This window comes from Chanodichthys erythropterus, chromosome 2 (genome assembly GCF_024489055.1).
Source record: "Chanodichthys erythropterus isolate Z2021 chromosome 2, ASM2448905v1, whole genome shotgun sequence".
Taxonomy (NCBI): domain Eukaryota; kingdom Metazoa; phylum Chordata; class Actinopteri; order Cypriniformes; family Xenocyprididae; genus Chanodichthys; species Chanodichthys erythropterus.
In genome coordinates this window covers 32,650,873-32,711,820 of record NC_090222.1, presented here as the reverse complement: position 1 = coordinate 32,711,820, position 60,948 = coordinate 32,650,873, and the positions used below count along the sequence as shown (strand labels likewise).

At 37.2% G+C, this 60,948-nt stretch overlaps 4 protein-coding genes across 7 annotated transcripts; all 4 read left to right on the top strand.

Annotated features, from left to right (window-relative positions):
* The first annotated feature begins 444 nt into the window (after nt 1–444).
* mtx1a (metaxin 1a) lies at nt 445–16,874 on the top strand. The gene is made up of 8 exons (XM_067410459.1): nt 445–554; nt 7,452–7,521; nt 8,657–8,736; nt 12,301–12,393; nt 12,470–12,652; nt 14,543–14,619; nt 14,738–14,895; nt 15,018–16,874. Exons 1-8 carry the CDS (start codon nt 474–476, stop codon nt 15,239–15,241), a joined length of 966 nt encoding a protein of 321 aa, XP_067266560.1. The 5' UTR covers nt 445–473; the 3' UTR covers nt 15,242–16,874.
* A 57-nt stretch (nt 16,875–16,931) lies between these two features.
* thbs3a (thrombospondin 3a) lies at nt 16,932–38,448 on the top strand. Of its 2 annotated transcripts, XM_067410440.1 has the most exons (24): nt 16,932–17,804; nt 19,062–19,233; nt 20,156–20,362; nt 21,381–21,634; nt 22,549–22,651; nt 22,748–22,774; nt 22,878–22,960; nt 23,044–23,095; nt 24,379–24,527; nt 24,727–24,867; nt 25,951–26,025; nt 26,118–26,270; nt 27,451–27,561; nt 27,911–28,018; nt 28,534–28,693; nt 28,789–28,907; nt 29,783–29,835; nt 31,601–31,803; nt 31,881–32,059; nt 32,244–32,292; nt 32,370–32,566; nt 32,665–32,837; nt 37,548–37,687; nt 37,866–38,448. In XM_067410440.1, the coding sequence occupies exons 1-24, from the start codon at nt 17,745–17,747 to the stop codon at nt 37,925–37,927; spliced, it is 3,030 nt and encodes a 1,009-aa protein (XP_067266541.1). In that variant the 5' UTR covers nt 16,932–17,744; the 3' UTR covers nt 37,928–38,448. The 2 variants fall into 2 exon arrangements, with proteins under 2 accessions (XP_067266541.1, XP_067266548.1); XM_067410447.1 differs by lacking the exon at nt 19,062–19,233 and having other exon boundaries at nt 17,710–17,804.
* A 3,637-nt stretch (nt 38,449–42,085) lies between these two features.
* Nucleotides 42,086–53,682, top strand: hjv (hemojuvelin BMP co-receptor). Its single transcript, XM_067396508.1, has 5 exons — nt 42,086–42,129; nt 43,753–43,830; nt 46,537–46,698; nt 46,945–47,450; nt 52,110–53,682. The coding sequence occupies exons 3-5, from the start codon at nt 46,596–46,598 to the stop codon at nt 52,725–52,727; spliced, it is 1,227 nt and encodes a 408-aa protein (XP_067252609.1). The 5' UTR covers nt 42,086–42,129; nt 43,753–43,830; nt 46,537–46,595; the 3' UTR covers nt 52,728–53,682.
* Nucleotides 53,683–56,550: 2,868 nt separating this feature from the next.
* txnipb (thioredoxin interacting protein b) lies at nt 56,551–60,733 on the top strand. 3 transcript variants are annotated; one of them, XR_010896096.1, is made up of 7 exons: nt 56,551–57,512; nt 58,121–58,196; nt 58,277–58,424; nt 58,504–58,863; nt 58,956–59,255; nt 59,347–59,546; nt 60,606–60,733. XR_010896096.1 is itself a non-coding variant. In XM_067396494.1 (6 exons), the coding sequence occupies exons 1-6, from the start codon at nt 57,257–57,259 to the stop codon at nt 59,353–59,355; spliced, it is 1,146 nt and encodes a 381-aa protein (XP_067252595.1). In that variant the 5' UTR covers nt 56,551–57,256; the 3' UTR covers nt 59,356–60,024. The 3 variants fall into 3 exon arrangements, 2 of the variants coding, with proteins under 2 accessions (XP_067252595.1, XP_067252583.1); XM_067396494.1 differs by lacking the exon at nt 60,606–60,733 and having other exon boundaries at nt 59,350–60,024; XM_067396482.1 differs by lacking the exon at nt 60,606–60,733 and having other exon boundaries at nt 59,347–60,024.
* Nucleotides 60,734–60,948: the final 215 nt, after the last annotated feature.

Below are 60,948 nucleotides of genomic sequence, written 5' to 3'. Positions count from 1 at the left end.
GAAGTGCTCAAGAATGTTTTTTTTCTCTCTCTCTCTCCAGGAATCTTTGATGATTAGGAAGTTCAGAAGAACAGAATTTATTTGAATTAAAAAGCTTTTGTCTTGCTGAAATTAAAACGTGCTTAAGTTAATTATTAAATTAATAAATACATTTAATAAATTAATAAATTACTTTACAAAAAAAAAAAAACAATTAATTATAAGAGCGGTATGAACATATCACAGATTATTTTACACACCCACAGACTTACTAAATGTGCCTGCCGACCATCAACGCGATCACTTTATTTAGCGTTCATGTAAACAATACCGTCAGATTCATCAGTCGGAATGAATTCATTCCGATAGAAACAAGAGGTGTGCAAAACATAGCTGTCTGTTCACCTGTGAGTAGATTGCATCCACAAAGTTATTGGGACTTTTATTTGTCGACGCAGCAGCAGCTCCGGGTCAAAGGTGTTTGGTCTGTGAAAATGGCGGCTCCCTGTGAGCTGTTTTGCTGGAAAGCTGGTTTGGGTTTACCGTCAGTAAATACGGACTGTCTCATCGTGCTGGTGAGTTTTCATCACAGGCTCATATAGACTGGATATTTATATGGGTTGGGTTCTGCTCACGTGTACATATTTGTACAGTGATTCGGCTCGGTACCGCACTTACTACAGTGTGGGTCCATGGTACAGTGATATCACATAGTCTTATTTATAGTCATATTTGTGTCACATGCATGTTATTTAAATGCAAGGCACTTAAAATCTTTAAATATAGAAATATAGTTTTATGTGAGTAGTGGTCGTAGCTGTTGTTTATATTATTTAATAATAATAGTAATAATAATAATATATATTTATATATATTATATTTTAATATTTACTATTATTGTTAGTATTATTATTCGTGCTATAATTAATTAATAATAATAATAATAATAATGAATATTTATTTGTTTAATTTCTCTGTTCTGTGAAACATAACATTTTCCAGAATGAAATTCTGGAGATTATCAAGATCAACATTATCCATTTTATTTATAGCATACCAAATTATGTATACTCATTGTTTTGTTTTGTTTTTTAGTCAAAGGGGTAGGAAAAGAGGTCTGCTACTAGGGTTGCCCTGGGCCTCACATGACCGCGATCTGACCCTGTCTAAATACCATTCAGATCATGCTACCCTTTGAAACTGCAAATCTGCACTGTTTACTCTTCATGTTTCAAGTTGAAATTCATATCGTAGTTTTTTTTTCCAAAGCCAAGGTGCTTATCAACAGATATTTTTATTGCATGAATCATTATGTGGGAAGTTTCCTCCACTTTTTCTTATTTTTCCACTTCAGTTTGGTCACACCAGGGCGCCACCTGTCTGTGCTACTGTAAACCACAAACCCACCACTGTCATCTGGAGTTAACATCAATCACATCTCCATCGGCAGCTTTGGAGACTGAATTCAGATCCATTTTATTCCGAATCAACAAAGGTTGTGTGTGGGCAAAGAACCAGGTTACTATCGCTGAAAACGCATGTTAAAGTGATTAGGTTGCATCGGTGCTGTGTGTTTTGGACTCTCTGACTGTTGTGGGGTTTTTCCAGCTCGCCAGCGGTCGGGTTGATGTCTGTGCGTTACAGTCTGTCTGCACCTACTGAGGGTGCTTTAAAAACCGCAGGCATGTTTTGCTCCCTCTCTCTGATGGTTTGGTAATGTGAAGTTCATTCAGAATTTTCCAGATTATCTCACTGCACTAGAAAAGATATTGTTGCTTTAAATTGTGACTGCATGTGAAGGCCTGAGGATGTTTGGAGATTTGCCTGTCAGCTGCCAACTTGAAATTAGGCCTGTTGTAACATTATAGCATCATATCATTTTTGACAGTGATTGAGTTGTGCAAGTAATTGTGATTGATTTAAAGCTGCGGAAGGGAGTTTTTAGAAAACGTTGACTTGGCGATCATCGCGTAAACGATTGGCTGATGTTTTTAAGGCCCTACCTTGTGCACAGATGATGTATATTAATATTATTCCTTTCAGTGCACCTAATAGTCTTTTATCAGTTAGTAAAGACAGTTTCAAGCAATATTGCAAAAATGTATAAAACAAAACATCCTCTTTAGCACCTTTAAAAGTTGTTATAGTGCTACTCTGTGTTTGCTTGGTGGCTACTATGAGACACTTGTTGCACACTGCAGTAAGCTAGATCGATATTAGGCATGGTAAAACATGGTACTCGCAGTAAATAAAGAAAACAAGATTTAAAAAATGACTTACTGTGTTGAGCTATATAACATGATTAGTTTCCTGTTGATGAATATATTCAAACCGTGTTTGAATGTCTTTGGTGTTTCCATGGTTTCTACAAAATAAAACCAGAAATGGAGGGCAACGCGGGTATGATGTCATTGATAGGCGATGCACGGACACGGCCCTTGTCCTGGTTAAAATTGCTTATTTCTCTGAATTTAAACATTGTTGGAAACATTTGGGATAAATACACAAGTCAACAAAATGTATAACATTGTTCTAGTGGTCCAGAAATCTTACATATTGTGCCTTTAAGTAGATGTCCGTTAGTCATGTTAACTTTTTTTTAACATTTTTATGCCTTGAAAAAATGGCATACAAATAGGGCTGCACGATTAATCGCATGCTATTCTCACGCGCATTTCGTCAGTAAAGCCGGTTCCCTGATTACCGCTAAATCGCCATCACCTGCTTTCAAATGAAGCGGCATTTAATAGACAGAGCCGTAGATCACTGAAAAGCCACGCAATATCGCGTTCATATCGCAGATGAATCGCCTGCGATAATGAACGCGATATTGCGTGGCTTGTCTGTGAACTACGGCTCTGTCTATTAAAAGGCGCTCCGTTTAAAAACAGGTGATGGCGATTTAGCGGTAAGCCGCAGGTTTTAATTTTGATTTGTCTAAGCAAGTTTTATTTACTGTTATAGTTGAAGTTCCCATCTACTGCTATTATTTGACTGACAGACGGCAGCGGTTGCAGTTAAAAATCATAATTTGCGTTCGACTGAAGAAAAAACGTCATCTACATCTTGGATGCCCTGGGGGTAAGCAGATAAACATCAAATTTTCATTTTTGGGTGAACAATCCCTTTAATATGTATGACCCCAATATTTGCATATGCTAGCTCATGTTCCCAACATTATAAAAGGGATTACATGTCTGGATGTGACCAGCTGAATCATCAGACTAGGTAAGCAAGCAAGAACAATAGCGAAAAATGGCAGATGGAGCAATAATAACTGACATGATCCATGATATGATATTTTTAGTGATATTTGTAAATTGTCTTTCTAAATGTTTCGTTAGCATGTTGCTAATGTACTGTTAAATGTGGTTAAAGTTACCATCGTTTCTTACTGTATTCACGGAGACAAGAGCCGTCGCTATTTTCATCTTTAAACACTTGCAGTCTGTATAATTCATAAACAAAACTTCATTCTTTATAAATCTCTCCAACAGTGTAGCATTAGCCGTTAGCCATGGAGCACTATCAAACTCATTTAGAATCAAATGCAAACATCCAAATAAATACTATACTCACAGGAATCGATGTATGCATGATGAACACTTTGTAAAGATCCGTTTTCAGGGTTTTATTAGCTGTGTGAGCTTTTTTTATGTTGTTTAAGGCAAGCACGAGCTCTTGAGGCGTGGAGCACGAGATTTAAAGGGCCCCACACCGTGAATCGGCTCATTTCTAATTATGCCCCAAAATAGGCAGTTAAAAAAATGAATAAAAACAAATCTATGGGGTATTTTGAGCTGAAACTTCACAGACACATTCAGGAGACACCTTGGACTTATATTACATCTTTTAAAAAAAAAAGTTCTAGGGCACCTTTAAGAGATTTCTTGTGATGTTGTGGTGTGCTTGTTTTATTCTAAGCTTCAGTCTTGATCTTAAACTATAGTGTGCTTATTTGACATTTAGAAAGTCAATTTATTTCTTTATGTTATGCTTGATGTTTTGCAGTGGTCTATTAATTTATACTAATGTGTATCCAGTGTAATCTTGTAAAAAGTACTATGCTTTTCTTTTCATAGTAAACTTAATATTTAGTTTCTTGGTGCACCTTTAGATGTTAAAATTAATGAAAAAGTGCTCTGATTTGGAAAAACAGGGAAATGTTACTATTCAGCAAAAATGTATGTGTTTATTGATTAACCCCTTCTGTGGCTGCTTTTTGTTGGTGTATTAATACTCCCTTAACGACAGAGCAGTGATTGGATACACAGCAAGACGTGGGCAGGGCTTAAAATCAGGACAGCCCAATCATAATCTGCGTCACTCTATTTAAGGATCTTATGGAAGGCTCAAACTAATTATTACCATCTGCACTTTCAAGAGAAGCTGTTCTGTCATCCGTGGCCTAATTTGAGTGTGTTTATGTGTGCAGCAGGAGTCTGATGAACTGCTTTTACTGTGGGTAAAGTGGATTTCTGCCAGCTGTAGTTTTCCTCCTCGTGTTTGTGTTGGACTATACCAGTTGTTCACGTAGGAATGATTTATTTCCAAACTTTATCCTCTCCATTTTATGAGCAACAATTTAGGATGCTGTAGGAATCAATCTAGTAATAAATCTGAGGTTGTGATGTCAGCCTTTGATGGAGTTAACTGCGTTTTCCAGCTCACCGCGCGACTGCAACCGGGAAAAGGAGAAAATCTCAGAACTCAATACTCAGCTCTTTCCACAAATCTGAGTTTCCTCTCCCCCTTTTACAGTCACTGTGAGTTTTAGAGTTCTGTGAGTGCTGGCAGCCTAATGTTAAAGATATCATCCAGAAATGAAAATTCTGCTGGAATTCTGTGGCTGTTTTTCACTGAAACGCAGGAAAAGATTTAAATCATCTTTATGCAGTTCTTTTCCATTAAAGGACAATTTATTGTGACGAAAGCTCCAAAACTACCATTAAAAAAGTTTCGTATTCATGCACTGTATTCCATGATAAAACATATCTGAGGGACAGACATGGCATTATTTTATGGCATAAGTATGTCCATCCATTTTCTATACCCATTTATCCAGTGTAGGGTCACTGGATAGTGCTAGAATGAAATTAAAATTATTTACTTAAAGGGGTGGTTGATTATGATTTCACTTTTTTAACTTTAGTTAGTGTGTAATGTTGTTGTTTGAGCATAAACAACATCTGCAAATTTACAGCGCTAAAAGTTCAACGCAAAGGAATATATTTAATTTTAAATAATTCTCTGTTTAAGGACTACAACAAACGGCTGGTAGCGACTACAACAAGCTTCTTCCCAGGTTCCCTCCTCTCTTCCCCCATGAACACGCAACAAAAGGGGTGAGGCCATGTTGGGCTGCTTTAGAGAAGAGGAAGAGTTGTTGTAGAAGAGTGTTGTGGCCATGCTGTAATTTTACGCCGGACTGCTTCACAAATGAGGGTCAATTCAACGCTGGATTTGCATAAAAGATGAACATGACGGCACATGCTAGTCGATGAGTTGAATCAACTCCACAGCAACTACATACATTTATCCGCTAACCATTCAGAAATGTCCAGTTTAATTTTAACGTGCCCTAGAACCCCTTTTCAAAAGATGTAATATAAGTATAAGGTGTCCCCTGAACGTGTCTGTGAAGTTTCAGCTCAAAATACCCCATAGGTTTTTTTTTATAAATTTTTTTAACTGCCTATTTTGATCCATAATTACATATGCACCGATTAAGCGCCCGGCCCCTTTAAATCTTCCACTCCCCACCCCCGCGAGCTCTCGACTGCCTTAAACAGCAAACACAAAGTTCACACAGCTAATATAACCCTCAAAATGGATCTTTACAAAGTGTTCGTCATGCATGAGTCGGATTATGTGAGTATAGTATTTACTTGGATGTTTACATTTGATTCTGAATGAATTTAAGGCTATATGCTCTGTGGCTAACGGCTAATGCTACACTGTTGGAGAGATTTATAAAGAATGAAGTTGTGTTTATGAATTATACAGACTGCAAGTGTTTAAAAATGAAAATAGAGACGGCTCGTGTCTCCGTGAATACAGTAAGAAACTATGGTAACTTTAACCACATTTAACAGTACATTAGCAACATGCTAACAAAACATTTAGAAAGACAGTTTACAAATATCACTAAAAATATCATGGATCATGTCAGTTATTATTGCTCCATCTGACATTTTTCGCTATTGTCCTTGCTTGCTTACCTAGTCTGTTGATTCAGCTGTGCACATCCAGACGTTTTGCCTTTGTCTAATGCCTTGAACATGGGCTGGCATATGCAAATATTTGGGGCGTACATATTAATGATCCTGACTGTTACGTAACAGTCGGTGTTATGTTGAGATTCGCCTGTTCTTCAGAGGTCTTTTAAACAAATGAGATTTACATAAGGAAGAAACAATGGTGTTTGAGACTCACTGTATGTCATTTTCATGTACTGAACTCTTGTTATTCATCTATGCCAAGGTAAATTACATTTTTCATTCAATGGCACCTTTAAAAGTTGTAACTTCTTCCTGAGTCTCTCCATCAGTGTCTGACTCCGGTTTGAACAATGTAAGGCTGAACACCATTACTGACAATCATCATTTTGTCTGCGTGAGATTCTCCAGCTTTGTTGTTGTTGAGCAACTGAAGCGTGAGCTGTTAAAGCTCCGCCCTCTTCTGGAAAGTGGGCGGGAGCAGCAGCTCATTTGCATTTAAAGGGACACACACAAAAATGGAGTGTTTTTACTCACATCCAAATAGGGGCAAATTTGACAAACTATAATAAATGATCTGTGGGGTATTTTGAGCTGAAATTTCACAGACACATTCTGGGGACACCAGAGACTTATATTACTTCTGGTAAAAGGGGCATAATAGGTCCCCTTTAAGTTATCCACTGTATCATTTTCAAGGACGAGTAAATTATGTCTGAATTTTCATTTTTGAGTGAACTATCCCTTTAAAAATGGAGGCTAATAATTCTTGACTCATTCTTGGCTTCAGCCTGAAGTGTTAAGGAATCGCTCCAGGGCATTTAACCCCAGTGATCAGTAGTATACAATGCTTTCAATGGAAAGAATCTGCTAAACGATGTGCTGATGTTCTGAGCCAGGTGTGAAGTGCTAGATCTGGCAGCTCTCAGCTGCATGTGCTGGAATGTGAAATTACGTCCTACTTTATCGGATGTCGTCGTAAAACAAGGCATCCCATCCAAGAACTAACCCTGTCCACGAGCTAAACGGAGCTGGTTTGTGTTGTTGCTTTTGGTGTAGTTTACTAGCAATTGTTTTTTTATTCAGGTTGTGTTCTTTGTTGCTACTTGATATTATGTTGTTGTGAGGTTGTGTAGTAGTAGTGCTATTGGTTTTGTGCTAGAACATAAATGATACCTCAAATTTCTTCTAGCATAAAATTTATAACTGAAGCTTGGCAATAATAATAATAATGTCTTTTATATAATTTTCCAGGCATATGCTCGCTTCGCTGGAGCTCCGCTCAAAATTCACAAGATTTCTAACCCCTGGAGAAGCCCCACAGGTAAGCAGGCCCAGTTTTAACAATCTGTTTTTTGGCAGACACTCCACATTCATTAAAGAGGATTGTTTAGCATGTTTTAACTGAAGCACACAGGCCTCTTCCTCTTTCCTGCCGAGCTGCTGATAACTAGCATCTGTATCTTTTTCTTTCCACATTCTTGTCTATCTCCATTATTATTTTCCTTGGCTCCTGAATTCTTCCAAGTTTTTTATTATTCCATATTGAATACCAATGCTGTCTAAACAGTTTTATACTGGGCAGACCCTTTGACCCGTGTACTGACCCATGCAGCATTCGCTTTGAGAATTCTATACAAAGAAATTAAATTAAAAATTAAAGACCTATCAAAGGCATGACAGTTAATTAGCCTGTTTATCGCTTTTGAGCAGACTTTGGGTGCATGATAATTTAATTTTATAGAATTTATAATATACAGCTACTTAAAACATATAAATAAACTAATTACTTGATCATTTATTTATTTATATGATTTTTTGTACAGAAATAATACTTTTATTCAGCAAGTATACATAAAATGTATCAAAAGTGACAGTAAAGACATTTAAGATCTCCATTTCAAATAAATGCTGTTCTTTTAAACTTGGGGAAATCCTGGGGAAAAAATGTATCATGGTTTCCAGGGAAAAAATAAGCAGAACAACTGTTTTCAGAAATGTTTCTTGGGCCGCAAATCAGCATATTAGAATCATTTATGAAGGATCATGTGACACTGAAGACTGGAGTAATGATTCAGCTTTGCATCACGGCAATAAATTACTTTTTAAAATGTTCAAATGGAAAACAGGTTTTTAAAATTGTAATAATATTTCACAATTGTCCTGTCTTTGCTGTGTTTTTGATCAAATAAATGCAGCTTGGTAAGCATAAGAGACTTATTTTTAACCAAGCCCAAATTTTTGAATGGTAGTGTATGTTGTGCCAGAAGGATGGTGTTTTAATTTTTGGTATCCTTTGGTAAGGAGTCAGGACATGCATTTCTATCATTGATATCCATATTGATTGCTAGATTAAATGGACTGTCATTGGTCATCTTTGTAGGCATTTAGAAAAATCTCAAAACTTGGACAGTAAACTCATTCAGGCAAAAACAATGATGTTAATGTCTTCACTGAAGGTTCACTACCTGCTCTCAGGACCAAAGAGGAAGGCAGCTGCTCTCAACCCAGTCAAATCATCATTCAGTTGAGGAAACAGGTGATTATCTCACACCCGCAAAAACCTCCTTTGCCCTACTGCTGCCATGATCTCATTTTGCTTTTCATCAAGAATTGTACAAGTGTCCATATATTTCACTCTTTATGGGCTCATTTTGTTCCAAACAAAGCTTAGTTGAGTAGTTTTGGGTTCATGCATTTGAGGACTGCAGTGTTTCCAGTGATTCCATCATAAAGGTCCTAATTTTCTCATTAATCATGTTTGATTGCACAATGAAGGTACCCATTAAACGTGTTTGGAATGAGACAAAATAAGCATGTGTTTTCAGGAAAGGTTTTAATTATGTGCATAATTAAATCCCTTTCTAGAATCGTTTCTTGCCGCTCATTCTACCAGGTGGTATAGTGCTGTTCAACCCAGAGTCAAAAGCATACACAGATCAAGTCAATGGTTGCAGCTTTATTTACAAAAACTACACAACTTTTTGGATGCTAAAAATCTTCTTCACCTTTTGGTTAAGTGGCTGACATATGAACTGTGGTTAAAGGATTAGTCCACTTTCAAATAAAATTTTCCTGATAATTTACTCACCACCATGTCATCTAAGATGTTCATGTCTTTCTTTCGTCAGTCGAAAAGAAATTAAGGTTTTTGATTAAAACATTCCAGGATTGTTCTCCTTATAGTGGACTTCAATGGCTTCCAGATGGTTGAAGGTCTTCCCTATTCAACTTACGGAATGAACATGGCGCCAGTTTCGTTTTTTTTCCATAAGTAGAATAGGGGACATACGGCGAAGAATGCGGAAAGCGGAAGCACATGCAAGGCGATTAATTTGTTTATAAAGCATATACTGTTAAAATTATTATCGTTTAAAGCCCTTTGAAACTGCACTGAAACTGTAATTTGACCTTCAACTGTGGACCCTGGAGGCCATTGAAGTCCACTATAAGGAGAATAATCCTGGAATGTTTTCATCAAAAACCTTAATTTCTTTTCAGCTGAAGAAAGAAAGACATCTTGGATGACATGGGGGTGAGTAAATTATCAGGAACATTTTAATCCTTTAACGCAATTGCAAGATATTTTCATGTTTTATCCTACTAAACAAAATACATTAGCACAAAGGGGACATATCATGAAAATCTGACTTCCATGTTTAAGTGCTATAATCAGGTCCCTGGTTCATCTACCAAACCAGAGAACATGAAAAAGGACAACCTAGTAACTTTGTTTTGGTAAGCCTTTCTCAGCAAGCATGTGAAAAAATGAGCCGCTCAGATTTCGCTCCCCTTGTGACTTAGGAAGGGGATCTTATTATAATATTACAGCCCCTTAATCAGAATATTTCCACCCATGGTGCCGCCATTTTGTTTTTGCAAGTGGCAACGGTGTACCAGTAACATAAGCTGTCCTGCACAGCTATGTGAAGGAAGGGGAGTTGGATCTGAGCAAAACTCTGCAGGACAGCAGCACTCAAAAACGACCTTCCCTGAACTTGTGATATGTCTCAGCTATGTATCTGCCAATGGCTATAATGGTAAACATATGAGTCTCCATAAACTCTGGCATCTGAGCCAGTAAGGACGCAGTGGTGTAATTTTATTTATGAAGGGAATGTGTCCAAATAAATTCATATACCAGTATGTGCAAGTCATTTTACCCTAGACTGCTTGGCACACGAGGGCCAGTAAAACACAGAATGGCCACACAAGTTGATTCTCAAAGATGGATCCATACCAACTGTTCATGATCCAATTTCATATACATTTCGTGATGTTTCCAAATTGCCTTTCTGAATTCATCTTCATTGTTATTGAGTCTCTCCAACAGTGTTTAGCTTTAGCCACGTTAGCTGTGCAGCACGCTATCGAACTCATTCAGAATCGAATGTTTGCAAACATCCACAAAATACAAGCCATACCTACGTGATCTGATATGCTGCATAACAAACAGTTTGTAATGATCCATTTTGAGAATTATATTTGCTGTATGAGCTTTTCCTGTATTGTTTATGCCTGTTTATTGGAATCGCGAGTTTGGGGGCAGAAAGCACGAGCTCAGTTTAAATGTAAACTGATGTTAAATGTACACACACCAAATCTGCACATTTTTTTTCCCACCCAAAAATAGGCAGTTAACACATGGTATTATAAAAAATCCATGGGATCTTTTGAGCTCAAACTTCACGGACACATTCTGGGGACACCTGACACCGTGTCTACACCGGACGCAACGCGTCAAAAGACAATAGAACCCATTATAATCTGTGATATTGTCTACACTGGATGCGGCACGACGCTATAGATTCCCGACAGTAAACGGATTCCCTGTTCTATTTTTTGACATAGTCCAAGTGCTTTCCAGTGGTCGTCTTGTTGCGTTCAGTGTAGGCAGTTTTTAGCTGTTGTGGCGTGATGCGATAAAAGTCGTGTCTGGTGTAGACACTGGCTGCGTCCAAAAACTGGAAAATGTTGCCTTCTGAGGAAACATTTCAAGGTAGGAAGGCATCAAGGCACGTCCGAATCCAATGTTCGCTTCACTTCCTGTCTCATGAGATACCTTCCTCAGATCGATTTTTGAAGGAAGCATAGATGTATCCTTAGCTGCCTTTGATATCCCACAATCCAGTGCTTTCCATTCTGTGACAGTTGAGCTAGAAAAATAAAGATGGCGTCCGAAAGTTGCGTTTGCTGCTCAGTTTGTGTATAAATGTACGATTTTGGGCAACATATTTCAATTTTGATATCATTTCTATCGAGAAATTACTATTGTAATAATTCAATATTTGTTTAGTTCTCACCAAAGCTCTCACTATTTTGCTGTAGGTCATCTGTCCGAAATCAGTTTCATGAGGCACAAACACTGCTGTATAAGTCATTCTCTTATAAGACAGCGAGGCAGCAAGACAGCTACCTAGGTTTTCGGACGCAGCCACGGTGAGACTTATATTACATCTTGTAAAAAGGGGCATAATAGGTCACCTTTAAAGGGGCTCTATGTAAAAAAGAAACCCAGTGTTCAAAATAGGTACTGCAGTCCAAATTCAAAATATTGTTTGGCCCGCCCCCTCGTTCAAAGACGCGGGTTGCCAGCAACATTAGGGAGCGCAATAGACAATGAAACTTACTCACTAGTCTGCTTTCACAGCCTCGCACTCTTGCAAACTATTAAACTCAGACTTTCCAACTTGTAGAGTTTAAATTAAGATTCAATTTTGGTGGTGGTGACGTTGAACTTGTGTGACTGTGGTGCAGTTGTGCTGCTTGTATTTAGACCTTAAAATTCACAAAAGTTATGTTCATTTGTGAAGAATATCTTGATGAACAAAATGTGTAAGAATCATTAACTTTTGTTATGGAGCTTATTTTCTGCAGTAATCCCAAAGCAAAAGGAAATATCCTTCTGGCTATTTGTCGAGGGAACCAGGTGATGCTTGCTTCTGGGCTGACCAACAAAAATACATCATCACTTCAGTGCTCAATAAATAGGCTGTTCCTAGGTTGTAAACATTGGCCCTTGGTTGAACGGCCTGACATGGCGTGACTTTGTTTGTCTGAACACTAGCATAAGTAGTAGTAATGCTGTAATTTTGCCTTTCAGAAATACAATGCAGACTATGATCTCTCAGCCAAAGAGGGCGCAGACACGCTGGCCTTCATCTCACTACTGGAGGAGCGACTGTTGCCTGCGCTAGTAAGATTCGATTTACTGAAACTTGATGATAGTTTTGGTGGGTACCTCCTCAAACTCTCTCCTCATTTCCCACCAGATCTACGCTTTATGGATCGATCCTAAGAACTACGTGGAGGTGACACGCCGCTGGTACGGAGAGAATATGTCCTTCCCGTTCAATTTCTTCCTGCCGGGCCGCATGCAGAACAGGCAGCTGGAGCGACTCCGTCTGATCCGAGGAAACAGCACGCTGGAGGCAGGAGAAGAGGCAGAGAAGGAGGTGAGATAGGAGGAGTTTTCTGCATGTTCTTCAGGTGGGATTCTGGATATTGTGCTTATAGTGTTGTATTGTGGGCTTTTTTGACACTAACGCCCTCCTTGAGGGAACAGGACGGCTGTTAGACTCCAGCCAGAGCCAACAGTTTTCTGGTCCCTGAAGAGGTCACTGATAAATCAGCAGATGTGAGGAATCAGGGTTCAGATAGAGCAGAAGTTCTGTTCTGGCAAACAACTAGTTGCTAGACTTAGAAAACAACTCTGCTTCTGAAACTTCAAGTCATGAGTCATACTTTGAGTGCATGCTTGTGATCTTCTCACTCACTATATTATATTTTCAATGATTTTGCTTGTAATGTAAAACTACGAAAGAGGATTAGGGCCAAGCAATAATAAAAAAATAAAACCATCTCGAGATTAAAGTTGTTAAATTTCGAGAAAACAAGTCTAAATAAAATGTTGAGAATAAACTTGTTAAATTATGAGAAAAAAATTGTTAAATTACGAGAACAAATTCGTTAAATTATGAGAAAAATGTTAAATTTTTGAGAAAAAGTCGAGATAAAATGTTAATAAACTCATTAAATTATGAGAAAAATGTCATTAAATTTCGAGAAAAAAGTCTAAATAAAATGTTGAGAAAAAACTTGTTAAATTTCGAGAAAAAGGTCGAGATAAAATTTTGAGAATAAACTCATTAAATAATGAGAAAAAACTTGTTAGATTTCCAGAAAAAAGTCTAGATAAAATGTTGAGAATAAAGTCATTACATTACGATAAAAAATTAGTTAAATTATGAGAAAAATGTTAAATTTTGAGAAAAAAAGTCGATAAAATGTTGAGAATAAACTTGTTAAATTTCGAGAAAAAAGTTGTTAAATTATGAGAACAAATTTGTTAAATTACGAGAAAAAAGTCAAGATAAAATGTTGAGAATAAAGTCATTAAATTACGAGAAAAAAGTTAAATTACGAATTTGTTCTCATAATTTAACGACTTTTTTCTCGAAATTTAACGAGTTTATTCTCAACATTTTTAGAGTTTTTTCTCGAAATTTAACGAGTTTTGTCTCGAAACAACTTTAATCTCGAGATGGTTTTATTTTTTTATTATTGCTTGGCCCTAATCCTCTTCCGTATAAAACAAAGTTTACTTTGAATGCAATGCTTTTAATGCAGTGCTTAGGCCCAGTCACACCTATAACTATAACTATATTAGCATTCACACCAACCCACAGTAACGTTGTGTTCATAAATACGGACACCCTGCAGTTATGTTGTCTGCTTAAGCCACGCACACACTTAACGATTGTAAGGCCGATTATGAATGTAAATTGATACTCATGACTGATCGCGGTCAAACGCGTCCAGTCAGAGTCAGTTGTGTTCAGTCGGCAATTACAATCGGTGTTCAATTTCCATGTGTAAGTATGTAAATCTGATTCAGTCGAAGGAAACAATCGTTGTGTGCTGAGCTCTGTCTTAGAATGTTTTAGCTAGTCGTTAAATGTGTGCCCAGCTTTACTGAGGTAAACGCTGCACAATGGTATGGCTCTTTACGTCGGACACATAACAGTAATTAATATGATTAGCCTTTTGTTTGACTTCATCAAACAGCTGATAATGTGTTGCTAATGTTACACAAACCATGTTCCCGTTCACCATCTCAGAGTCAGACAGCTGTCTCATAAAAATCAGCATCCTTACAAACGCTTTGAACAACTCAGAACGTCAGTGGAGAAAGGCATATAGTTTATCATAACATTGTAATATGTACAATGCATATGCATATAAACATAACGGCTGACATGAATAAACAAGGACATAGTAATCTTGCTGTTTATTCTATGCCCTCTCTGTCTCTATTGTCAGTGACTAACTGTCTTTTCCTCCAGCTTTACCATGATGCTCTGGAGTGCCTGAATCTTCTCTCTCAGCGCCTGGGATCGAACAAATTCTTCTTTGGAGATTCGTAAGTGTTTTACACATTAATGTTGATCTTTGAGCTTCACTTCGAGACTCTTGGTTGATTATGGGTTAGGTATAATACACATTTTGATATACATTTGATGTCTTTGTGTGTGTTAAAGGCCCTCTTCTCTGGATGCGTATGTGTTTGGTCATATAGCACCACTTATTAAGATCCGACTGCCTAACTGCCGAGTGCAGCAGAACTTGAAGAATCTGGACAACTTGAACACATATTGCTCTAACATCCTGAGTCTGTACTTCCCCAGTGAGAGTAAAGGTGGGCAACCAACAACTACAATAAAGTGTTTGCAAAGAACAAAATGTGCATCTTGTTGTTGTTCTTCTGTCTGTAGAATAAGAGAAGTTTTTGCTTCATATTGGGTTCTGTTCTGTGTGCAGAGGGCGTCAGCCGTCCGGTGTCCAGCACACAGCAAGGGAGCGACTTTGACAATGAGCCATACAAGAGACGCAAGCAGTTGCTGTCAGTGATGGTTGCTGTGGCAGCAATGTTGAGCTACGCTCTCTTCACCGGCATAGTAGCTATTGAGCATATGCATGAGGAGGGGCCCATAGGCCCTGCCTCACTCAGAGGCCCTTCACATGAGGATGAAGAGGAGGAGTGAATGAGAATCAGGGCTTTCTGTTAGTTGCACTGGGACTGTCACTTCTACATGGTGGAGGAACATACAAGGAACCATATATTGTTAGGGATTTATGTACTATTTATTCCTTGACTTGAGCTTTAATTGCCTCATAAGCTTTCATTTTATATTTTGTTAGATGATTTTCAGTTTTTTTTTTTTTTTTCATAGAGCTGCATTGTTGCTTTAATCTCTTATCTGGGTATGTTCACGTCTGTTTTCTTTTTGTTTTTTACCAAAAATAAAAAGCATAACTATTTATAGTTTCTAATGTTAAGTTAAGTTCAGGTAAGAAAGCACTTAAAACTTGTCACCAACTGAGGGATTCCCTGTACTGTCATTGTGTGGACCAAAACAGAGCATTTTAAACCCTTTTGATAGCTTTATGATAATTATAATGAGAGATTCACATCTCTTATGTGCTGTTGTGATATTACCTTAAAGCTCAGTCAGTGTTTTTCTTCTTTTAATGCACATTTTATTTGCTACCTGCATAAATCATCTTTTCCACTCTGCTGTCAGTACTAGTCTGCTGCTTTATACTTCAAACAGATTAATGCTTATGTTAATGTGATTTATCCTATTGACGGAAATAGGAAATGACCAATATTTAATCCAGTTAGTCTAAAAGTAATAGATAAACAGAATAATTGATTCTCCTTCATGTTGTGTGATTTGCTTTCTACTGTAAAACACAAAAGGACATTTTTCAGATTGTCGCCATTGTTGATTTTCACACAATGAACGTAACATAGTAACTCGTGTTAAAGTAGTCCAAACAACTTGTGCGCTATTTTCAAAGTATTCTGCAGACATACAGTAGTTTATGCGAGAAACTGTCCATAATTTAAATCATTATTTGCTCAAAATATTCTTATTGACTCTTGTATCTAATTTGCACTAAATGTTCATATTCAAACATTCAATACATATGCATATTCAAATTTGATTGGCATGTGAGAACAAATAGCATTCGGCATCACTAATTTGTGTATTGCACATTTAAATATTGGGTCAGAATGATCCAAAACAGCATTACACATTGAATAAAAAACTGACTCAAACTTAATTCAAAATGGGTTCTATACAGGTTTACAACAACAAAACGGAGTAAATGATGACACGATTTTAATTTTGGGGTAAACAAATCTTTTAAACATGACATATTCACCTTATTGCAAAGGATAAAGAAACTGTGTCTTATGTTAATGATTAGAAATTGCTCTCAGATGGAGATTTTTTTAGGAGACAGTAATAGATTATTAATGCCAAAAGATACTGTCCAAAGGAATCTCGCTGACAGACCGCAAAAACTGGCTAAGATGTTTCAGTTCTTGTAACTTTCCATTAGATCCATGAGGTTTTCTGTAAGGCAGTTAAGCTACATGAGAGTGATTTGTTCTTTCTAGTTAAACTATGTTTGAAAGAGAAACAGTGGATTTTTGAAGATGGCTGATTTGGGTATTATGTATGGTCTGTAGTTGTTTATTCCCTTTAACAGCTTTGTTTTGCACATTATTAAAGCTTCAAAACCAGTTCACCTTTTACATTCATGTGTCGATTTGTTCATATACATAAACCGGTGATCTGTCATGAGAAAGGATGGGATTCTATAGAAATGGAAAGAAAATTTGAACTCTCTTCAGACTGAACTTTGGATCTCTTTTCACTAGCTGTTATGTGCTGTAACTTATGGATTTCTATTTTCATAGGATTATTCAGGACAGTTTATTTGCCCCTCAAACTGATCCTACATGTGGTTGCTTTACTTTCTGCAGATGCATTGCTGCATTGACACTGAGGGAGTTGCTCCAACAAAATTCTGATTTTATCTGTTGCAATGTTGTAACAAAAGCCCCTGAGGACTTTGTGTGTGTGAAGCGGAGGTTGTAAGAGAGAAAGATATTCTCCTTAAAATACAATTTACCTGCCGGCAGTGTTTCCGAGTATCAGAGTCGGCTGAGCGAAGGCTCTGTGAATGTGTGCCCTGGGGAGACACAGCTGTGTGTTACAGCACCAGACTGGAATCTCTCTCTGGCTCCTGTTCATTCCTGGGTTTGTTTCCTTGTATTTGTGTGTGGAAACATAGTGAACCCCCTCCCCACCACTAGATCCAGAGCAATCAGGAGCTCCCCGAAGCCACACGACAGCGTTTAATGACCTCAACAAAAATCATCTGGGAAAGAATTTCTGTTTGAGAAGGAAAAATGCATTCGGATTGTGCTGATTTTCCACACAGGGATTGAGACGGGGGAAGCGGTGGGTGGGGGTATGCTCTGAACTATGTGTCACTGACCAAACTGGTTCTGGTTTTGTTCAGGGTGTAAAATTTAGATTCATGACTCCATTGTGAAAATTTTTGCTCAAAACTCATATTTTCCTTTCTGGGAAGAGGGCTGTTTAACAAGTCCCTCATTTAAAGCACTGCATAGAACAAAAAGCTGAACAATTTTTTTCTGCTTGCAGGGTCCAGTAAAGCTCAAGTATGACAGAACTGTTCCCCAGACACCTGCTGTTAAAAGCTGTTTCTAAGGAAACTCAAGAGGTAATGAAAAATAAACATCACCCCAGGACAGACTGTCGAGACTGGACGCTGAAACTGAACAGCCCTCATACTGCTCTGCTTTAAAATGTCAACAGAGTTTTCTTTCTTCATGCCAATAAATTGTGTTTGATTGCAGATTGGTGCAAAATCAAAAGCTGACACTGGAATTATGAGTTTGAACTAGATGACCAAAGCCAGTGTTTGCATTTGTTCTTGTCACTTAAAATAACTGATATATTAACACCGGCAGAAATTATGGTAGCCTATATTACCCTGTAGGATTTACTTTGAAATAACTGTCACATAGAAATTGCAAATAATTACAATTGTTTACACAGAAATGATAATTACAAAGAACTGACACGTGAAATTTTACGTAAAGAAATGTAAAACGTAATCAATTTATCTGTTTTATTTACAACTTTGACCTTTTTTTGTAGTGTTTACAGTGTTTATGTATCGAAGTACTGTGTTTTTGCCATCTGTTAGCATCAAGGGAAAGCTTTTGTGCCCAATTTTTTGTTTTTATCTCTTTTTTTTTTCCTTGCATTTGTGGGTCAGTGTGAGGTCAGGGTACGAATTAAATAGCTAGTAGCTTCTGAAAGAAAAAAAAAAAGGTCAACACGTTTTCAGTTACCACAAAAGTCCACATGAGTAACCGCTTGACGCTAAACAGACGCTCGCGAACGGAAGTCACGCACGACGTAGCCTACTTGTAACTATAGCAACACGATGAGTGCGGAACGTCAATTATTATTTTTGTAGATTCTACATTTTACGAATATATTCATTTTATTTATTCATTTTAAATTTTGCCTTGCTGTGATAGGCGAATTTTAGAGTTTCGCGAGGTCCCTCAACAACTTGAACTCCGAAAATTACCGATACCGTCTTAGTTTGTTCAACTTTTTAATGGTTTTCCTGTTCTCCAGAATAGGCGTAGCGTAAAAACACCGTGTCAATTTAAAAATAGTTAAACTTTCAAAAACCTGTCTCGAGAACTCTGCGTTCCGTCCTATTCTATTTATGAACGCGCTCTGCAATCAATTATCCGTGTGTGCGTGCGTGTGTGTGTGTGTGTGTGTGTGTGTGTGTGTGTGAAAGAAGACTAATGTGTTGTATGATGATGAGGAGGGCGGATTCAGTTCTCAAATCAGCTCGTTCTCTCTGTCTGTAAACGCAGCTCACTCTCACTCTCTCTCTCTCTCTCTCTCTCTCTCTCTCTCTCTCTCTCTCTCTCTCTCCTGCACCGCGCAGGTTTGTTCCAGTGGAAATATTTCGTATTTCAATGCATCGCTGACGGATCTGTTCTGGATATTTACTGCATCACTTTTGCGTGTAATTTCTGTAAACATGAAAGTTTGGCTCAGTCTATTCGTGTTGATGTTCGTCCGGTCCACAGAGAGCGCACAGAAACAAGACGTGCCGGGTAATTATTCTGACTTATTTTTTAACTTTCTTAATCAGTTATACTGACTTCTCTCAGGTAGTTATCAGTCAATATGCTTTGCCTTTCTTATATATGCCATGTATCTTTTAAAGTGTTCTGTGTTTTAAAGTTCGTCCAGTTAAAAGCTCTGACAGAAAGATTTAGAGGCAGAGTGAATTTCTCTCAGACTGTAATATAGTAGAAAATTCATCATTTACTCACTCTCATGTTCTGCCAAAACTGTATGACTCACTTTTCTCTGTGGAGCACAAAAGAAATTGATTAGAATGGTAAAATGTATAATGAATAGGAGCTGGAGCCTTTAAAACTGACGCAAAACATCATAAAAGTGATGATGCACATGACTCGTTCATATGAGATTCGATTCAAAACATCTTTCTGAGTCAGATTTTTTTGTTAATGAATCAGTTGACCCATTTCACAAACCCATTCTGAATGATTCATTCACAAATAGGTCTGCTCAGTTCTCTGACTTTTGACTGACCGATTTTACCTTTATTTAACCAGTCAGATAACTTAGGGACATTTACGATGACAGATTGGCGGGAGCTGAATGGGTACAATTAAGAAAAATAAAAAAATAAATACAGAAATTATTATATAGCATATATATAATTGAACTTCTGCAGAAAAAAATGTAAATAGAGTATGAAAAGATAAAATAATGGAAATTTTAATGGCCATTTAAAAACAATTGAAATATATTGTGTACAGTAGCCTGTAAGTCGCTGTTAATTTTATTGGTCTTTTGGTTGTTATTAGAGTTTGACAGCTGTGGTCACCTTGATTTGTCATTGTACGACAAAGTAGAGTTGCCTGAAGATTCTGCAAAACATTTGACATAAATTTGACAAATGACATAATTCCTTTTTTTCCCCCTGTCTCTGTTTCTCTCTCTCAGTGATAGACGTGTTGAGTTTGGAGGATGTGAAGCAGACTGTGGCTGCAGTGGAGAAGGTCTCTTTAGCTCTAAAGACTCTCAGTGATGTGTATGTGTTGTCTACGTTTCGCCTGCCTCCTAAACTGGGTGGAGTTCTGCTAGGCCTCTACAACAAGCAGGATAACAAGAAATACCTGGAGGTTGCCATCATGAGCAAGATTAACAAAGGTAATGCAACTATGACCCTTTGTTTTAATCATTATATCATAATCAACTTCCCCATCCAATCAGTTCTTGGTGGATAAAAACAAGTCCCACCCTACATTTTTTTTCATCGGATATCCTGTTTCACTCGTAAATATGTAGCATTAAAGGATTAGTTCGCTCCAGAATTAAAATTCCCTGATAATTTTACTCACCCCCATGTCATCCAAGATGTTCATGTCTTTCTTTCTTCAGTTAAAAAGAATTTTCTCCATATAGTGAACTTCACTGGGGTTCAACAAGATTAAGGTTCAAATTACAGTTTCAGTGCAGCTTCAAAGGGCTCTACATGATGCCAGCTGAGGAATAAGAGTCTTATCTAGTGAAACAAGTGGTCATTTTCAAAAAAACAACAAAAAACAATGCTTGTCTTGCACTAGCTCTGTGGTGCGTGTCCGCGACTTCACGCGTTACAGTACGTAGTCACGTTGGAAAGGTCATGCGTGACATAAGCGGATGTACCGTGGTAGGGCGAAAAACCATCTAATTTTCTCCTCCAACTTCAAAATCGTCCAACATCGTTGTTTTACGTTTTTTTTTTTTTTTTTGTAAAGGCCGTTTGCACGTTCGTTATGTAAACACCGGGTCAGTACTTCCGCAAATGTCACATGTGACCTTTCCAACATGATTACGTAATGCGTGGCGCTTTGCAGAGCTAGTGCAAGAAGAGCATTTGTGGTTAAAAAGTATATACATTTTTATATTTTTTAAGAAAATGACAGATCGTTTGGCTACATAAGACCCTTATTCCTTGGCTGGGATCATGTAGAGCCCTTTGAAGCTGCATTGAAACTGCAGTTTGGACCTTCAACCTGTTGGTCCCGATTGAAGTCCACTATATGGAGAAAAATCCTAGAATGTTTTCCTCAAAAACCTTAATTAATTATTTTAACTCTGGAGTGAACTAATCCTTTAGTGAAACAAAATGGGTTGCGAATGTGGTATCTGCTCAGAACATCTCTAAAAGGTTTGTTTGTTTTAGTTCTGGTCCGGTATGTTCGTGAAGACGGGAAGCTGCACACAGTAAACCTGCAGAGCCCCAATGTGGCAGACGGACGGCCTCAGTCTGTTATTCTACGAGTCGGTGGCCTGCGCAGAGACTACCTGAGCCTTGAGCTCTATGTGAACTGCCGTCTGGCTGACTCCGCCCAGCGACTGCCTCCATTGGTCTCTTTGCCCAGAGACACTGAGCTGGTGGAGATTCGTAATGGCCACAAGGCATACGCTCGGATGCAGGTGAGATCCAATGCAATATGACCTTGATCATATGACGTCTTGATAATGTCTTCACACAACAGCTGCATAAATGCTTCCGTTCAAAAGTTTGGGGTCGTATGGTATTGTAATGTTTTTGAAAGAAGTTTCCATGTTTACCAAGGCTGCATTTATTTGGAAAAAAACTAATTAAAAACAGTAAAATTGTGAAAAATATTATTATAATTTAGAATACATGTTTTCTATTTTAATATATTTTATAATGTAAAGTATTCCTGTGATGACAAAGCTGAGTCTTCAGCATCATTACTCCAGTCTTCAGTGTCACATGATCCTTCAGAAATGATTCTGATATACTGATTTGGAGCTCAAGGAACATTTATTATTATTATTATCAATGTTGAAAAAAAAATTCAGGATAGAAATTGAAATATTTTGTAACAGTGTGAAACTTTTTTTTAATGCATCTTTGCTGAATAAAACTAAAAAACTTAATAACACCCCACATTTTTGAATGGCAAGGTATGTATTTCTTTTTTAAAAACTGTTAAGGAATGTTTAAACAAAAAAAATTATGTTTTGATATATGTTATGCATCGTTCCAAATTCATATAATGTTATTTTTCCTCCATGCAAGGCAAAAATGTGAATATAATATGAACTATGTAGATTCTCCAGAAGTTATTTTGTGTATCATAGAAAAAATAACAGCATTCAGGCATTCATTCAACTGATTAAAAAAAAAATTCATTAATTGTTGGGTAAATTATTCCTTTAATTTTTAAAGAAAGGAAAGATTAGATGTTATGATCGGATAAGGACCGAAATCCATATATGACATTATATGATATCCAACTGATATTATGTCAAATACTATGATCAAATGACAAACGTACAGAAACAGAGCTCTTGTAACTAACAGGTTTGTCTTCCAGGGTTCAGTGGAGTCCCTTAAACTGGCACTAGGTGGTACTGTTGCCCAGGCTGGAGCTCTCACCGACTGCCCCTTTCAGGGAGACGCCTCTTCATATAACATAGGTTAGCCAACATCAACACAAGACTGTACATGGGGCTTGAATATATTGCTTGCAAAATCTTTGTCTGAAAGTTTTTTGTTAAAACTTTGTTTTTCAGTGAACGGTGAGGTTAATTCTATTCTTGGTGAGTTGACATCTCAGGACATTGGTGAAGTCATAATATGCGATTTGTTGGTTTTTAATTATTTATTTATTTAATTTGAAGATATTGCATTATTTTTGTACAGGTGACCACACTAAAGCTCTGATTGGCCAGCTGATCATCTTTAATCAGATTTTGGGAGAGCTGAGAGAGGACATCAGAGAACAGGTGTGTGAGTGAGTGTGTATATATGTGAGGGAATCTGAACTGAACATGTTTGATTAATATTCAAGTGTTTTTGTACTATTTAGGTAAAAGAAATGTCTCTTGTCAGGAATGCTATTCTGGAGTGCCAGATGTGTGGTGAGTAGCAAACATCAAACCAACCTGACAGAACTTATGAGCTGCGTTAAGACTGCAGAATACGGTTGACAGTCTTGTTAGAAGTGCTAGCTGTACATACACAGTTGAGATAAGAAGGAGTGATAACCACAGTTGACAACTAGATGTTTGACACCACTGTACATATGGAATAATTCCTAACAACATTAATAGATTTATATTAAGACTTTTTAAAAGAGTAAATACAGTAATATTGTGAAATATTATTACAATTTAAAATTTGTAAATGTAATTTAAAATTTAATTTATTCCTGTGATACCAAGCTGAATTTTCAACATCATTACTCCAGATTTCAATGTCACATGATCCTTCAGAAATCATTCTAATATGCTGATTTGCTGCTCAAAAACATTTCTTATTATTATCAATGTTGAAAACAGTTGTGCTGCTTAATATTTTGGTGATGTGTTTTTTTTTTTAGGATTCTTTGATGAATAGATAGTTGAAAAGAACAACATTTATTATCTTTCGATCATTTAAATGTGTCCTTCCTGAATAAAAGTATTAAAAGTATTACTTTCAAAAAATCTTAATGACACCAAATTTTTGAACAGTAGTATATAATTATTTTTTTCCCTGCCATGTTCAAGAATTTATCAAAAAAAAAACAAACAAAAAAACATGTTGTGACAGTTTCGTGTGGCAATACAAAATGGTAAATCAGTGAAAAGGTAAATATAATGCATTTTTGTACACAAATTTGAGAGGATGACAGATATGGCAAATAGTTTAGAATAAGTAGCAGCACTGACAAAATTATTGGAAATTATCTGCCATTTTTCAGGCAAACTGATAGTCCTTCCCGAAACCTGCTAGTATATAATGCAGCACATTGCAAAGATGTATACCAAAATGCAATGCATTTGACTGCACCTTCCATTTCATGATTGAACCAGTAGTAATGTCAGCTGTGATTTTATTTTTTACTCATCATTTGGTCGAACAGCCAAAAGACACCTTTACCCCAAATTGAATTAAAAATACAATAATGAGGTCATGTGACACCAATGTTTGAAACAAAATGCATACTGTTTCACATACTGCTACATTTTAATTGTAGGCAGCATACAGTGTATAGTAAGCAGGAAGCAGTACGCTAGTGTTCCCTTATCCTAAAACTCTCCACTGATTGGCAGGACTTAAATTTAAATTTGTATTATTCGCATGATATTAGGTTTCATAAGTACATTTTCAACCACACTTAAGAAATCTGATGTTGATAATTCATGTCTTTGGTTTGAAGGATTTCACGAGCCACGTTCACGCTGTCAGCCCAATCCTTGCTTTAAAGGCGTGGCCTGCATGGAGACGTTCGATTTCCCAGGGTACAGCTGTGGGCCCTGTCCGGAGGGAATGACAGGGAACGGCACACACTGTAAGGATATAGACGAGGTGGGTGAAGGCATTTAGTGCTGGTTTTATTGTAGAGTAACAATTAGTCTCGGTCCAGAACTCGCTGTCACTGTTTATGTCCATGATCCAAGCATTTCAAATAAACATGCCTTCATTTTTTAACCATATTAAGTATTAATTTGTCAAAGCTGATTCATATTTAGCTCATTTGAATAATTAGCATGTCCCTCTCCATCAGTGTGCAGAGGCTCAGCCATGTTATACACCAAGTGCATGTGTCAACACAGCAAAAGGTTTTACCTGTGAGTCCTGTCCACCCGGGCTATGGGGTCCACCTCTCTCTGGAGTCGGTGTGGAATATGCTAAGAGTCAACGCCAGGTACAGTTCAATTATTTGATTGAAGATACAGTGAAAACAGTAATATTGTGAAATTTAATTACAGGATTGCTGCAAAAAAAATTTTAAATCAAAATTTTAAGACCTGAAGAAATGAAGAATAATACTGTACGCACATAAAAAACAAACTTTGTATTCTATGTACAGCACTCAACTCAGTTTATTATAAAAATACTAAACACATGACAACATGTAACATTTTAAAACATGCTTAATAAATGTTCAAACATGATCAAATAACTGAATTGTTTTTTGAAACATTTAAATACTGATCAAAAACAAAAAGTAGTGAAGCTTGCTTTGTTTACAGGGTTACTGGGAAAACAGCTGATTTCTGCTGTTTAATAAGTGCCATATACTTAGATTTCAGACCCCATCTGAAAATATAATGCCTTGCAAAAAAATACCAGAATTGAAGACTTTTTAATGCCTGCATACTATATTACAATTATTTAAAATAATTGTTTTCTATTTGAATATATTATGTAAATTAATGTCATTTATTTCTGTGATGGCAAAGCTGAATTTTCAGCATCATTACTCCAGTCTTCAGTGTCACATGATCCTTCAGAAATCATTCTAATATTCTAATAAACTGATACATTTTTTTCAGCATTCTTTGATAAATAGAAAGTTCAACAGTTCAGAACAGCATTTTTTGTAACATTATAAATGTCTTTAATGCTACTTTTGATCAATATAATGCATTCTTGCTGAATAAAAGTATTCTTTCTTTCTTTCTTTCTTTAAAAAAAAAAATCCACTGACCACAAACTTTTGAATAGTAGTCTGTATAATTAATTGTTTTGGTTACATATTTAAAAAAAAAAAAAAAGAAAGCAGTGAAAGTGTCAAAAAATGACAAAAATGGCGAACTGTTTAGAATAAAGGTGAAATCATTTTGGCTCATTTGAATGTCGGTATGGAATATGCTTAGAGTCACCTGCAGGTACAGTGACCATAAAAAGTATTTACTCTTAAAAATGCCTGAAGGTCTTTGCATCAGATAGCACAATATCAAAGCAAGTGGCAACAAATATATTTTTTGCAATGAATTTGTTTCAGGAATGCTCTGACATCGATGAATGTCTTGATTTGGCCAATGCCTGCACACCCAACTCCATCTGCATCAACACCATTGTGAGTATGAGGCATAAAAACTCCCAGACGTTTTCTCTGAAATCACACACAGTGTATGTTAATGTTTTTTAAACTTCTTCCCCTTCTCTCAGGGATCATATCGATGCGGTCAGTGCAAAGTTGGATATGTTGGGAATCAGACAGCTGGATGTTTCCCTCGGAATTCATGCTCTTCGCTCAGTTTCAACCCCTGTGACACTAACGCTCACTGCATCATTCAGCGGAACGGCGACGTCACCTGTGCTGTATGTGTACAATCCTCAGTTACCACTATAACATTAACTGCTTTTCCACCACTGGGTCGAACGGTTCTAAGAACGGTAGGGAATGCTCCAGTTATATTTCCACTTGAGCCTGGTATGGCACAGCACGATTACAAACTGTTCTCAGCACGGTTGGCTAACTGTGCTGAACTGTGCTGCTAAAGTGTGTGTGTAGTGACGTCACAACTACAATTGGTCACTTGTCTGTTGCCTGGCTACTAATTTCTTTGTAGCTGGCTAAGCACACTATTTGAGCAACGTAAACACAAATTAATAATAAAATTAAAAGAAAAATCTGATCATCCTCCATAACACGGTCGCTATTTACATATTATATTGTCTATAAACTCTTCCTTTTCCAAGGCAACAACTGACAAATTTGTATTACATTCCGTTATCAGCCCCACAGTGGAAAATTAAACCATATCCATACCGGCTTGGCCGGATCTGCACGGAATGGAACGATTAAGCAAAAGAGAGCGGTTTGACCCAATGGTGGAAAAGCAGCTATTGTGTCCTAACCAGACGTGATGCAGTACTATTTAAAAGACAAGCAGTTCACATCCAATCAGAAAATATTTGAAACTTGAAGTCGGCATAAAATGGAAATTCACCATATTATTATGAACGATTCATCCATGCATTTTTTTTTTTTTGATCTCATCATTTTGAATCAAAATGTCATTTTAATCCAATCATTTAGTCCACTTATACTCCGCTTAAACCTCGCCTCTTTCTTACAAATGACTGAAAGCTTGTATTCAAATCTGCCTTCATACAATCAACAACCAGTGGTTCGAACCAATTAGAAACCAGGTACACTCTTAAAAAAAAGGTTCGTTATTGGTATCTCTGGTTCCATGAAGAACGTTTAACATCCGTGGAACCTGACTATTACACTTACAAGTGGAAAAAGATATATAATATTTTATATTTTAAAAATGTTCTTCACACTAAGAAAAAAACGGTTACTGAAAGGTTCTTTGGGGAAATAAAAATGGTTCTTCACTGCGAAAACCCTCTTTTGGAACCTTTTTTTAATAGTGTAACTGATAAGATGCTCATCATTTATCATGGCTGGTTAGAAGAAAAACTTAAATTTAAATGTATCATATTGTATTTCTTTATTGCATTCTGATAAACGTCTCTATGATTCTCTTAGTGTAATGTTGGATGGGCTGGTAATGGTCACACTTGTGGGAAGGACACTGATATTGACGGCTATCCAGACCGCTCCTTGCCCTGCATGGACAATGACAAACACTGCAAACAGGTCTGAAACTCACAATCTTTTTACCCACAATTCACTGAATTGATGTGATTATTCATAAGTATTGGGAAACCATATTGTTCTATTTATTCTGATGGTTTATAGACTTGATTTTTCAATTGTTCAACATAGATAATTGTTCACACGTCTTATACCTTTCAAGTAAACCAAGTTTTTTTTGGGGGGAGGGGGTTGTTTGGAGTTTTATATGATAGATTCACTGTAACTTGCAGTCCTGAAACTTTTCCCATGAACGCTCTTTAGATTCAGTATGTCTAAAATGCAGTATTTTATTCAGCTCTAGCTTGAAGTGTTATGCTATGGTTTTTGATTTTCACATTCTGTTTTTCAGGACAACTGTGTTTTCACACCTAACTCCGGGCAGGAAGATGCAGATAACGATGGGATCGGAGACCAGTGTGATGAGGATGCCGATGGAGATGGAATAAAGAACGTAGAGGTGTGTTTTTTACGCATCCGACCAGTGTTGTTATTGTTAACTAACTCTACCTACAGTAATTTTTGTTAAACTGCAAAATTGCGGTATTTTAAAAGTTCCTAATTTTGTTTTGGAGGTCTCCTACAATAGGTTTACATGCATCAAATGTCAAAAAACACAAATTTTCTCATAATATAGATTGCACTTCACCTCATTTCTTAAAGAATCTGAAAACATTTTTTTCGAAGATTCAGTCTCTTTTTTTCTTGAGCCTACTCTGCTCTGACTGGTCAGATGACTCGGTCTGTTGTGTCTGTTATTTTTCTATTCTGCTTTGATTGGTCAGATGGCCCAGTCTGTTGTGATTGGTCTATCTCTTACAGTGTGTGTGAAACAAAACGCCTATTACCATATCTGAATTTCATCATTGGAGGCTTTGATACACAGTGATACAAACAGTAGCAATGGTGTCAGGTTTTTCATATCATTTCCAGCGCAAGTAATTATTTTTGTCTCTCTCTGTATTTGTGTTTCAGGATAACTGTCGGTTGGTGTCCAATAAAGATCAGCAGAACTCTGACACCGATTCATTCGGTGACGCGTGCGATAACTGTCCCACCGTTCCCAACATCGACCAGAAAGATACTGATAATAATGGAGAGGGAGACGCTTGTGATGAAGACATTGATGGAGATGGTGAAGACTGTTCAGCTTGATGAATTGCTTCACATTTTTTGTGTCCCTACAACATCCATCCTTTGGTGTATGTGATGTGTGTGGATGTTTTGCAGGAATCCAGAATGTGCTGGATAACTGTCCCAAAGTGCCGAACCCAATGCAAACAGACCGGGACAGAGACGGAGTGGGTGATGCATGTGACAGCTGTCCTGAGATCAGCAACCCCATGCAGGTACTGCATCACATCTTATTTTATATCAAACTTTAAACAATCATTATATGTTGATACAGTGTCAAAAAGAAGTTCAAAAATTAAAATAAAAATAATCAAAAAGGTTTCTTACCCTCATGTCATTCCCAACTTGTGTGACTTCTGTGGAAAATAAAAGGAGGACATTTTTAAAGCCCATATTTGATTTGAAAGCTACATCGGAGGAATTTCAATTTTGGTCCTCGTAAAAAGCCTATCGTATAGCCTCAGAACACTTTTATGAAACTTTATGGTGCTTTTTGGTTATTTTGAAGCTTGAAGCCTTTGACCAGTGCAGATCTTCCTAATTTATCTATTTGTGTTCCACAAAAGAAAGTCAGTGTTATTTTAGTGACATTTATATACTATGACAGTTTTTATTAATATTTTGAATTAACTTTTAATTTATATTTTCAGTTTATTTTAATTTAATTTTTTATATTACTATTTTGGTTTTTTCATTCTAGTTAAATTTTAATTAGTTAATCAATTTTAATTTTAGTCATTTTAGTACTTCAACTTATTTAAGTTAGTTGCCAAGGCAACATTTCTAATTTTCATATAGTTTTCTATTTAATATTTTTATTTAATATTTTATTTAGTTTCAGCTTGATTTCAATTAACATAAATATTTTTAATAATTTTATTTTTGGTTAACACTAATAAGCGTATTTGGAATGACACGAGTAAATGTTGACAGAATTTAAATTTTTGGGTGAACTATACCTTTGACAAATTATTTTAGTATCTAAAAAACAGTTAGTTCTTGCTTTTGCAGTAAATGGTCTATTATTTTATATACTTTTTTTCTCTCAAATTAATTGTATGAATAATAAACTCAATTAATACTATTGCAGACAGATGTAGACAATGACTTAGTCGGGGATGTTTGTGACACCAACCAAGACACGTGAGTACGCGCACAATATATATTTAAATATGTAAACCACACAAATTGTAGACTATTCAGTTTCTCATTAACCTGTATATGTGAAAACTGCTGCCATTTAACTCTTGTTCAGACTGTCAGTCCAAATCTGATTTTTGCACATAACCGATTGGAATCTGATTATATTAAGAAAGAGTAAATGGCAAAACAATCACATGAAATCAGATTTTTAAAAATCCATTACAAACTTCATTCATATGTGGCTTTAAATCTCATTTTTGGAAATCTGTTTCAGTCTGACTGCTCTGATTGGATTTTGCTTAGCTTTTTTCCTTATGTTACTTTCTCACAACACATCAGACGTCGTTGCAGAATGGGTGGGAAAGAAAAGGTTGTAGATTGTTACAAATCATTGTGAATTTGTCAGCACACATTCTGAAGTTTGACAGCCACATACAGTACAGTCCAAAAGTTTGGAACCACTAAGATTTTTAATGTTTTTAAAAGAAGTTTCATCTGCTCACCAAGGCTAAATTTATTTAATTAAAAATACAGTAAAGAACAGTAATATTGTGAAATATTATTACAATTTAAAATAACAGTTTTTTATTTAAATATATTTGACAAAGTAATTTATTCCTGTGATGGCAAAGCTGAATTTTCAGCATCGTTACTCCAGTCTTCAGTGTCACATGATCCTTCAGAAATCATTCTAATATGCTGATCTGCTGCTCAAGAAAGATTTAATGTGTACAATTGTACAGAATATTTGTGTACAATATTTTTTTTCAGGATTATTTGATGAATAGAAAGTTCAAAAGAACAGTGTTTATCTGAAATCTAATCTTTTGTAACATTATAAATGTCTTTACTGCCACTTTTGGTTGATTTAATGCATCCTTGCTGAATAAAAGTATTAATTTCTTCTTTTAAAAAAAAATAAAATAAAAATAAAAATTCTTACTGACCCCAAACTTTTGAATGGTAGTGTATAATGCTACAGAAGCTTTGTATTTCAGATAAATGCTGTTCTTTTGAACTTTCTATTCATCAAGGAATCCTGAAAAAAAAAAGTACACAACTGTTTTCAACATTGAAAATAATCATAAATGTTTATTGAGCAGCAAATCAGCATTTTAGAATGATTTCTGAAGGATCATGTGACACTGAAGACTGGAGTAACGATGCTGAAAATTCAGCTTTGCATCACAGGAATAAATTACTTTGTCAAATATATTTAAATAGTACACAGTTATTTCAAATTGTAATAATATTTCACAATATTACTGTATTTTTAATTAAATAAATGTAGCCTTGGTGAGCAGATGAAACTTCTTTTAAAAACATTAAAAATCTTAGTGGTTCCAAACTTTTGGACTGTACATTCATGAAATTTGGGTACCACACAAGTGTGGGGATGCATGAATTTTGAAACAGGTGGAGACGGCAGCATGGAATAAAGCTGCTGCTGCTTCATTAGACTTAGTAGTCCAGTGCCACGGCTACTCATCATTGCTGTTGATGCTTTTTGCAATATGCCTACCAATGCAACAGCATTGCCATAGAAACCAACACAGATATTCCAGAAAACAAAAGAGCGCCACAGGACACACAAATTGGATCTGAACAGTTTGAACAGACTATCATTGAAATCAGATTCCAAACGGATATGATTTGGACTGACAGTGTGAACACAGCCCTAGTGTCTCATAGTTGCTCATACCATTTATTATCACCGTAGACACTTTCAGTTCAGCTCATAATGTTGAATGTTGTGTGTTTTCAGTGATGGAGACGGACACCAGGACACTCGAGATAACTGCCCCGACATTCCAAACAGCTCTCAACTGGACTCGGATAACGACGGCATCGGAGATGACTGTGACGAAGACGATGATAACGACGGGATCCCGGACAATTATGCCATCAACGGCATGGGACCCGATAACTGCAGACTCATTTCCAACCCCAACCAGAAAGACTCGGACAGTAAGAGCGTTCATATCCAGTGATGGTGGATAATCTTCCTGATTAATGACTCACCTAATTTCTTTCTTGTCATTTAGGTAACGGAGTCGGTGACGTATGCGAGAATGACTTTGACAATGATGCGGTACTGGATTTTATTGACGTGTGTCCAGAAAGTGCCGAAGTCACACTCACAGATTTCAGAGCCTATCAGACGGTCATTCTAGACCCGGAGGGTGACGCTCAGATCGACCCGAACTGGGTGGTGCTCAATCAGGTAAAGCATCGTAGGAATCCTGTTGATCTCATTGACACAAGTTGCTGTAATTTTCTTATTCCAGAGATTTAAATTACACTTTTTTGGGTATCCATGATGTAATGGATATTATTTAAAGATGAAGTCTGTAAATTTCTGTACTTTGCTAAGTGCTTGTATTAATATGGGGTATTGTGTATTTCAGGGTATGGAGATTGTTCAAACCATGAACAGTGACCCGGGCTTGGCAGTGGGTGAGTCTGATTTCTGATTTCAAGAGCTAAACACCCAGCAGACACTCCAACTTAAACTGTAAATCGCTTCTCCACAGGTTACACAGCGTTTAACGGCGTGGACTTCGAGGGAACTTTTCACGTTAACACAGTGACTGATGACGACTACGCCGGCTTCATCTTTGGCTATCAGGATTCCTCTAGTTTCTATGTGGTAATGTGGAAACAGACCGAACAGACGTACTGGCAGTCGGTCCCATTCAGGGCCATGGCTGAACCGAGCCTGCAGCTCAAGGTGCGAATGTTGCTTAATTGTGTCGTTTCATTGTAATATATTGGCTTGCTAATGTCCATATGACCTCTTGGGAAGTAAGACATCTCGTGTTTGTGTAGGCAGTGAAGTCTCGTACAGGCCCCGGTGAATTTCTTCGTAATGCTCTGTGGCACACGGGGGATACGGATGGAGAGGTGAAACTGCTGTGGAAAGACCCACGAAATGTCGGCTGGCAAGATAAAACTTCGTACCGGTGGCAGCTTAGCCACCGACCACAGGTCGGCTACATCAGGTGAGATCTCCTTAGGGTGACCAGACGTCCCGTTTTTCCCGGGACAGTCCCGTATTTCAGCTCTATTTTTAGTGTCCCGACTTATTAAGAAAAAAATAATGTTTTGTCCCGTATTTCATCTTTCAACTGGGTGATGGAGTTCTGTCACACAAGAACAGCCTAATCAATTCGTCATAGAACAAAGTTACCATTCAATCACAATTCGTTATCGATTAGTGAAGGCGGGATAGGCGGAATCACGCTGAATAACACAGACCAGAAGTCTCTCTCTCTTTCGCGCGATCAGTTCTCCTCGTGCCTGAATGGTCAAATGCACACATAGTTTTTCAATATGTCCATCGTGTGGAGTATCTCACGTAAATACAGTCGGTTAAATGGACGTAAACAGGTGGGTAAAAACAGGAAATGTGTCAGTAGCCTATATTACATCCATGGATTCGGTCTTAAAGGGACAGTAGCCTAATTAAATATTTGTCAGTATATTCAAATGTGAAAAAACAAGTTTAATCTCTGTCGTATTTGTTGTATTGTTTGTAACTTGTTTGTAAATTTCTTTTTATATAACAATATATAACAAATATTTATATCTACACTGCCCTCCAAAAGTTTGGAAACGCCCTAGAAAAGTGGGGTTTTGGACAATATTGGCATGAATCCTTTTTAATTTGTGATAATTTTGCACTGGTAAGGGACAACACAAATTATAAAAACACATTTTATTACATAAACAGTTTATACATAGAAAAAAACTTAAATTTTTGATTCATCAAAATATCCAGCATTAGCAGCTATCTGACCTAAACTGGGTTCTAATTATTTCATTGTATTCTAAACTTAATTGGCAATCAATTGTTGAAGCTATTAAGGTGTGCTGACCCAAAAATCTTTTACAAACCTGGACCAAGTTTAAACCAGTAACCAGGCATCACAGCTGGCAAAGGGGCATGTCTGACTTTGACATGTATATACTGCCATTATTATGTAATGAAATGAAATGAACACATGAAAATTATTATTGCTGGATAATGTCGTTACTGTAATGTATTTGCACCAAAAATTTATGCTGATATCGTCCAAAACCAGACTTTTCCAGGGGTGTTTTCAAACTCTTGGAGGGCAGTGTATATATATATATATATATATATATATATATATATATATATATATATATATATATATATATATATATATATATATATATATATATATATATATATATATATATATATAGTGAAATAAAATTTCTTATATCATGGTCATATTGCGCACTCGTCCCGTATTCCACCATGAGAAATCTGGTCACCCTAGATCTCCTACAATTTTGCAGCAGCAGAGTATATGCTACTGTTCAAAAATTTGCTGTCAGATTTATTTATTTTTTTAAAGAAATTAATACTTTTATTCAACAAGGATGTATTAAATTGATCAAAAGTGACAATACACTTGTAACAGACATTTATGTTACAAAAGATTTCTATTTCAAATAAATTCTGTTTAAATAAACTTTCTATTCATCAAAGAATTCTGCAAAAAAAAAGTGTCCGTTTCCACAAAAATAACAAAGTCCCTTTCAAGGAAAGTCTGACGGCCATATTTGCAACGCCTCCGGGCAGCTATTTTGAGGCATCTAAGTCCAAGTCCTATCTATTTGAATGGAGTAATCCTGAAATCTCAAAAACTGCTTGGCGAACTCAAATAAAATATTTCAAACCAGCAACAAAATCTGACATGAACTGTCCCATAAATGTTTTTTCTTATGCTCATATAGTGTTCAAAAAGGCTTATTTTTCAGGCTAGATGAGCCAATTTGCTAAGTGCGAGTCTCAGGTTTCTATGGGAACCAGAGCTTCTAACGGCGGATGCAATGACTTTATCAATCAGTGATTGGCTCGTTTACTTAGAAGGCGGGACGTATTCCACCATATTGCGCATTGCAGTTTTTCCCTATGCATAACTAATAGGTGTGAACCGTCTTTCTATATCTATAGTCATTGAAAATACGCACAACTGTTTTCAACATTGATAATAATAAGAAATCAACGTATTAGAATGATTTCTGAAGGATCATGTGACACTGAAGACTGGAGTAATGATGCTGAAAATTCAGCTTTGTCATCACAGGAATAAATTACATAAATATAAAATATATTCAAAAAACAAAACAAAAAAACAACAGCAACTATTTTAAGTTGTACTCAGGGTTATTATAGTTAACTAAAAATAAAGTCATAAAAAATGTTACTTGAAATAAAATAAACTAACTGAAATAGAATATAAAAAAGGAAACATTTTTAATTTAGTTTAACTTGATGTACAAAAATAACTTAAAATGAAATAAATTAATAAAACTATATAGATACTGAATATAAAAATGACAAAAACACATAAAAAAATTACTAAAAATAACTAAAATTAAAATGATAATGGGAGATATAAAAATAAAAACCAACTCTAAAAATTTATCTCAATTTTTGATCAAATAAATGCAGCTTTGGTAAGCATAAAATAATTATTTTAAAAACATTTAACAGTCTTACCCAAAAATTGACCCTAAACTTTTAAATGGTAATGTACATTACTGTAAACACATTTTTTACTAAGTGACTGCATGCCAAAAATGTTATTGTTAAATTTTAAATGATATTTACCTTATATTAAGAGTAACAATATAAGACATTTGTCCCTGCTGAAACAACTTTTTTTGTCTGTCCGGTTGTGGGACGCGTTTGTTGTCACAAGAGGGCGCAATACCAGTTTGGGTCATTGACTGCACTGTGTGAGCGGCAGCCGATGGAAGTTTGTGCTGGTATACTGGAGGGGAAGGGGGTGAGGGGGCTCTGGTGGTGGCTATGACTAGTTATCCTTAAAATTTCTTCACAATTGCCCCCTCCTCTTGCCCCCTTCACACCCCTGAGACTCTGCTGAGTGGTTGGGCCCCCTGGCCGCCCATTGTTGTGGTTGCCATGCCAATGAAATCCTTGGCAAGAATTTTCTTGGTGCCTGTTCATATGCAGATCCAACGGAAACTACTGTAGTGGACGGGCCGTTAAAGAAAGAGAGAGAACGGACCGCAGAGGACAGTTAAACATGTATTGTGTATGATTTCCTGTACTGAGTAATTTCTTGGCATTGTGTTTTAAATCAGATACTCTTTGCCAAAGAACCAACGCATAAACTCCAGAAAATGTCAAAAAAATTAGTTTTTTTAATAATGTCATAACAGAAATTGCCTAGAATAAATTCTCATTTCATAGTTACAATTTTTTTGAAGCTTTTAAACTTTAAGTCTACGCAATTATTGAACTCTAGAACACTCCCAAGATTCTATTATGCATAAATACCTACAGGAAGAGTGAGAACTGTGTGTAGCTTGGTGTGTGTGTACGTACACGTGTATTCACATTTGTGTGAGACAATGTGTAGCTGAGGCTTTGTAAGGGCCTTTTCAAACACACACACATAAACACACCTGCTTTGTATTCAGTGAGAGGAGTGAATAGAGCACTGGACTCCAGTACGCACACACACTCTGCAACCGTGCTCTGCTCATACATAATGCAATTTAAGTCCGGCCTGCTGCTAAATCAAATCAGATCTCATTTATTATCAGGTAATTAGAGGTCGAGCAGGTGGAGTTTAGTAGCGGCCTGTAGCACAAAACAGCTCTTGGCTTCATTCAGATCAAATATTCTAGTACAACGTTTCTCAAAATTTGGTCAGCAATACTAAATGCAAATAATAAAATGCAACTAACCGTATAAGTTTGGATACGTTTTTTTTTTTTTTTTTTTTTTTAAGTGGTAGGACAAAATGTTACCTTTGTTTGATTATAAAAGGTATCTTTTGTTGTTGATCCAATCAGACTAAAGTACTTTGGTGCAAATTAATTTCTAATATTTTATACATTTTAGATTTATATTTTTAATAAATATGATATAATAGTATTAAATTATTATTTAGAATATTAAATATTGTCATATATAATGTATTCAATTATTATTATTAAATATTATATCTAATTTCAAAATATATATTTAAAAAAAAATTATATATATATATATATATATATATATATATATATATATATATATATATATATATATATATATATTTTTTTTTTAAATATATATTTTGAAATTAGATATAATATTTAGACATTTAATAATATGGTATATTACCAATATTATATACAACACTTTAGTTTAGGGTCCACTTCTCACTATTAATTAGCTTATTAGTATGCATATTACTAGAATATTGGCTATTTATTAGTACTTATAAAGCAGATATTAACACCTTATTCTGTTTATTTTATATATAATAGTATTATATATATTTGTAATATATAATATTAAATATTATATCTAATGTATTAAAATACATTTATACATTATTTATATATTTTGAAACATGTGGTATATTATAGATATGGTATATATAGATATGGTATATTATCAATTTTGTGTGTATATATATATATATATATATATATATACACTTTCCATGCTTGCAAAACTTAATTTTTCTATTCATGAAGTTTGTGGTAATATTAATAAATTTCAGTGTTTGATCTTAAGGATATTTTTGCTCACTTTTGTATGCTAAACAGTTGAAACAGTGAATGTCCAATATTAAATCTTGATCCAGTTGTTGAGAACTGCTGAACTCCGTCTAAGAGGACTTTCGTGCGTGTGTGTGCTCCTGTTGCAGGGTGAAGCTGTATGAAGGCACAGAGATGGTGGCTGACTCAAATGTTCTGATTGACACCTCCATGAGAGGGGGCCGCCTGGGCGTGTTCTGCTTCTCTCAAGAGAACATCATTTGGTCCAATCTGCGCTACCGCTGTAACGGTAAGGATTAATCCACTCTTTGATATTTAAATCATAATCCCCAAACCCTCAAATCCAACGCTCGAAGTCTTCAAGAAATCTAAAATCTGCTAATTCTGTATAAAAGTTGTTTATTGACAAAACCCAGCATTACAACAATAGAATAAAACAATAAGCAGATTAAACATATCTTTTCCAGATACTGTTCCAGAGGACTTCAGTTCACACCGTAAACAGGTTCTAATGCACATAAAGGTGTGAGAGGAGTGGGACGCCCTCCGTCTCTCTCTCGACCCCCTGAAACCCAGTGTGGGGCCACTGCACTCCTGTGTACGAGGGGCCAAACAACCAGGACAGATGAGAGATTTACCAGCGTCTGTGTCACTCCGGTGGAGGAGACTGAATGAAAGGAGAGAAAAGACTTTTATTTTACGTTTTGCGTGTTTGTGTGTCGTTGCGGAGCCGTATAATGTGAGTATGAGAGTGTGTGTTTGAAAGGGTCCATTAGAGTGTGTATGCATTAACAATGTCTAAAATAAAGGGATGTGATGTATTTTCTAGAACACAATAAATACCTGGCAGTACTTTTGTTTTATAATATTATGACAACAGTCAATTTTAAAAATGCCAAATGTGACAGTTTAATGTGTCAATCCCAATTCTCCTGTTCTGTATTTCATTAATTATGAATAAGAGATCAGCTCTATTTCTACACTCAAGCATATGTATGAAAATATAATAATTTAACATTAGTTCAAATAAAACCATCTCAGCCATTGTGGGGGCAAATATCATATTAACTTTGAATGCTTCTTCTTTTTCAAAAAAAAAAAAAAAAGTGCCACAAATATTTTAAGTAAAACGTATATATATATATATATATATATATATATATATATATATATATATATATATATATATATATATATATATATATATATATATATATATATATGTGTGTTTTACTTAAAGTATCTGTGGCACTTTACTATATATATATATAAAAACGTGTGTGTGTGTATATATATATATATATAATCATATATATATATATATATATATATATATATATATATATATATATATATATATATATATATATTATAATCATATATTTATTTGTATTATTTTATATTTAATAATGTATTTTTATTAAACATTTTATATAAACTCACAAGAGAAATCTAAGCGCACTATGTTTAGAATAGCATGCTTGTATACTCAGTATACAATATGTATAAGACATGAATTTTATGTATGCATAAACACTGGAATTATCTAAATACACTTTCTTTATTGCACAGTAAGCATTAGAGCACCCTGTGTAGAACACTGAATCCCATAATGCAATGCAAAATAAGTATACAGTATATACAATGCATACTGCACAATATTTAGTAAGTAGTAAGCTAGTATTCCATTCCTAACAGCCACGGTGTCATATACTCACACTGGTGTTTAAGATACACCTGCAGTCTGGCGCCGCCCTAGTGGTCGAGCAGTTCATAAGCTGTTGTTGTGGCGGGAGAATCCAGCGGGGAGTCGCGTGTTCCTCGTGGTCAGGGAGGCCGGGACGAGTGCAATATTGGCGGGAGATTGAACAACAGTGCACAGCATCCCACACCTGCCAGACCGCAGGACTTCAAACACACTCTTGAAGGCTTCAGTTCAGACTTCTTCTCCGCAGAACTACACAAATACACATTTATTTACAATATCTTATATCAAGTTGTTTGAAACATTAAAAATGTTGTTTTTAAATTAAGTTTTCAGCTTGTTTGAAAAACATGGTAAAAGTTTATTTTTTTTCCATTTAGTAGGGAAGGACAGTGCGAGCACCTGAGGCCCTAAAGCCAAACATTGTTTGCATGAATATCTTTTGAAACTTGTGAATATAAGGTATTGAGCTTCATGTTTCTCAACATTTTTTGTCATAATGCACTTATTAACTCATATATCAACATGTAAAACCTTTATGATAATAAAACGATCGCATGACATCTTGTGTCTATATAGTGTGTGGGAAAAGATTATAATGTTGCAGATTTGGAGTAAGTTTAATGTTCAGTTTGAGTGCATTAATCACGGTTAGTTATTTTAATATAATGACAGCCCAAATATTTAACTTTTATAAGTAAGTTTCATATAAATTTTATTAGTTTCTTTTGCTTTTTAGGTTTAACAGCGCATAAGCGAAATCGTTCCAAGTATTCCTGGCGACGTGCGCGTGCTGCTGGTTGAATCACTGTCCTAAACGACCGGTTGCCTAGTAACGAGGTAATCTGTTGACCAGTGAATAGTCCAGAAGACAAAAATGTACAACACAAAAGATGTTGGTTAAGAAAATAAAGTTGTCTAAGAATAACAAGTTGAATGACGCACTTCACTTAATACTCAACAAATAAATGGAAAGTTTTCTCCTGACCCCACAAGGAGTTTATTAAGCTACTCACCTATGAAATCACAACGCTCCTCAAACGCTGTATTAAAATCACATCTCTGTACTGGACGTCGCTGTTTATGAAGTTCTTCTTCACAAAATATTTTCGTATAGCCCTGTTGCATGCTTTTGGCGCGTCTGCAGCTCGGTGGTTCTGGTTTTGCCCAAAATGTGAGGGGCACAAAAGGACCTGCGGCCCCGCATTGCCCCGCCTCCATCCATCCAGCCAACAAAGAGCCTGAAACTCACTGATGCATGCATGCATACTGCAGACAACAGAGCAGATCACACTCAGACACACACACAGTCCCAGATCACACTCTGATGAATGCTGTAAACACAGTAGGCTACGCATGCATCAGTGTGTGTGCAACTGGCAACATTATTATTATTATTATTATTTACTTTTAAGTGTTGAAAAGCTGGTGACCGCCATGTATTCTAGTGTTTACAGTATTCTGAAGCACAATTTTGTGTGATTTGCATCAAACTCGCTCTATTTGCGCACGTTCATTTCTCGCTGGTCAACGCCGCCACCTACCGGACGCGCCCTGAACTGCAGCTCTGAACTTTGGATTCTAGTCCGATAAATACTAGCAAATATATCCAATAAGTGCAAATTGAGCGATCTAAATAAGTAAAAGAGGGGCTCTTTGGGACGTCCTGGAGATAAGATGCTGCTAAATGAGTCCAAAGATATGCAAACACATCCTCAAACACACGTATTTAACACCAAACAGAGAAATCACACACTTCCGTAACACATAGAAACCTTAGAGACTTGTCATTAAAGGATTAGTTCACTTTAAAATTAAAATTTCCAGATAATTTACTCACCCCATGTCATCCAAGATGTCTTTCTTTCTTCAGTCGAAAAGAAATTAAGGTTTTTGATGAAAATATTTTCTCCATTATAGTGGACTTTAATGGTCTCCAAATGGTTGAAGGTCAAAATTACAGTTTCATTGCAGCTTCAAAGCGTTATACGCAATCCCAGACGAGAAATAAGGGTCTTATCTAGTGAAACCATCACTCATTTTCTAAAAAAAATAAATAAAAAAAATTGAAATTTTATACGTTTTAACCATAAATGCTCATCTTGAACTAGCTCTCTTCTTCTTCTCTATTTGAATTCCAGCAGTGTAGATGCTGCTAAGTGTATTACTGCCCTCCACAGGTCAAAGATTGAACTAAATTGTCATATACAATATGCTAGAGCAAGTATATAACAATTAGTTCAAACTTTAACATGTGGAGGGCAGTAATGCACTTAGCAGTGTCTACTGAAATTCTAATAGAGAAGAAGAAGAGAGCTAGTTCAAGATGAGCATTTATGGTTAAAACATAACATTTTTATTTTATTTTTTGAAAATGAGTGATGGTTTCTCTAGATAAGACCCGTATTTCTCGTCTGGGATTGTTTAAAGTCCTTTGAAGCTGCAATGAAACTGTCATTTTGACCTTCAACCGTTTGGAGGCCATTGAACTCCACTATAAGGAGAATAATCTTGGAATGTTTTCATCAAAAACCTTAATTTCTTTTCGACTTAAGAAAGAAGGACATGGACATCTTGGATGACATGGGGGTGAGTAAATTATCAGGAAATTTTAATTTAAAAGTGAACTAATCCTTTAAGCCATTATTTTGTATGTTTTTAACATTTATTTGTATTTTTCAAGTATAGCCTACATTAATACATAGATTAAATTTTGATAGCCTAACTTTTTGTTTGTAATTGTAGGGGCAAAGTAATAATAAAGAATATATTCATAAGTGTACCGTCTAGAAAGATAAATATGTGTGTGTTGACAAACAGCGCATTCAGAGAGAGTTTGGAGCAGCTCTCCGTCAGCTGGTGCGCGTGTGGCAGGTGCGCGCGGCGGGTGATTTACGCGTCCCACTCGTGCGGGACGGTGACGCGGGGGTCACGCCGCACATGAGTCCGTCACATGAGCGCGTCAGTGACAGAAGTGACGGGCAAAGATCTCAGCGTCGGTCTACAGGAGAGAGTCCTCTGATTCTGTGAGTTTGTCTCTGTTATATATATATTCTATATGCATGGATAGTTAATAATTAACAGTACAAATATAAGTAAAACTTTTTATGCATTCAACAAAACATTTTATTAATCAGCCCAAAAGTAGCCTGCTTGGTTTTTGGACATTTTTTTTCTCTTGGGGAAAAAAGGTCCCAAAAGGGAGTTTTCCCAGTGATGCCACAGAAGAACCATTTTTGGTTCCCCAAAGAACCTTTCAGTGAAGAGTTCTTAAAGGAACCATGTTTTTTCTACATTCCAACCTAAATTATTCCAAACCTATTGTGGAATGGAAATTTCCATGGATGTCCTTTATTTTATGCAGTTTTATGAACCTTTATTTTAAGAGTGTACTTTGGAGTACCATGTAAATTATATCAAAATACCAAATCTGGTACATCCCTGTACCATGGTATTGCTACAGTACTTTTCTGTAAGGGAATATGTCTACAATAATACTTTAGCAGAACCATGCCTATTCATTCATTGTTTTATATTAGCAGTGTTTTCCTTTGTTCCAAAGATAGTTTGGATTGAGTTTACCTTTCTTTTAATAAAAAGCAAGGTTTGACATCAAGAAATTAAGAAATGATTTCATAAAATGGCTATATGTTCAACTTACACACACACAAACAGAGTAATGCACATGTGCATGCCGTGCCACAGACAGTCAAACTTCCAGTCATGTCTAACGCTGATTCAGACTGAAAGAGAAGCAGCTGTTTAGAGGAGGATCCTGTGTCCTGAAATGTTTGGTACCCGATGAGCGCTTAGACACGTTTGGAGTGGAAATGAGCTCTCTTTAAAAGTGCTGGCACACCAGATTCTGCCAGTTTCCACATGCAATGGCGCTATAGCGAAAGAGGGAATGATTCTGAAGTGTCCGGCTGAAATTAGACTGCAGATGGAAACGGAGAGCTGTTGAGTTTCTGCTGTCCGTCTCACACCTGCTTCTGTGCTGCAGAGCTTTCAGCCCTGTCTATTTCCACTGGGGCAGGTGCTGGAGGGGCAGGCCGGTGTGGTGGGGTATATTTAGACCCCCTATTTCTGCCCTGCAACTCCTGTAACTGCCCCTCCCGCCACCAGCCGTCCAAACAGCTAGAATAAATATCAGCTGTCGATGTTGGAGCAGACAGCTCTGCTGAAGGTGGAAATGCATCAGAACTGCATGCAGTGCAAATGAGATTTTAATGAGATTTGAGATATTTGTCATGTGCTGAAAATGGTCAGCAGGTTTGTTTTGACAGATTGTTCATATCAGAGCTGTTGGTCAAGTGCAAACACAGAGATAGGACTGGAGTTTACTCCCGCATTCCCCCACTGTTTGTTCTTGAGTCTTAGTAAATAACACATCAGTGGTGAGAGTCCAAACTGCAAAATATCCCTCAGTACTGAGAGCAATATGCATGTGAAACTCTGTGTATGACAGTTTGTTATACTGATCTGATCTATTATCTATATAGCTGCAGTATGCAAACTTACTTTATTTAGTTCAAAATGTCGACTTGAAATAGTTGCCGCATTAAAGAGTTTACAACATGTATAGAACAGTCCACAACAGTTTCAATGCATTTATCATATTCGTCATATATTCTTCTTTCTCTCCCAAGGCTGTACAACATAATCATGACAGTATCAGTCTCTTGATGGGTCTCAGGAACTCATAATTGATCAGATGAACGTTTGAGGTAAGAGAACGTTTCTAGACACTATAGAATATGTCATTTTTATTATGTATGATGCTTATTAGATGAATGGTCTTGTATTTAGAACACATATTATGCTAAATTAAATTATACTTTAATATAATATAATATATACAGTACTGTTCAAAAGTTTGGGATACGTAAGAATAAAAAAATATATGATACTTTTATTCAGCAAAGATGCATACCTTGGGTCTTTAGTGACCCGGGACGTCATTCACTACCCTCCTCCTCATTCATTTTTTAAAGTTAGACATCAACCTTCTTGGTATTCCTCAATCAATTCATTATAATGAATATAACAAAACAAAAAAAAAATCCTAAAATTATAAAAGAATGCCTATTTTTGTATTCATTTTTTGTAAAAATTGTATAGGGTCGCTAACGACCCGAGGTGTGTATGAGTGTATATATATTTTTTCTGCACAACAATAATCGAATCTTAGAAGATGGAATAAGTGCAATTCACCTTTATTGCCACAAGGTGGCAGTGTCTGATACACAATGCTGAAGTGACGACTCATTTAGACAGAAAACGAAATAATAAGAGAAACATGAAATGGCTCAGCGATTTACTGCAGAGCAAGTACTGAACGCAATCAAATATGACTGTAACTGTTACTGGATGGATCTGGTGAAGCTGTTAGCGATCAAAATATTGATTTTGAAGATGTTGAAAATTATATAGTTCTGAGAATATGTTTGAGATCGTGAATGGGCTCATATTCGTGACCTCAAACATAAAACTAGCCCATTATTTGCTGAATTAACTGGGAAATGAGCTCTGACGAGGACAGTGGTGATGGCATAAAACATCTGCTCAAACAGAGCCCTTTCAAGCTCCAAAAGGTAACAAAATATGATTTATTTTATTCTTCTGTAATTGTTACTCTAACATCAGAGGAGTTTTATATTATCAAGGCAGGTAGAGATCCTTCCGTGTTAGATATAGATCCGGGTCGATAAAGACCCGAATTTGTAAGAATGATTGGCGAAACAGTCATGCATTTAAGGGTTAAAGTGATAAATTGGTAAGAATAAGAAATGTTTCTTGAGCACCAAATCAGCATATTAGAATGACTCTGAAGACTGGAGTAATGATGCCAAAAATTCAACTTTGCATCTCAGGAATAACTTACATTTTAAAATATATTAAAATAGTAAACAGTTATTTTAAATTTTAAACATCATGAATAAAATGCTCTTGATATGTTCTGAAAATAATACAATATTAGAATTGTTTCAGAGCATTTAGTGTTAGTTCACCCCAAAATTTTGTCATTATTTATATCGTTTCAAACCCATAAGACTTTTGTTCATCTTCAAAACACAAATAAAGATATGTTAATGAAATCTGAGAGATTTCTGTCCCTCCAAATAACTATCATTTTGTCACTTCAAAAAGTTCATAAAGAGATCATAAAACTAATCCAAATGAACCCAATGGCTAGAGAATACCCTTAATGTAAGATTCGCGTGCGGAATGAATTCCGTCTAACCAGAAGATGGCGCCCGCAGCTGAATCATCCATCCATCCATTTTCCAAACCGCTGGTCTAAATACAGTGTAATATCATACAGGTATAAATTCCTTTTTAAATGATTATTAAATTGTTTAATTAAAGGTGCTAAAGAGGATGTTTTGTTTTATACATTTTTGCAATATTACTTGAAACTGTCTTCACTAACTGATAAAAAGACTATTTATTAGGTGCACTGAAAGGAATAATATTAATATACATCATCTGTGCACGAGGTAGGGCCTTAAAAACATCGGCCAATCGTTTACGTGATCATCGCATAAACGATTGGCCCTCTGGCTTGTCAATTACTGCCATGACGTTCCTTGTGAGAGACAAGCGCGGCTGTGCGCTCCAGTAACTTTCCACACTCCACAGGCGCCGCATGCAATGTTTTTGTCCGGAGACAGGAGTAACAAGTGGAGATTATGAGTTACCTGCGGTGAGTCCGACATAATGAATCCACGAACACGACACAGCGAATGCCGGTGGTAAACACTCGTGTTCCAATACTCGTGCACGAGTTTTGGGAGGCGTTCCTTTGAAATGAGCTGTGAAGGAGGGGGGCTGTTCTTACGCATGTGCTCATTTCAAAAACTCAGTAACAGTCTTTGGATTCTCAGTCGACGAAAAATCCTCTCTATCACCTTTAAGGTTTACAAATGCTAGTTTCCTTGAATCATTAATCTTTACTACTGGAGCTGCCAGTTTGCTAAGTTTCAAATGATTATTAAACAGCAAGCACAAACTATGCAAAAGCGGCACTTTCTTGCACACTCAGTGTCCGACTTCGCTCACTTGTTTTCATTGACTCCTTCAAGTGGACTGTATTAGTGGAGTAATGTAGAGAATAGTGAATGAGGGTATTGGTGGGCTATTTCAAACACAGCTATGGATAAGTTTTTATGAAGTCTTTATGAACTTTTTGAAGCGTCAAAATGATAGTTGCGTAGACTGTCAATGGAGGGACAGTTAATTTAATTAAAAATATCTTCATTTGTGTTCCGAAGATGGACAAAAGTCTTAAATGTTTGGAATGACATGAGGGTGAGTAAGTGATAACAGGATTTCCATTTTTGGGTGAACTATCCCTTTTAACCTTTCTAAAGAAATATGTTTTTCCAGATTTGTGATTGGATTTGTCTCCCCCGTGTGGTTGTTTTATATAGTGCGCTTCAGCACCTGTGCAGACACCTGTGAGCAGGCCGTCCTGCCTGTGTCTGTATGGATGGGAATGGCAGCATCAGCTGTCCGTGGGAATCATTCACACACAACATGGAAACACATTGTGACCATTGTTACAACGGTCCTGTTCTTTAGTGCTCCATCAGGTAAAAATATTCCAGTTCTATTTAAATTAACAAAAAAAATGAGTTTTGAGTTAACAGTAACAAGACAACATTTATTTACATGCCACATATTTTAGTTAATAAAATGATAACATAAATGCCTAAAAACATAACTGTACTCTAGTTCTTACCTGTTAACTGTACCTTCATTTGGAGTCTGACACATATCGAATGAATTCTGTAAATTTATGAAATAATGTATTCGTTTTTTTAATTTTTTTTCTGCAGTGTGTGCACAGTGTCGAATCTTGAGATGCAACTCAGATTTCGTGGCTGCGACTCTGGAGTTGGGTGTTATTGGAAGTGGGGGTAAGGAGGGTGCTAATGCCGGCTACTGCAGCGCCCTGCGATCCTACGCACTCTGCACCCAGCGGACGGCCCGAGCGTGCCGCGGAGACCTGGCATACCACTCTGCCGTGCAGGGCATCGAGGACCTGCTCATCCAGCACCGCTGCCCCAAAACAGGGCCCACAGCTCAGCCACGCCCCCTGCCCCAGCCCCCTTTCTCAGGGGACGGATGCTTCTATGAGAAGGGGTTTATGCAGAGGGAGGGCCGGGCCCCTGAGTACCTGCACTGCGGGGTGTTTGGGGACCCTCATATCCGCACCTTTAATGATGAGTTCCAGACATGTACAGTACAGGGCGCCTGGCCTCTCATAGACAACCAGTACATGTACATCCAGGCCACCAGCACGCCCACTAGAGGGAGCTCTTACACCACCATCCTCACAAAGGTGTGGAAAAATCACATTTATCCTCTTCTATAACTCTCATTTAACATTATAAAGTTACCTTGGATTTATTAATGCAATAAAATGTATTTGTATTTTAAATGTAATATTTCTCAGGAATGAGTTGTATGTAGGCTAACTCATTAATTTAAACAGAAAAGCTGTTTGTTTTTTCCTAACCATCCGCGACGGCGACGATTCTATTTTAGAAACGGTTTCTATTTCTGCGACGTCGCGGCTGGAAAAACAACATATTACAAAGTATGACAATGATAACCTCAGGTGCTTTATTTAATGTTAAATGCGTCTAATGTGAGTTTCAATATCATTTCGTGTGCTCTTTATAGGTAGGCTATACTGAAAGCGACAATGTAAAATTCACCTCAGATCTCGAAAATAAATTAAAGGAAACAAGAACGTTCAAACTGTAAACTCAATGTGAACAAACAAGTGACAGTGATTGTTTCAGTCACTCAGTAGGCCTATGTAGTTTTAACAACGTTAAAATGGTGTAATATTATTTTTTTTATGTAGCCTACTCATCCATTTCGAGTGCAGTGCGCTTGCAGAGAGACTCCGCCCACACGCTCTTCTGATTGGCTGTGATTTTTGATTGATTTTGTCGTGTCTCATAGTCTAGTCGCTTCTGGTGTGGACAGACATATTGCTTGATGCTGGAATCTTATCGCATCGAGTCTGGTTAGGTGTAATAGTTTTGTTTTGACACTCAACTGTGAAACATTACTGAAGAGGTGAGCGGCGCGGCCCATTATGGAACCCATTATAATCAGTAATGCTGTCTACACTGGATGCCACACAATGCAATGCAACAAATTCCCGACAGTAAACTGATGCCCTGTTCTATTTTTGCCATTGAGATGACTGGGGAAAAGTGTCCCAATCAACCTGAATTCACCCTACTCCAAGCACTTGCGCGACTTCTGACACTAAAGAGAAATAGATTTGCAACAGTCATTTTATCGCTTCGAGTGTGGACAGCTTCTAGCTGTTGCAGCGTGAATCAACGCGACAACGGTCGCATCTGGTGTTGACATGGTTAGTTCCTGAAAGTCAGAGACAGTTTGCAGATTTTGGGCAGTCGGAGTTGACAGATTTTGCAGAAAATCGCAAAGTTTATGATTGGTACAGACTGAATTTTTAGCTTCAGACTACTATCAGAGGATATCTTTGTTATTTTAAGCTGATACCTTGCTGAAAAATCCAGTTAAAACCAGCCTAAGCTGGTTGGCTGGTCTTAAAATGAATGAATGAGGCATTTATATAGCGCTTTAATATGTACTACTGTACACCCAATGTGCTTTACAATCATATCAGGGGTCTCTCCTCATCCACCACCAGTGTGCAGTATCCACTTGGATGATGCGACGGCAGCCACAGTACAACGGCGCCAGTGCGCTCACCACACACCAGCTGTAGGTGGAGAGGAGAGAGAGTGAAAGAGCCAATTCAATGGATGGGGATTATTAGGAGGCTGTGATTGGTAAGGGTCTATGGAGAGAATTTGGCCAGGACACCGGGGTTACACCCCTACTCTTTACGAGAAGTGCCATGGGATTTTTAATGACCACAGAGAGTCAGGACCTCGGTTTAACGTCTCATCTGAAGGATGGAGTCTTAGCTGGTTTAAGCTTTAAGTAGCTGGTTTTAGCTGGTCTCCCAGTCTCCTAACCAAAATCCCTCTAAAACCAGCTATAACCAGGCTGGGAGACCAGCTAAAACCAGCCTGACCAGCTTAGGCTAGTTTTAGCTGGATTTTTCAGCATGATAATTCTCATCTCATCAGAATACATTGCATCTGATCAGCGACGCTCAAATCGGACCATTAGGTGAGTGATAGGTTTAAGATCTGCGCTGTTGGTCCTGATTCTAAAGAGTTAGTTTCAGCTTCAATTTAATATGATTTACTGGCTTTATGTTACTTTGGGAGCACCAGTTTGCTTATGAAATAGCTGGTTGATGCAGGGAGCACATATGAAGAAGAACCAATCAGTGGATTTGCCTCAAATCTGTGAAAGATATTTTTTATTATTATTATTTGAGACACTTATAAAATAGATGCATTCTGTACAGCCACTTGAGAACTGATGATGCTGAGCAATTAAAAAAATAATATTAAAGCTGCAAGCAGCGTTGAGAGGGCCCTCGCACCCGGGCTCACCGCCACCCGTTGGCCTCAGGAAAACAGTGAACAGTGGGCGTCATGCATTTAAGTGAGTGAATACAGGAGAATTATGCCAAAGTCATTTCGAAATGCCACACTTCCTGCGGCCAACAGGTGGCGCTTTCACCATAACTGAATTTTGCCATGTTGATGTCTTCAGGCCAGGACTATCATTGAACACGTGAAGTTTGAAGCAGATCGGACATTGTATGCCTGAGTTACAACAGTTTCCTCTTTCATGGCGAAACATCAGACTTTGTCAGGCCGCCACAGACACGCCCTTCAACGAAAACTCAAGATCTTTGATATTTATCATCGCTAAGGTCTTAAGATTAGACTGACAACATTTGATGTTGATCTGGTTAAATCTCCATGAGGAGTTAATCACAGTGTAAAACATGTCATTTCCTGTTGCCCACAGGTGGCACTGACTGTAACTGAAAATTGTCATATAGATGTCTTCACGTCAGAACTCCAATAAAACATGTGAAGTTTGGGGCAGATCAGACATTGTATGCCCGAGTTACAACAACTTCCTGTTTCACTGCGAAACATCGAAATTTGCCAGGCCGCCACGGACACGCCCTTCAGCGAAAACTCTAGATCTTCGCAATTTAACGTCTCAAAGGCCTTTAGATTAGACTGACCAAATATGATGTTGATCTGATTAAAGCTCTAGGAGGAGTTCGTTAAAGTACAACATGTGGAAATGGCAAAAACTGCCAAAATTTTGTAGAGAAAATTCAAAATATCTCACTTCCTGTTGGGTTTACAAACTTTGCAATCAGGGGCTTTTTTGTAGGTATTGGGCTGTTACATCTGTCTACCGAATTTCATAACTGTACGTGAAATGTAGCACGAAGGGCGCTTAATTGAAATTTTGTAGGTGGCGCTATCGAGCCATTTTGCCACGCCTAATTCTGAAACCCATATCAGATGTAAATTTTCACCACTTCTGATGCGTGTGCAAAGTTTCATGAGTTTTTGAGAACGTTTAGGCCCTCAAAAATGTGATTCATTTTGGAGAAGAAAAAAATTTTGGCTGAGCAATTCCAATAGGGTCCTCACACCATCGGTGCTCGGGCCCTAATTAATAATTTCTAGTTTCCATACAGGGCTTATTGCACGGAAGAGGATTAGGGCCAAGCAATAATAAAAAAATAAAACCATCTTAAATTTCGAGAAAAAGCTCGTTAAATTTCGAGAAAAAAGTCGAAATAAAATGTTGAGAATAAACTCATTAAATTACGAGAAAAAAGTCATTAAATTTCAAGAAAAAAGTCGACATAAAATGTTGAGAATAAACTTGTTAAATTACGAGAAAAAACTCATTAAATTATGAGAAAAATGACGTTAAATTTTGAGAAAAAAGTTGAGATAAAATGTTGAGAATAAACTCATTAAATTATGAGAATAAAGTCATTAAATTACGAGAAAAAAGTCGTTAAATTATGAGAACAAATTCGTAATTTAACGACTTTTTTCTCATAATTGAATGGCTTTTATTTTCAACATTTTATCTCGACTTTTCTCGAAATTTAACGACATTTTTCTCATAATTTAAAGAATTTGTTCTCGTAATTTAACGACTTTTTTCTCGAAATTTAATGACTTTATTCTCGTAATTTAATGAGTTTATTCTCAACATTTTATCTCGACTTTTTTCTCGAAATATAACGTCATTTTTCTCATAATTTAACGAATTTGTTCTCGTAATTAACGACTTTTTTCTCGTAATTTAACAACTTTAATCTCGAGATGGTTTTGTTTTTATTATTGCTTGACCCTAATCCTCTTCCGTATTTATTGTGGTATCAGCTGTTTCAGATGACTCCTTCCCTAAACAGCATATAAAACAAAGCAAACTGTTGGCTTTTTTATAAGCTGGTCAGACATGCTCTTATTTTTCATGTTAGGGTTTCCCAAACTGGGGTTCGTGAGTTGATGAAAAGCTAATAATTAAACCATAAAAATTAAAATTAAATTAAATAATTTAAAAAATAAACTCAATCAAAATAAAACTTTTACTAAAAATATTAAAAAATTTATTTGTTTAACTGAATGAATCATGAGCATCCAGATGTGTTCTGAAATGATTAAAATATTAATAATAGATCCTTTATTTTTAAGAGTGTACATGAGGCCATCTGTTGGAAGACTCCACATTTTCAGTTAGTGCTTAAACACAATATGCCATATAAAAGGCTCCAACATTACTTTTAAAACACCCAATCTTTTAATAAAGTCTGTTCTCCCCTTATACGAGCCTGTCCAGCTGAGAGGGAGATAACAGATTTGTCTTCTTTCAGCACCGCTGCTCAGTGCTCTCAAACATACTGGGTTGCGTTAATGGTATTCTACAGCCTGACATCTAATGATGAATTGCTATGAATAATTAATAGGACATGCATAATGGGATATGTGCATGGGTTTAGAATCAGTCCCGCAGCTGACATTTCTCTGGCCCGTTTCCTCATCAGATCACGGTTATCTTGAAGAACTGGCGTGAATGTGCAGAGCTCCAGATATATCAAGCAGAGCTGGATAACGTTCCCCCGGCGTTTGTGGACGGTTCTGTGAGCAGCGGCGATCGCAGAGGGCACCAGAGCCTGCGCATTCACTCTCACGACCCTGGCCGACACGCTGAGATCTGGGCCACTCACATCGGGACGACGCTAGTGGTGCGTCAGGTCGGTCAGTCGCTGAGTCTGTCCGTCCGCTCTCCTCGTGCGATCGTGGAGTCCTATACACCTGAGCAGGACCTACAGTTGTGCGTATGGGGGTGTCCGGTCTCACAGCGCCTGGAGATGCCACACGCGCATCCGTCCACACCTGCATACTCGCACTGTTCCTCACTGCTTCCGGTGCGGGATGTGTATTTCCAGGCTTGCCTGTTTGATCTACAGGTCACTGGGGACTTGAACTCCAGTGCATCAGCTGCGGCTGCTTTAGAGGACGCTCGCGCAATGATCTCTGACCCTGATAGAGTTCACCTGCTGACGGACCGGGCAGGTACCAGTCTTCCATCACTGCCGGTGGTTCTGGCCTTTAGTGTCCTCACAGAGACCCTCAGACACACTATCTCGGGCCCAGTGTGACATCAAAAACACTGCACTAAAGCAGGCCTTGTGTGATATTTAAAGGATATTTATACTATTGTTCAGTGTTTACATCTCAGTGGTTTGGAGGTTTCGTGAATAGCGGCTGTCTGGAACGGCTTTGTTAAAAATAATTTTATTGTGGTTATTTCAGTGTTAAACATGTGTGTGAATTATAAATGTAACATATTTTTGAACATTTTTAGCAGGATAAACTTGAATAACCTTTGCAAAAATGTAAATATAAATGATATTTAGTCATGCAACTCGTGTATGTTTTCTCAAAGGTGGATTAACTTTATGCAGGAGTGTATTTATAATAAGGAACAAAATGTAAAATTTTCCATAGAGCAGAAGCTCATTGTCACAGTATTAATTAAAGAAGGTCAGTAGGGAATTTAATTCATTTTTTATTTTTATTTGTCATTTGAATCATTTAATTTTCAGTTTTTTTAAATTACATTTAGTTTTTAGTAGTATTTTATGGCTACCAAAGTTAATGCATTACCTGAAATTATTTAAATATATTTGTTAAATTTATGTTTAATGAAGGAGGGTTGTACTAAATTCAACTAAAAATGTATTGTATTTGTTTTACCAAGTCATTTTATTACTTTATTTATTTTCCCATTATCACATTTATTTATTTTCAATTTCTGCAGGTTTGGGCTTCTGTACTGGAGTCAAGAAAATGTTTTTCAGTGTAATTTTAAGTTCGTGACCATAATAACACTGGAGACATACTGTAGGATACTGCAGATCATGTCAAATTGCAATAATCACTTTTCCAAAGCTAAAATAAAGAGTATTGGATCATTTTCCTGTCAAACTTGTGCTTATGATTTCAGAACTTTATAATTATTATTTGTCTGGGAAACCATGAGAATCTGATCTTTATGAATATTATGTGTCTGGGAAATTTACCATGAGAATCTGATTTTTTTTTTCCCAGTAATTTTTCTCCCATAGATCTTCTTTGCCCAGAGACTCCTACTGAAAGCCTGTGGAAGACCATGAGAATGGATCTGTGGTATTCTCTGTTCGCATATGTTGTTTAAAGTTAAATGCATCATTTATGCTGGGAAACCATAGTTTGCAGCAGGTGTGAGATGGAGGCTGTAGATTCATCTGTGTGAAAATCAGAGTTGATGGAGGTCTCACTCCTTGTGAATGATCACACTGAATGGTGTTTGTTTGGATGAGATTGCATGCTTATATTATATTGGTCTGGGTTATGTACTTGAAAGCTGTCTTTTCCCTGCACTCTTACCTTAAAAGTACCATTCACTATAGTTTTTATGCTAGTTTTATGTTCATATAATTTACAGGACAGAACGACAGGTGTTAATGTACTGTACAGACATCCAAAACAGGGAGTCGAGCAATATCCCTCCCTCTTCGGACAGGATTGTAACTGGAGATGAAGGGTGTAGGAGGGATGGCACGAATGAGGTAAGCAGCTGTTTGTTTATATAGGCTACTCTTATCACCGTGATGACGAATGGATGGGGTTATATAATCAGACTCCTCCTAAATTTTTTTTTTAGGGTTCGTGCAATGAAGTGTTTTGGATCAGTCAGTAGATGGCAGTGCTTATCCAATCAGAACAGTCCATGTGAATACAAAGTCTCTGTTGCACACGTTTCTGAGCATGTGGACTGTTGCGTTTGTTTGGTCATCTCTTATGACCACTGGTCTTAATTGTACATGTCAGATATATCTTGTATATTCAGTAATACCACTAATACATGTTTTTGGACATGTATCAAAGCAATAACATTCATTTTGGACATGTACCAGAGTAATGGTTTTATGATGTACCAGGGTACCATGTTTTTGGCCATGTACTAGAGCAATATCATGGTATTTTGACATGCACCAGAGCAATATCATGGTATTTTGACATGCACCAGAGCAATATCATGGTATTTTGACATGCACCACAGCAATATCATGGTATTTTGAGATGCACCAGAGCAATATCATGTTTTTTTTTACATGTATCAGGGTAATACCATGGTATTTTGACATGCACCAGAGCAATATCATGGTATTTTGACATGCACCAGAGCAATATCATGGTTTTTTGACATGTATCAGGGTAATACCATGGTATTTTGACATGCATCAGAGCAATATCATGGTATTTTGACATGCACAAGAGCAATATCATGGTATTTTGACATGCACAAGAGCAATATCATGGTATTTTGACATGTACCAGAGTAATAACCATGTATTTGGTCATGCACCAGAGCAATACCATTGTATTTTGACATGTACCAGGGTAAGACCACGTTGTTTGTTCATGTACCAGAGCAATACCATGGTATTTTGACATGTAGCAGGGAAAAGACCATGGTTTCTTGATATGTACCAGTGCAATACCATAGCATTTTTACATGTACCAGGGTAATACCATGTTTTTGGTAATGTACCAGAGCAATACCATGGTACTTTGACATGCACCAGAGCAATATCATGGTTTTTTGACATGTATCAGGGTAATACCATGGTATTTTGACATGCACCAGAGCAATATCATGGTATTTTGACATGCACCAGAGCAATATCATGGTTTTTGGACATGTATCAGGGTAATACCATGGTATTTTGACATGCATCAGAGCAATATCATGATATTTTGACATGCACAAGAGCAATATCATGGTATTTTGACATGTACCAGAGTAATAACCATGTATTTGGTCATGCACCAGAGCAATACCATTGTATTTTGACATGTACCAGGGTAATACCATGTTTTTGGTAATGTACCAGAGCAATACCATGGTACTTTGACATGCACCAGAGCAATATCATGGTTTTTTGACATGTACCAGGGTAATAACCATGTATTTGGTCATGCACCAGAGCAATACCATTGTATTTTGACATGTACCAGGGTAAGACCAGGTTTTTTTGTTCATGTACCAGAGCAATACCATGGTATTTTGACATGTAGCAGGGAAAAGACCATGGTTTCTTGATATGCACCAGTGCAATACCATAGCATTTTTACATGTACCAGGGTAATACCATGTTTTTGGTAATGTACCAGAGCAATACCATGGTACTTTGACATGCACCAGAGCAATATCATGGTTTTTTGACATGTACCAGGGTAATAACCATGTATTTGGTCATGCACCAGAGCAATACCATTGTATTTTGACATGTACCAGGGTAAGACCAGGTTTTTTTGTTCATGTACCAGAGCAATACCATGGTATTTTGACATGTAGCAGGGAAAAGACCATGGTTTCTTGATATGCACCAGTGCAATACCATAGCATTTTTACATGTACCAGGGTAATACCATGTTTTTGGTAATGTACCAGAGCAATACCATGGTACTTTGACATGCACCAGAGCAATATCATGGTTTTTTGACATGTACCAGGGTAATAACCATGTATTTGGTCATGCACCAGAGCAATACCATTGTATTTTGACATGTACCAGGGTAAGACCACGTTTTTTGTTCATGTACCAGAGCAATACCATGGTATTTTGACAAGTAGCAGGGAAAAGACCATGGTTTCTTGATATGCACCAGTGCAATACCATAGTATTTTTTTACATGTACCAGGGTAATACCATGTTTTTGGTTATGTACCAGAGAAATACCATGGTACTTTGACAAGTACCAGGGTAGTACCATGGAATTTTGGCATGTACCATAGTAATTCCAAGGTTTTTGGATATGCACCAGTGCAATACCATGGTATTTTGGACATGTGCAAAGGTAATATTGTGTTTTTTGGCCATGTACCACATTAATACCATGGCATTATCCTAGGTACCTAGGTGGAGCGCCGTGGCAAATACATTTGGTAATCATTCTGTAATAATGGCATATCCTCACATAAACCTACTGTGGCAGTACCATAGTACAGTGACAGTATAAGATGCCAATATTGTATTTTGATAAATGCCACATTTTTGTCTGTGTTGAGACACTTGATTCTTTGGTGTCATTCAGTTTAGGTACAGATGCATTTGTTACGTAGACAATCCCCCACTATTATGAATGTGTCACACGTGTCCACATAACTTGTTTTGGAACAGGGCACAGTGAGCACTCACACTCCACCCCTGCTCCATATAATTACTCCACCTCCTCAAAGACTCCTGCCCCTTACCCACGAGCTGTCCACGCGCTCTGGACAGACTGCCATTGGCCCGAGTGGACGCAAACAGCCTGTGCGTCCTATGAGAGAGACGCGCCTGGGTCGATCCACGGGGCGCATGTGGGTGTCCAGCACCGATGCCCATATCTGTGTCCAGCTCGCATCATCAGCAGAGCGGCCGTGTGAACTATATAACCACCCACTCCCACTCGGTGTTTACTGACAGATCAGAGTCACCAACAGATTACCAAAACATCTCATCGAAAATAATATTACAAGAGAAAATAACACAAGCAGTACTGGTGAGCTTGTTGCAGAACTGATCCATTCAGTTACTTTGATAACCGTTAATAAAACTATTGGAATTCTTATTCGCAAAATTAATAAAATAGCAAAATGGGCATATTGACAAAGAAACCCAAGACCTTCGAGGTTCAGTTCAGTGACCCAAACAAGAGCGCGTATAGCGGCGGAGATAAAGTGGCCGGGCGGGTGATCGTGGAGGTGGCGGAGGTGGTACAGATTTCCGCCGTTAAACTGTTCGGAATCGGATGCGCTAAAGTCGATTATAATAAAGGAAAGCTGCAATGCAGAGAGGAGATTGACTACCTGAAATATGAAGAAATTCTTCACCTCGATCATCAGCCCACAGGTGAGACACAAACTTTTGTTACCTGGATGTGCGAATTCAGAAGGGTCTACTTTTCCTGTCAGTAGGCCTTTTATGGCGACCCTTACAAAGTTATCTAACTATTTTAAACATATTTTAATCAAAATACATAATGTGATATGTAGTGATATATTTATAAAATCCGTAATAAAGTGATAAATATTGACAGTATCCAGTCAAGCTACTTAATGTTGCTATAGTAACCTCCTCAAAAGCGACGGATCTACTTAGCGCACCCTGACAAACCTGTAAATCTGACTTTATTTGTCACTAAAACGTTTTAAATCGTTAATATAAAATCATAATACATAATTTAAGACCTCTAACCTTTGTTTTATCTTCTTTTTGAATGGTTTCAAGCCCCTTAACTAGTTCTAGCTCCTATGTAGCCTACTGTTGTAGTTTGAACAAGGAGGGGCAGATATTTTTCTCTCATAGAATGAAAATCAAAAGGTGGTTGTATAGGGGACACATGTAAGTTTAAGGATTGTTCATTGAAACCCCCTTTTTAAATTGAAAATTGGAACGACATGAGGGTGAGTAAATGATGACTTTTGAGTGTTACTTAAAGCCCAATCTCGCCTCCACAGATGCAGATGGCTCCATCACTCTCAGGCCTGGAAACAAATACGAGTTCATGTTTGGTTTCGAACTTCCTCAGGCAGGGTAGGTTTCTTTTCTAAAATGTCTTATTAAAAATATTGCGTTAAAAAAATAATATTTTAATGCAAGACCTTTCTAAACAGGTGCCTAGTTTCCTCGTACGTGGGAAAGTTTGGCTCAGTACAGTACTACGTGAAGGCTGTCATAGAGAAATCAGGCCAACCGTATGCGGAATGCAAGCGATATTTCGATGTGGTGGAACCCATTGATGTCAACACCCAAGAGCTCATGGTAAGTCCACAGATATCACTCAAATTTCAGTGAAAATACATGATTAAAAGGTGAGTAAGTAGTTTCCTCTTCCTCTCAGGCTCCAGTTACAGGAGCAAAACAGAAGAAAGTCACCTGCATGTTTATTCCCGATGGTAGTGTTTCCGTGGCTGCTCGTATAGGCCGGAAGGGTTACAGCGAAGGAGAAGACATTTGCATTAACGCTCAGTTCGAGAACACCTGCTCTCGGATCGTCGTTCCTAAAGCCTCCATCATAGCCAAGCACATTTACCTGGCGAACGGCCGCACCAAAGTGTTTCAAGAGAAACTCACTTCTGTCAGGGGCAACCACATCATATCTGGCATGCGTGATGTGTGGCGGGAGAGAGTCGTCCGTGTGCCCAAGCTAAAGCCCACCATCCTGGGCTGTGACATTATCCATGTCGACTACTCTCTAAGGGTGAGTTATATTCTTAATAATCAATGCAGACGCTTCAGACTTCACTGGCACCTGTGGATCAGAGGTTAAGGTTTCTCTCTCTCCGGGGTTAGATCTCAGTGCACATCCCAGGAAGTGAGAAGCTGATCCTAGAACTGCCTCTGGTCATCGGGACGATCCCCTACAACGGCATGAACAGTCGCACCAGCAGCATGAGCAGCCAGAATGGCAGTGCCACCTCCAGCACCTGCGTCTCGCTCCCATCTTCTCCGCCTAGCTACAGCGAGATCTCCCGGGACAACCGCATGGATAGTTCCTTCATTCCTCTCTTGGACGATTATGACACAGATGACAGTCCTATCTTCATGCGCATTAGCGAGTATCAGCTCCCACCTCCCCCAGCATACACTGAGGTACACACACACACAGATATATTTAAACATAGCCTTTACCCTAGTTGAGATTGCACTAATGATTGTGTCTATCCTTTCTCTGATTAAACAGCAGAACTGAGGCTGCATTGGCAATGGCGTTCTTCTTGCTGCCACAAAATATTAAACTCCAGTGGAAGATCAAATGCAGGAAGATACAGATCATGCTTTACTCCAGAGTGTCGGACTTTGTAACGCTGTGTCACATCAAGAACTGGTTGATTGCAAGGCGTCTGAAGCTGTTTTACTGAATCACAGGACAGTTTTTCTGATGTAAGAATCCAACTCTTGAAAATGACCATTGATGTTTTAATGTTTAATTCTGAAGTACCCTCAGCATCTGAGGGAGTTTGTACATTTATGACTTTGCCATATTGGTGTAAAATTCTGTCTGCTCTTATTCCAAATTGGAAATTATAGTGTGTTTATGGCAGAAAAATGTTCAGATTAATGGGACGATTTTCTTTTGTGATGCACAAAGATGTGATGCAGTTTTGTGAGGGGAAATATTTTAGTTATCATGGTGAGCTATTTGTTTGCTGTTGATCTATCAAAATCCTAGCAGCATGTGTATTTCTAATGTAATATAGAAACCAGAATATGCATTTATATAGAATGGCTATATATAGTCAGTTTTCATATAGTCTACAACAGAGTATTAGTGTCAAATTAATCCAGTTTGAAATTGATTGTGTATTTTGTACTCCTGATTTTTCTATTTGAACTTCTTGTTCTACAAATAACATTTTAAGAACACAATAAAAGTTGAAATTATAAAATGCAATCAAGTGTCATTAGTATGAGACCCCCAACTTCTATCTATCTATCTATCTATCTATCTATCTATCTATCTATCTATCTATCTATCTATCTATCTATCTATCTATCTATCTATCTATCTATCTATCTATCTATCTATCTATCTATCTATCTATCTATCTATCTATCTATCTATCTATCTCTCTCTGTTTACTGTATCTGAGTATAATATTGCATACTGTGAAATTTTATAGTCACTGTACTAAACATGTAGTGTTATATAAACATCTGGTGTGTAAGTGCATTAGAGTGTCCTCGTGCCATTCCTGGCATGAGGATGAATGGAGAGGAAAGGTTGATCGCAGGAAACAAAACAAATAGCAATGTTATGAGCACCAGTTGTGTATATCTGTAGGGGAATATTGTCTGGCTGGAAAATATTCAAGAGCTATTTACTCATGGCCAATGCACTTCCATCCATGGGCCTGTTTTCAGAATAGCATTTCAGTCATGTAATTCTAATCCAAATGGGCGAAGTGAACGTGTTGGTAACTATGAACACTCCCTCACCAGGCAGATCAGACCATCTACAGTACAGTATGAGCAGCCCGGTCCGCGGGTATCCGTGCGGGATTGCATGCGTGCAGGGATGGAACCGATTCAAGGCCGAGATCAGCAATCCTGGAACCATTAAATCAGACATCAGAAACCTGATGCGGCTGTTTACTCACCGTGCAGCTGTTCCTCTTTATAGAGCTCACTCAAAAAGGATCTGCAGCTCTCCTGACCCCCCTCTGTCTCGCTCCATTTCCAGCTATTGAACTTGAACCTTGTTCAGAAATCCATACAGATGCGAGACTAGTCTTCTCTTGATTTTTCTATACACTTCCGTAAGACTGGAGTGAATTGTGTAACG

Bases quoted from the DNA above. Each gene is read 5' to 3' on its own strand.
- mtx1a (XM_067410459.1), top strand. From the start codon at position 474: ATGGCGGCTCCCTGTGAGCTGTTTTGCTGGAAAGCTGGTTTGGGTTTA. The intron at 12,394-12,469 runs GTAAGATTCGAT...ATTTCCCACCAG, and splicing joins AGCGACTGTTGCCTGCGCTA to ATCTACGCTTTATGGATCGA. The intron at 14,620-14,737 runs GTAAGTGTTTTA...TGTGTGTTAAAG, and splicing joins AAATTCTTCTTTGGAGATTC to GCCCTCTTCTCTGGATGCGT.
- thbs3a (XM_067410440.1), top strand. From the start codon at position 17,745: ATGACAGAACTGTTCCCCAGACACCTGCTGTTAAAAGCTGTTTCTAAG. The intron at 20,363-21,380 runs GTAATGCAACTA...TGTTTGTTTTAG, and splicing joins CATGAGCAAGATTAACAAAG to TTCTGGTCCGGTATGTTCGT. The intron at 26,271-27,450 runs GTATGTGTACAA...TGATTCTCTTAG, and splicing joins ACGGCGACGTCACCTGTGCT to TGTAATGTTGGATGGGCTGG.
- hjv (XM_067396508.1), top strand. From the start codon at position 46,596: ATGGGAATGGCAGCATCAGCTGTCCGTGGGAATCATTCACACACAACA. The intron at 46,699-46,944 runs GTAAAAATATTC...TTTTTTCTGCAG, and splicing joins GTTCTTTAGTGCTCCATCAG to TGTGTGCACAGTGTCGAATC. The intron at 47,451-52,109 runs GTGTGGAAAAAT...TTTCCTCATCAG, and splicing joins ACACCACCATCCTCACAAAG to ATCACGGTTATCTTGAAGAA.
- txnipb (XM_067396482.1), top strand. From the start codon at position 57,257: ATGGGCATATTGACAAAGAAACCCAAGACCTTCGAGGTTCAGTTCAGT. The intron at 57,513-58,120 runs GTGAGACACAAA...TCGCCTCCACAG, and splicing joins CCTCGATCATCAGCCCACAG to ATGCAGATGGCTCCATCACT. The intron at 58,197-58,276 runs GTAGGTTTCTTT...CTTTCTAAACAG, and splicing joins TTCGAACTTCCTCAGGCAGG to GTGCCTAGTTTCCTCGTACG.